This window comes from Nicotiana tomentosiformis, chromosome 3 (genome assembly GCF_000390325.3).
Source record: "Nicotiana tomentosiformis chromosome 3, ASM39032v3, whole genome shotgun sequence".
Classification (NCBI taxonomy): domain Eukaryota; kingdom Viridiplantae; phylum Streptophyta; class Magnoliopsida; order Solanales; family Solanaceae; genus Nicotiana; species Nicotiana tomentosiformis.
In genome coordinates, this window is record NC_090814.1 from 1,742,468 (window position 1) to 1,814,556 (window position 72,089).

The following is a 72,089-nucleotide window of genomic DNA, read 5'->3' on the forward strand; positions in this document are numbered from 1 at the left end:
TCGGGATCGGATTTCAATTCCAAAAGTTGGAATAGATCCGTTATGTCGTTTGGGACTTACATGCAAAAAATTAGGTCATTCCGGACTATTTTGATGTGTTTCGGCGCGAGTTTTAGAATTGAAATTTTCTTAAATTCATTAAGTTTGAATCGAGGTGCGAATTGTAGTTTTGACGTTGTTTGATTTGATTTGAGGCCTCGACTAAGTTTGTATGATGTTTTAGAACTTGTTGCTGTATTTGGTTGAGGTCTCGAGGGCCTCGGGTGAGTTTCGGATGGTTAACGGACCAAAAATTAGGACTTAAAAAATCTGGAATTTTGGCCTTATGTTGCAATCGCACCTGCGGATTTTGACCGCAGGTGCGAGCTCGCAGAAGCGAGATGAGCATCGCAGAAGCGGCCTGGCGAGAGGCTGGGCAGTATGCGCAGGTGCGGAGCTTTTGCCGCATCTGCGAAGCCGCAGAAGCGGCTTGTTGATCGCAGAAGCGAAAGGCGAGAGGGGAGGCTTTTTCGCAGAAGCGGACAACTCCTCCGCAGAAGCAAGTTCGCAGAAGCGGACTCTTGTCCGCAGAAGCAAGCAAGCCCGCAGAAGCGACAACTATCCTCGTATCTGCGAGACCGCAGATGCGGCCAGGTGCATCGCAGATGCGGAAACACTAGCAGTGTTAAAACCAGTGGGGTTCCGACATTTTTGTCATTTTGGACATTTCCAACACGGGTTGAGGCGATTTTTGAGTGAGAATTCGCAGGAAAACTTGAGTTAAGTTACTTGTGATCATTGTTAATCAATAATATTGAATTATCATCGAGTATTTCGACTAGATTACGTGTTTTGAGATGAAATTCGAGGATTTAGGCCTATGGATTTTACAATAAGATTTGGGGATTTGAAGGTCGAGTTGATGTCGGAATTTGTTAAAATTTGTATGGTTGGACTCGTGGTTAAATGGGCGTTCATATTTTGTAAACTTTATTGAGTTTTGAGATGTGGGTCCCACTGTTAATTTTTGAATTGAATTTTAAATTTTAATTGGGAAATTTAGTATTTTCATATAGAATTGGTTTCTATAATTCGTGTTGAGTATATTGAATTGTTTGTGACTAGATTCGAGGCATTTGGACACCAATTCGCGAGGTAAATGTTTATTGGAATCTTGAGTTGGTTGCAACGTGAGGTAAGTGTCGTGGTTAACCTTTGACTTGAGGGAGTATGACTTGTTTGTCTATTTGCTACGTGATTTAATGTGTGGTTACAACGTATATGTGAGGTGACAAGTACTTATGCATTGTAGATGAGTCAAAGAATGTTGGTGGAATTTGTTTATTGTGAATAATTGCCTATTTAAATAAGATATTCCAGCTTAAGTTTATTATTGTTTAGTTGATCATCTTTCATGAAATTTTTGTTAATTTAATTATTGTTGAATATTTTGGAAGGTGAGGTCAGTATTCAGGTATTTGAATTGATTGATAAGTATTAATCCAAGCATTTAAAATACTCTTCTGAATTTATATTATTATTGTTATGGTGAGGAAGAGTGTAAAAGCACGAAGGGTGATGCTGTGCCATTTTCACATCATTATTTATTGATTTATAAAGTGAGAAAGAGAGTTAGAGCACGAAGGGTGATGTCGTGCCATTTAAATTATTTATTCATCATACTGTGGCAAGAAAGAAAGTTAATGCACGAAGGGTGATGTCGTGCCGTTCATATTATTTATTTATCATTTCATGGGGAGAATGAGAGTAAAAGAACGAAGGGTGGTGATGTGCCAATTTTACATTTCAGCTACCTATTTTGTTGTTGGTGCATTATTTGGCTACTACGTGACACTTTCCTGGCTGGAATTTTCACACCATTTCCTTTCACATGTTTCCTCCCAAATTTATAAAATTTATTAATTAATGTGTTCAATATTGTTTTGTATATGTATATACTTGCACAGGTCGATTACGTATGTGTCTTGTCATAGCCTCGTTACTACTTTATCGAGGTTAGGCTCGACACTTACGGAGTACATGGGATCGGTTGTACTCATACTACACTCTGCACTTTTTGTGCAGATTTTGGAGTTGGTCCCAGTGGCGTACCACAGACTTGCTCGGATTTAGCTACACAGAGGAGACTTAGGTATAACTGCACAACGTCCGCAATTCTGAAATCCCCTTCTACTCTATCTTATTTGTGTATCATCTTTCAAATAGCTTGAATTTTATTCAGACCTTTATTTGTATTATTATTGTAGCTCGTGCACTTGTAACACCAGATTCGGGGATGTATTTGGATGATTCGGTTGATATGGTCTTTCGTACTTTATTTCAGTAATTGACTTCCGATTAATTTGATTTATTTAAAAATGGTTAAGATTATCCTAACATTGGCTTGCCTAGCAAGTGAAATATTAGGCGTCGTCATGGTCCCGAAGGTAGAAATTTCTGGTCGTGACACTATGGAATGCTCGGGCAATAGTGAATACCACGTTAAAGCTCCCCTTGTGAGAGTCTCACCAAATTTCTTCAGCAACACAGACTCAATTTCGTGAGGAGCCAAATCATTTCCTTTCACTGTTGTTACGTAAGTGGTAATGTGCTCCTGTGGATCTGAAGTTCCGTCATACTTCGGCACCTCGGGCATTTTGAACAGCTTCGGAATCAATTTTGAGGCCGCATTCAGCTTCTACGGTAACTGAATATACTTTTTTGAGTTCGGGCCCTTCAATAATGGTGGCGCGCCCGGAATTTAATCCATGTGGGCGTTTACTTCCTTCATGAACCGCAAATGTATCTCCTTGAATGGATCGTTATCGTTGTTGAGGCAGGATCTACTCCCCCTGGCCCTATCGGAGACAACTTCACCCCTGGGAGTGTTATTGTCGACTCTCTGTGTCGTTTGGTTTGCGGGAACGTCGGGAGGAATTGGATCTCGCCTCTTCGCACTATTTGAAGCACCTGATAGTGTATGTTTTAGTTCCGTCATGACCTGATCCTGCCGCGTGAGATGGCCTAGAATAATTGCCTATTGCTCTTGCAGGACCCTCACTGCATCCGCTACATGCTCCTCATTGGCATCATCAGGAGTCCTCTCCCGAACCTGTCGAGGATACCGCCCGTCATGCACTGGTGTAGCGTCATTCCCCTCATTGAGAGTATCACTTATTAAATCCTCGAAATGAGGTTACTCCCTTTGAATTTCAGGGTTGCGTGTGTCGTTAATAGTGTTATCTGCCATTTCTTTTGTGACTTTTGCTAAGACAAAATAATCAAACACGTTAGTAAAAAAAGGCAAGGATCAATTTAACTGCACGACTGTCTAGGCCCCGCGGTGGGTGCCAAACTGTTTACCCGTAAAATGGTACAGTTGAATTTGTTCGTGGTTTCTAGACAAGTGAATTAATTTGATCCAAAAAGTAACGAAATAACTGATGAAATATAAAATACTTAGCCTTATAATGTAAATGGAACGGCAGAGCTAATGAGTCTGAGAATAGGGTTCTCGGGCATAACAATGATAAGATCAAAAGCGAGAGAATAAAATTGTATTAAAATGCTGTATAGAATGTAGTATAAGTTAGCCAGAAAATTCGTCCCCTTACAATGATTACTGAGCTCCCTATTTATAGCTACGATTAGGGAAGGAAGTCCTAGGATCATGCCCTTCTTTAATGTCAATTATGAGGGTCATTAATGAAGATGTAACGTTAGGCATAAATACCGAATTCTTTGTAACGGGCCATTATCCTTAATGCTGTAAAATATTTCGCATTGAATATTACCGGGCGCAAAGCATTTAATATTTCTTTTATGATCGTTATTTCTTCCGGTGACAAGCGGAATAGCTATGTTCGATGGCTATCTTCATCTTGTGTTCTACGTGTCTTTCCTTTAAGCGGACACATATCATGTCGTATTTTTTCCAATACAGTTAGCTCACTTAGGTGAGCCGATAGAAAAACTCTAGAGAGAAACATGTTGCATCTCTATTGTTGCGAATAATATTATATATAGAAACATATAGAGAAATTAAATACAGTAGATACTCGACTACCTTCAAGCAACAATGATTTAAGTTTAACTTTTGCAAATTAATATAATTCGGACATCACGTAGGGAACTTTTTGAACTGAGGCAGAGAGGTGAACACTTAATTTAATTATCATTCACACAGTTTGGACTTTTGTCTTTACCAGTATATAAATAAAAACTGTACTATTAGGGAACTTATGCGAACTGTCATTGGTCAAACATAATTTTTTCTTGATTTTATAAATATAGTCATACATGGTCAACTTATAATGATGCTAGAGTAATACACTTAGAGTATGTTTGGAAAGTCACATTGTAATTGGATTGGGATGAAATCACACAATTTTGACATGTTTGTCTGGCCACGTAATTACTTAGTCAACATGTAATTGAGTGAAATTACACTCTCCAATTTTCAAAGAATGGGGGAGGGGGGCTAAGAACTGTTGGTAATTACATTGTGTAATTACACGGTTATTTTCTTAATCTCTTTTCTTTTCTTTTTAATTTACTTTTTATTTTTATTCTTTTTTTCTTTTTAATTTACTTTTATTTTAACTTTTTAAATTCCTTTTTTAAATATTATTCTTTTTATATTATTTATCTTTTATTTCCTTATTTCTCATTTCTCAACCTTTACTTCACGTGTTTCTACATAATTTCTTATATTTTATTTCTTTCTTAATTCTTTTTTTAGTTTTATTAATACACTTAGATATGTTATTATTCTATTTTTTCTAAAAAATTATACCTCGTAATCTTAGAAAAAGTAAGTCGTCCACAAATTTGACTTATAATGAGTAATGATATTAAAGTTGAACTTTGTTATTGAGTGAGGTTATAGGCAAACTTACTATGTTAAAATACTGGATTACTTTTTAATATTTTAAATAATATTCTCATTTTCAACCTCTATTTTTGTGATTCTATATAATTGCTCATCTTTTTCTTCATTTAGCATAATTATGCTATTATTCTAGGTTTGAAACTACACCTCCTAATATTAGAAATAAAGAGTCATTATAAACTTGGCCTATTAATTTAGATTGCATGCCATTATAAATAATATGTATCTTAAATGTCAAAGTTAATATCATTTATAAAGGCATATATTTATTAAATCTTAACTTTTAATTTTTAATAATTAATTTTATACTTAAAATTTAATCTAATTGTGTAATTACACTTGTACAACCAAATAATACACTTATAATTATCCTGTAATAATATTATGACAAACAAACATGTCGTCGTAATTACAATACTGTGTAATTACTAAGCTGTGTAATTACTACCCTAATAATTGCACCAATTTCAATTTCATGATAGCTTTCAAAACAAATCATTAATGAAATGTTGACGACTACACTAAGATATAGAGTAACATATATTATTTGGAACTACATATGCATTTAACTTCGGATCAACCAAGACCCCTACACCTATTTTACTATAGCTCTTTTGAGTTTTTTACTTAATTTTTTTAAATATTAGATATTTATATTCGAATTAAATTAATTTTTTGACACACGGGCCGACACAAAACTAGCCTCGATCAAGCCTCGGAGGCAAGAGGCCTGACTTGGGTCGAGCTTATAAGCCTCCGTTTAAAATGGGCTCGAAGAATCATAACTCAAGTGCATTTTGACTTGGGTTGTAGGCCAAGTGTCTTTTAACGACTCTAACCTATAGTATCGAGTGAGTCTAGCCTGAATTAACCTCAACCGAACTCTGTTAGTACGTTGTAAATGAACTCGTGTCTAGTTCTAGCCAAACACAATTGAAAATCAAGTAACTCGAATCGAGTCTGGAAAAAGGCTTTTTTTCTAATACTGAGCTTGAGCTGAACCGAGTTGACTTTTTTATTTTTTCTTGCGCGTACTATCCCATCAGAAGAAGTTAATTTCACAATAAAATAATTCATTAAAAATATAAGAATTAATAGCAAAAATGATAATTGATTCAAATGAAATTGCATGATATAAATTGTTACTTTCTTCGTCCCAATTTATTTTACAGTATTCAGATTTCGTCAGTCAAACGAAATATTCTTTGACAGCAACTTTTTCATATACCATTTAAATATTTTGAACTATTAATAATTGTGAATTATAGTACTTTTGCGTACTATAAGTAAAATTTTCAAACGTGTAAATTTTATTTTGAAAAACTTAAGAATTTTATATTCAAATCGGTCAAAATTAAGAAATTTGAATATCAAAAAGCAAAAGTGTCATATAAATTGAAACGAAAAAAAAAATATGGGAGTAATATCGTGAATAGTTAGCCCGTGCATGTCACTATTTTTTGGCATAAAGCTTTCCTAAGGGTTTTTAGCATGTTGCATCTTTGTTTTCAACAATATCATAGAAATATATATATAGAAAAAATAGATACTACCTTCAAGTAACCATGATACAACTTTAGCAAATTAATAGAACTCGGACACGAGCTACGTACCAGAAACGTAGGGAACTTTTTGGGAAATTGCGACTTAGACTTAATTGTCATTCCTTACATCAGAAAAAGAAAAAGCAAACACGCATGCACTACGAGATACTTATTATAATTTAAATTTTATGCTTTTAAAATTTTAATATTGAACTCGTCATATTTTTTTAAAGTTATGAGTTTATATCTACTATTTTTATAATTTTAATAAATTTTTATCCCAATATAAAAATTATAAATTCAATTGAAACGGTGATACACTAGGTATATATACGCTCCTCCTGCGTAAGCGGACAACTTGTATGTTGTCTCTCCCATCAAGATTCTGACCTAAACCACTAGCAAAGCAAATTACACAGTTATTGCTGACAATGCATGCATATTTTAATTTGCATAGTCCTTAAATAAATGGCTCACTTGTTAATGAGCAGAAAAGGAGTGGAAGAAAGCGACAAGACATTTCACAAGTTTTTTGAAACATGGCTAGCTGAGCAGAACCAAGAACTGAAAGAGTTTGTTTCTGTCTCGATAGATGTAAGTAAAGGCAGCAATAACATTGTGGTGGTGGAAGAGAGAGTGTTGGTGCCACTCATTGAAAGGGTTATACAACACTATGAGGGGTATTATGGGGAGAAGTCAAAATATACAGAGGAAGATGTTTTTGGGATGTTAAATCCTACATGGAGGAGTAATCTTGACGTAGCTTTCTTATCACTTGCTCTATTCAAAATCAGGGTTGCAATTCGAACCTCGTCTTCCCCAGTTGATTAGAGGAATCGCAACCTCTCCCCTGACCAAATGGGTAAGCAAGTGGTCAATCAAACACTCTTAGTTTGGATTATACCGTGTATCTAGGTTAAAATATTTCCCAAAAATAGATGATCCTTTTAGAATTTTGAGAGTCATGTTATTCAACCACAACCTTTTCATATACTTTTTAAATACTTTAATTTGTTAATTATTATAGCTACAGTACTTTTTATATAGTTTTTAAATATATATTTTTTATTTTAAAAAAATATAAATAATCTACGTGAAATATTTATGGTCAAAATTAAGAAATTTAGGGTAGATTGGTGTACTAAACTCCCGTTATGCGCAGGGTACGGGGAAAGGACAGACTACAAGGGTCTATTGTATATAACATTACCCTGCATTTCTGCAACATACTGTTTGCACGGCTCGAATTCGCGACCACTTGGTCACATGATAACAACTTTACCAATTACGCGAAAACTTTCTTTAAAAAAGTATCACCCTTTTTTAGATAGAAATATTATGGATGTTCAGAAAGAGATTATTTACTTTTTTTTAGTTTGAACACTGGTAGCGAAATTTTTTGTTACGCCATTGTAGGTAAGGTTGATGAACTGCAAAAGAAAACTATAAGGGAGGAAAAAGATTCGAGCGAAAAACTAGCCAGGGTTCAAGAAACTGTTGCAGATGCATCAATGGTGGAGTTATCCCATATTGTGACTCAGCTGATGATGATTGGTGGAAGTGGAGGAGGAGGAGGAGGAGAAATACTAGAGGAAGAAGTGGAAGCAAATGTGGCAACTAAGGAGGAAGGTCTAGTAATAATTCTACAAAAGGCAGATAATCTCAGACTAAACACTCTCAAGGAGATTTTAGCCATTTTGACACCAACTCAAGCGATTCATTTCCTGATTGCTGCTGCTGAGCTCCATTTAAGGCTTCATGAGTGGGGTGAGAAAAAGGATGCAGCCGCCCTCTGCTCAGGGATGGGATGGATCCGGAATTTTAATTAAGTAAATTTATATATTTTAAAGTTGACACACTCGTGAATTGTGTTAGTTCGGGATGCTACTTATAAGTATGATCTAGATCGCGGCTGGTCTTTTGTAGGGTAGTTGTAAATTCTAAACACTACTAGTTTGTATGTGTATCCACGTGTAGCAAAATGGTACTAGTAGCTAAAAATGAAAAATATATATATTATATAGTTTGGTTGTAGAAAAATGCTTATTAAATTTCAGAAGCCTTTCATTTGTGATAACTAACAACAGAAAACTACTCAATTTTTTGTTTTATTTTATATGTCATTTTTTCTGTTTTAATCAGTTTTAAAAATGACACTTTTTAATATATAAAGGAAAATATACTGCTACTGGTCCCACAGTTATTGATAATTCTTTTTTGGTCTTTTATGACAAAGCACAATTAATAACCTTTAATTGATTAAATAACTTTTTTCATTTTATGTACGAAATATGTTATTGTTGGACTATTTATAGAAGACAGAATATATACTTTACTCTCAAACGTAGAACCAAATCCTTGTTACACACATATGAAAAACTCAAGTAGAGGGATTAAAAGTGCACAATTTTATTTGAAAAACTCTTTAATTGCTAATTTTTCATTTGATCCTTAATTACATGCTTGTGCAGTTATAAAAATGTCATGGTATATTTAAAAAGACATATTCTAGGATACTTTTAGTATGTGTACTTTTTTTTTAAAAAAAATATCGTATCGAACCAAATTAATCACCCCATATAAAATGTAATGACAAGAATATTAAACAGTTAATCAACTTTTTCCCTCATTGAACTTGCTGCAATTATCATCTTTTAATGATATTTGATTTTGAAATCTAAAGGTTCCACAACCTTATAAAATTGACAATTCCCTAATGTATTTATTCGTATATGGAGTTATCTATAGATTATTTTAAGGGTTAGTTTGAGCACCACTTTGTACTTTGGGTAATAACTACGGTAGTAACTATTTAATACTTTATACAGAATTTTTTTTATCTATATCTATATCATATCATATACTATATTATAAGCATGAACATCAAACTAAAAACTTAAAAGACTGAAATAACCTTATAGAGCTGAATAACTATAATACCCTTCAACATGATATTATTTCAAATATAATTTTATACAAAAATATAAATATACATTCTAATAAAATTAATAAAAAAAATATTTAATTGAAATAAAGACAAACATAAAATTGACAGCCCTTTGACTTTCAACATTAATAAGTAACCTCCTATTAAATATTTTACATAAATGTTGTTAATTGAAAATTCTAGGATCTAGAATGTTTGGGAATTCCAAGCATCACCAACCTTTGAATTGTTTCTAATTCAATATATTTAGAATACAGTCCAATGAATAAGATGTCAATGGTAATATTTTTATTCTCTTAAATAAATTGCTAAATGATACTTCCGTTGTAGAAATCGAAAAATCATATTTGTCATCTCATTGTTGTGATGTTGTTTCTTCTTTACTAATGACGTTATAACACTATTCATCCTTATGTGGCTAGACAATGTCAAAGCATTCTACAAGCAAACTTTCAAGCATTTAATTTATTTATACCATATTGTTTGATATTTAAAGGAAGAAGCAAAGTTCGGGGTCTACGGCAAGGCAGGGTTTCTATACTAAAGTAAGTAACTGGTTCACATAAAGTTTTCATCTTCTGTTTCCTTTTTTTCTTTATTTGGTGTATAATTTCTGGATTGTACGTGTAAAAACTTTTGAGTCTATGTTAATTCGGGTCACTCAAAAATATTGTAGCAATTATGGTAGTATAATTATTCATTGAGTGTTACCTTGATAAGTTATAATTTTAGTTTTTTTAATTTGGTTCTCATTTTCTATGTATGTATTCGTACTGACATTTCGAAATAAAAACTTAGCTGATGATGTTTCACGTATCGCTATGTGAGCAAGATTTTGCTCTCGATTATTAGTCAGAATTGGATTTTTAATAGAAGTTAGATTCTAGAAATTTTTTTTGCTTTTTAAGGGGCTAAACATTTGAATGTAGTAGGAGCTTCTCTAACAAAAACCAACAAAGAAAGAACAAAAAGGAGTTTTAAACAAAATGCATCCTTTTCCGTATCCAATTTCTTTCTAAAATAATTTTCAATGCATTTTTTTGGCATTTGATAAAATTCATGGTTAAATAATTTCTAAAATATATTTTCCCACATGATAAACTAAATATTATAGTATAAAAGGGATATTTTATATTTTCTACGAGAGTTATGATAACGATAAAATAAACCGAGATGATATGATAAAACATATACCAACATTAAATGTTTGTATATCATCAAATAAAACTAATGTAATTATACATAAAATAATTAGTGTTCTAGTGGTAACTTCTCGTAAAGTTTAATTTATAATTATGTTTCCAACAAAAGCTACTATTTTATAATATACTTGTGATCACAATTATTTCGATATATACACTACTAAAAATTCGCTAAACACCGACCAAAATTGGTCGGTTATGGCCAATTACCGATCAAAACGCGATAATTTATGTGTGGATGGTATTTTGACGGTCGGAAAGGCATACCGACCAAAGTTGGTCGAAAATTATCGACCAACGTTGGTCGGTCAATTAAATTCAAAAAAAAATATTGTAAAAAAAACCGACCAAAGTTGGTCGTATTTTTAATTATGTAATCAAAAGATTCACCATCTGGGAATCGAACCGGGGTTTGTACTGTAGCAGGATACTATTCTACCACTAGACCATTGGTGCATTTTGTTTTAAGACCGTCTTTTATTTGATTTATACTCTTTAATTGTATTTTCGCACAAAAATAACCGACCAAAGTTGGTCAGTTTTTTAAAATGACCGGCCGAATTAACCGACCAATTTTGGTCCTTTTTTTAATATTAATTTTTATTTATTATAATTGAAAAACCGACCAAAGTTGGTCGGTTTTTTGAAAAAATATAATTATCTGATGTTTTGATATATAATTGTAACGACCCGGCCGGCCATTTTGAGAATAATAGCCCCGATCCCCTATTTACTATTTGTTCTGTATCTTTTTCTGCTTAAGTAATTTGCCGGGAGGTTTTGTTTTGATTTTGGAGTGTTTTGGGACACTTAGTCCCTAAAACGGAAGTTTAAGTCTTAGGATTTTGACCGTAGTTGAAATTGTATGAAGATGACTCCGGAATGGAGTTTCATCGATTCTGTTAGCTCCGTTGGGTGATTTTGGACTTAGGAGCGTGTCCGGATTGTGTTTTGAAGGTCTGTAGCTCATTTAGGCTTGAAATGGCGAAAGTCGAATTTTTGGAGTTTTGGACCGGTAGTGAAAGTTTTGATATCGAGGTCGGAATCCGATTCCGGAAGTTGGAGTAGGTCCGCAATATTAAATATGACTTGTATGCAAAATTTAGGGTCAATCGAACGTGATTTGATAGGTTTCGGCATCGGTTGTAGAAGTTTAAAGTTTCAAGTTCATTAAGTTTGAATCCGAGGGTGATTCGTATTTTTAGCGTTGTTTGATGTGATTTGAGGGCTCGACTAAGTTTGTATGGTGTTTTAGGACTTGTTTGTATGTTTGGTTGAGGTCCCGGGGGCTTCGGGCGTGTTTCGGATGCGTAACGAATTGAATTTGGACTTAGGCTAGTTGCTGAAGATTTTCTGGTTTGTGGTATTTTCGTACCTGCGGAGGGGAGACCCCAGGTGCGGGATCGCATGTGCGAAGGAGAAGCCGCAAATGCGGCCACCACAGGTTGGGTTTGAGAGCCGTGTGATGGGTGACTATCCAGCACGGTTCGGAGAGCACTTTTAGTCTGCGCTGGTGAATGGAAGCCCCCCTATCAAGCAAGAAGGAAGCGGCTCTTCCCACGGCGGAGTCACCATTGACTCTATTTATTATTATGGTAAATCAGTGTATCAAGATGTCAATCTGAGATCTTATTTCGGTTCGATACGTCCACCTCCCAATTATGTCTGGTAATAGAATAGGGCGGCTTGCTCTGACCAAGACTCCACTTTTTGCTCCGTCCGCGGAGCGTATGAATTTCCTGGAATGTAGATAGACCAAAAGAGGGAATGAAGGGATAGGAATAGGAATTATAGTACCATTGGAAAAAAGGGCACCTGTGGGAACATCTCTACTGACGAACCATTTTAATAGTACGGGTGCTGCCGTGCCACGAGGCACGACCATGGAAGTAATGAAGAAGGAGCTGGGCAAGAACCGTAGGTGCGAAGATTTTCCCGCACCTGCGAGAGTCGCAGATGCGGGCAGGTGGGCGCAGGTGCGAGGGGAAGTTGCAGGTACGATGCATTTCCGCACCTGCGATAGTCGCAGATGCGGTCGCATAGCCGCAGGAGCGGAACCTGGGATTCTAAGTGGAATCCGCACCTGCGATGGCATTTTCGCAGGTGCAGCGTCGCAGATGCGACAGAGAGTCCGCAGGTGCGAGATTTCTAGACAGAACACTTAAATGCAAAGGGTCGCGATTTTTGCTCATTTTCAACATTTTGAACTCGGGTTTGGCGATATCTTGGGAGCATTTTGAGGGGTTTCTTGAGGTAAGTCCCTTGTGCTTATTTTTGATCAATAATCTTGCTTCTTCATTTATTTTCTCACCTAGTTAGTGTGTATTTAAGTGAAAATTAGGAGTTGGAGGCTAGGGATTTGAAGAGTTTGATTTGGGGTTTTGAGTAGTCATTTGAGGTTGGATTTTGATAAATTTGGTATGGTTGGACTCGTGAGTAAATGAGCTTTCGGATTTTGTAATTTTTTTCCGATTCCGAGACGTGGGCCTGGATCGACCTTTTAGGGCGAATTTTGAATTTTTTGTTAAAGTATTGATTTCATTAATTAGATGAGCCTATTATAGTTGTATTTATGATATGCAATTATTTTTGGCTAGATTTGGGCCATTCGGAGTCGGATATTCGTGAAAAAGGCATTATTACCGATTGATTGAGCTTGGTTCGAGGTAAATGGCTTACCTAACCTTGTGTGAGGGAATTCCCATTAGGATTTGGTACTGTTTTTGATATATGAGCATCGTGTACGTGATGTGACGAGTGCGTACACGTGCTATTGTTGCAAAACTCTGTTTTCATTAAGTAAAATACATGTCTTCCTTTAACTGAGCTACACTAGCATATGAATTTATCATGTTTAGTCTAGAACATCATGTCTATGTGTCTTAATTGCTTATGTGAACTCTGTGCAACATGCTTAGTAAATTTCCTGCTTCTTCCTTAACTGGTACTTAGTCTAAATCGTAAGATTTCGTGATGTAGTTGTATTTCTATAGTTTGCGCTGCATATTTACTTTGGGACTACGGAACGGTATTCCGGTAGATCCCCCTGCTCTGCATATTTACTTTGGGACTACAGAACGGTATTCCGTTAGATCTCCCTACTCTGCATATTTACTTTGGGACTACAGAACGGTATTCCGGTAGATCCCCCATGTTTTGCATAATTACTTTGGGACTAGGGAACAGTATTCCGGTAGATCCCCCCTGTTTTGCATATTTACGTTTGGGACTACAGGACGGTATCCTGGGAGATCCCCTGTTGTTATTTTCTATGTACTGAGCTGTTGACTTGCTATGATTTCATTCTTATTAAATTTCAGTACTTATTTTTACTGCAATATTTCATTATGTCTTAGTTATTTTATATATATATATATATATATATATATATATACCAGTAGGGTCCTGACCTGATCTCGTCACTACTCGACCAAGGTTAGGCTTGGCACTTACTGGGTATCGTTGTGTTGTACTCATGCTACTCTTCTGCACATGTTTTGTGTGCAGATCCAGGTACTTCTTATTAGCCCCGCTACTAGCTGAGAGTGTTTGTTGTTGTATGGAGACTTCAAGGTATATCTGCCGCGTCCGCAGACCTCGGAGTCCCTCTCTATTTCTTCACATGTCATTTACCTTCCTTACTTCTGTTATTAGACTCTGGTGTATAGAGATACTAGTTTCCTTCTGTAACTTGTGACTTATGATGTTCCGAATTTTGGGAATATTGTGTATTACTAGAGTGATGGCTATTGTACATGCCAAGCGGCATTGTTACCAGTCATTTAGTTACATTCTGCAGATAGTTGTTAAGTTTTACTTTCATTTTTGTTATTTTCGCATTTCGTTAGGCTTACTTAGTTGTAGAGACTAGGTGCCGTCACGATATCTTACGGAAGGAGAATTGGGTCGTGACAATAACTGATGTCTTGATTCAAAGGGTTGTGTTCCTTCATATTAGAATATATTTTCAAATGTTTTACTTCACATTTATTTTATCACACGTGATAGTAGCAATCTAAAATTAAATACAAATTGTTGAATCAACTATTAGATTGATTTCCTTGTGCAGTTCTTTTTTCTTTCATTTGCACACGGATAGGTATGAATTTTCTTTACTACTTAACTGTCCGCAACTTTTAACTCTCTTCTATGGAAAAATGAGTATCCACAGACCACAGTATTGGCACAACTGATATCATGGCAGACATTAATATATAAACTGAAGGATACTACTGATTTTTAGCATTCAGAACTAGGAATCAACACTCTGATGTTATAATTGTATTTACTTTAATAATTTAATTCACATTTGTTCAACCATTACTGAATGATTAATTTCTATTTAAAGGCTTTCACTTGGAGTAAATAAAAGATATGAGAAAAATACTTCTTCTTAAAACATATTTTGTAATTCTTCATTCTCCCAATGTTGAAGAATATCTTCATTCATTTTTCTTAAATCTTTACTTCAATTCCATTTTTTTTCCTTGAGTTCTTGTGGTAGAAGAAATTAGTAAAGAATAGAAATTTAATTTTTTTGGTAGGCATTATATCATGAGTATCGAATTTCTATTAAACTATTTGTACAGTGTAGAGAAATTGCTATCCTCAAAATAGTTTCATTGGAAAAGGTGCTGCCTACATTCCTTTAACATTTTAATTAAAAAAATTTGCACACTTTTACTTTTAGATAATTTTTAATATTTTTACAATATGCAAGTTGTGGTGAAACTATGGATATCGTTTTAATAGTCACATATTGATAATGTTATCCACCAACCACTACTATTTTAATTCGGAAGAGACATTGCAACTTACGGAAGAAATATTTTATCTATATTTATAACTTTAAAAGTAATATACCTTTATTGACTTGATAAATAACTTTAAAGGTGAGTCATAAATTTATTTGTTCCAATCCTTCGGGTTACCCAGTTAGTTTGGAGGGTGGTTATCCATACGGATGACCTATAATCGATTTCTCCCTCAATGCCTTCTGGAGTTGAGTCTGTCACACACGGCTTGCCTAGTGCGGTTTACATCCTCTGTATAGTTTGCAGGCTATTACACAGAAGGAGGTTTACTCAGTGCGCACAAAGTGCTCACCCGAAGGGCAGAGGTTGTGGCAAGCGGCTGCGGGTTTCCCCTCTTACCAAAAAAAAAAAAAAATTATTTGTTCCAAGTTGAAGGGGAGTGCGGCAATTCAATAGTCTTTAAAAAAAAAATTTTTTTTTTTTTTGCCACAGAAATTTTGAATAATTAATTTCTTGACAATATTTAGCATAATTTTATAAGTTCTATCTTTTGGGACAATATTTGATTAAAGTTTAAAAAAATCAGTATTTGAATTTAAAGTTGAAGTTGAAAAGAAGTTTATAGTTTTGTTTGATATAAATTTCACTGAAGTTAAACATTTGTGAGTGAAACGTTACTTCTTTTAAGATAATGAAACAAAATCTTTAGCTTCAAAATTTTCTATTTAAAAGTGAAGCTAAAATAATAGATAAAATTTAGATATATATAGATTTGCAATTAATGTGTGTTCAAAATTTCAAATACCTTTATAAATCAAATAAAAATTCTTAAAGGCTGCAATTTTATAATGATATGAGATAAATGTCCTGTGTGTATGTCTTGTGGCTTATGCCCCAACAATTCATTCACACAATACCACCTTTTAAAGGGACTTATTTTGAAACTGTGATATTTTGTTACGACACCTTTAATACAACAACTTGATTGGACCTTATTGGTCAGAATTAAGCGATTGGCCTTCTTGATGTACATATATAATTCATTTTACTAATTATCTTGATTAATTTTCCGATTTTGACTCTTATATATCTTGCCACGCCTTAAATTAGTTGTAACTGTTTAGATCCTATTTTTTTATTTGCGTCTAATTAAACTTCCTTTCGTAAGCCAATATTCCCGAAGTTATTTTGGGATTATTTGTCTGAAATTATTTAGACATGGACTCTTTTACTTATTATTAGACATTGGAAAGCAGATGCAACTTATAATACATATATAACTAATGATGTGTGCAACAGTGCAAATGCACAATTTTTTTTTTGATAATAAATATGAAATATATCATACAAACAACCAAACTAATACCTTCTAGGAAAGTTGTTAATTAATAGCTAGGCCTCAAAGAAGAATACCTTTTCTAGAAGATTAGTGTCAATATCAGCCTCAACTAATAGCTTTGCAAAATTCAATCCCATTTTCTTTTCTATGTTATGATCCACTATTGCATAAATCCATTTAACACAACAAAATGGGGGATGAGCCCCAAGCAGCTGCGTGTAATGACTATGGGTTCAACTGAACTCATAACTTTCGACGCAAAATACAAATTTATATGTAAAAATTCATTAAAATTGCAAAAATAGTAGATATGAACTCATAACTTTAAAAATATAATGGATTCAATGTTAAAAACCTTAAAATTGAATCCATAGGATTTAAATCTCGGATCCGCCTCTGACACCAAGTACATAACACACCACAATATTTTTCCAATTTTCAATTTCGGAACTAATATCATCAATGTCAATTTTACAAACAGATAACAAACTTCGTAGTTCAATTTGAAACTTGAGTTAGAGATCTCTATAATATTGAAATTGTCCCTAATTGAGGCCTTCCTCCCAGATGTTGCTCTGCTTCAACTTCGTCTGCCTAGGATAATTTGCGCGACCCTCTTGAGCTTGAGGATCATTCTTCCTGACTTTGAACTGCTACCGTTTCATTAGCCTTTCGAAGTTACGACCATAAAATTACAACCAAATTCTACCGTTTCATGAATTTATACGACCATATTCTAATTCCTAAATCCTAAACCTGAGATATTGCAATTGTCAAATAAATTACAATCTATCCGAGAGATTGTAATTCTCAAATGAATTTATACAACCAAATTCTATCAAGACGGAAAATATTCAAAAATACAAGAGAGATCGGCTGTTAGAGGTTTTAAAGGTTGGTATTGGTTTTCATGAAGTCTTCGCAGCTGTTACATGGCTTAAGATTATTAGAACCTTGATTTAGGTGCACCAAAGAAATAAAAGATTTTTCAACTTTATTCGAAGTACACATTTAAAAAAATGTTCCCACCGAGCATGCCAAAATTTGTAACAATTAAATTTTGCTCCTGAAAAATAATAATCAAGACTAGAAATATAGCGACAAATATTATAGTATTCGATTTCAAGTGATGGGGTTATAATCTCTAAAATGTCTCAAATCTAAAGAGATGTAGTCATCTGATTCTTCTCCTCACGAACGATGGTTCAAGAGCTAGAGAGCTTGATCTTGAACTTGACGGATTTCAGGTTTGTAGTACGTCACGAACAATATGAAGGTCGTCATGAACCAAGATTTGGTGTTGGGTTATCACGAACATAAGATTTGAAGCCGTCCGCCTATGATTTGAGTTCGCCTTTGGAATTTGACCACAGACGACGATTGCAGATATTGATGGAGATCTTGATGCTATTCTTCAGAGTTTTTTTAGCCTTTCATTCTGCTTACTTGATTGTCTTCTCCATAACATTTTTGACCCCTTTATATAGGTGTGGGGTGGAGTAGCCTCCAAGAAAACCCTACTGGGCCATCGGGTTTGAGGCTCATGGGCCGCCCAATTTGATAGAAGACCAATAAACGGGCTAGCCCAATATATATTGAATTGTTATTTAAATCACTTTATTTTATATTTAAATAATCGACCCGATTATACCAGCCCATAGTATTATTTGGACTAATATGTACTTACTATATGATAAAATTTCAAATTACTTGTGAATTTAAATTTAATAAAATTTTAATTGGCTACAGTAATTTATCACTGTATCTGTAGATAATAAATTGCATCAAGAAAATAAAATCGAGACCAAAAAATATTGCAACAATCGTAGTATTTGATTTGAATTTAATTTATTTGTCGCGAACGCTTTGATTGTTGCCATAAATTTTATCACGAACAAGTAGCCTTCATCTTGAACGTCTTATATTTGATTTGACTTCTTACTTGATCTTGAATACTTAAAATTTGTGTTGAAGTGCTTGAATGCTTGAACACTTGCAGTTTGCAGAAAATTGTGGCCTTTGATCCACGAGCTCCCCTGTGTCTTCTTGTTATAACTTCTGGTCCTTTTTCTAAGTTATGAAGACCCCTATTTATAGTTGTGGGAGGAAAGAGTTGTGACGAGAACAAACTCTTTCCGACCAATCAGATTGAAGCGTGAAAATGTCGCATTTGATTGGCCAGAATATGTCACTTGCACATGTGACGTGCTTTTATTGGTCTTTTAATTTGATTAGGCATGCCTTGTCATTTTACCACGTGGCACGATCGTATTGGCTCTTTCATTTGACTTGGCGTGCCACGTCATTTGACACGTGGCACCAAAATAGGCCTCTAGAAAGACCGCATATTGGGCCTAATGAAGTAGGCTCATCATCTGTAGCCCAACTAAATGGGCTAACCCAGCCAATACTTATTGGACTTAAATAATTAATCCAATTATATTAGTCCAATAAATTTATTTGGACTAATATATCTTGAATTTAAAATATAATCCAAATTAATTTACGAATTTAATTCAATAAATTTTATATGTCTACAAATGCCCCCACTTCAAGACTAGTCAAATTTCTAAATTTTTTGAAGACCAGGCTTGAAGTATGAATTTATTCTGACATACTTTCTCCGAATGATAGCTAAGAGACATTAATCCTTACAAAACTGAATTGTTTTGGAGCTTACGGACTCATAGTCACGTAATTCGTTGAACATTGCTTCTGAAATGTCCTTTTACTTCATGAAACAAACTTATTTCTAAAAGAACTTTGAAGTTCACGTCATATTCTTTCTGGAATCTTTACTTTGTAATTGAAACTTTATCGTGAATCGTGACAATTCCATGCGGCTAACATTACTTTGATAGCACTTGATCACATCTAGTTAGAAAATTCCTTATGAATAGCCACACGTCTGTACCACTTCAACACAGACAAATTCACGTCGTCTTCAACTAGTACTTAGAATCCATTCAGGAATCGACTTACTTCTCTAACTTCAACTTGGGAACAGAAGAGTTAAGTCATAGCCATTGCAGTTGATCCCACATCGAATCACGAATTATTAATGTCTCCTCCCCAAAATCTATATAAACCCCTGTTGTCACAACCCCAATTCACCCTCCGTAGGATGTCGTGATGGCACCTAATCTCTAAAACTAGGTAAGCCTAATAAATTTGCGGAATAACATAATATAAAACTGAAGCTCAATTCTCAACACATGAAATAAATATAAAATTTGCAAATCAATAATTATAAGAGAAAATACTAAGTATTTTTATACATAAAAGTCTAAAGAGAATAAGGGAAAACAACATAATAAGGATAGAGGGGGACTTCGAGGTCTGCGGACGCTGGCAGATATATCTAGAAGTCTCCACGCTCAGTCCAGCTCACTGATATCTGGTTTGGTGGGAAGAACCTGGATCTGCACAAAAATATGTACATAGTTTAGTATGAGTACACCACAACGGTACCCAGTAAGTGTCAAGCCTAACCTCGGTAGAGTAGTGACGAGGTCAAGTCAGGGCCCTACTGGTTTAAAAGAAAAGTAAAGTAAAAAATATAATAATATTTTGAAATGACTAAGGATTTAAACAATAAGAAGTTTCAGAAAATATCAGCACAGTAAATAGAGGTAAACAACAAGGGCACTCCCGAGGTACCGCCTCGTAGTCCCAAATGTAAATATGCACGACATGGGGGATCTCCCGAGGTACCGCCTCGTAGTCCCAAAGTAAATATGCAAGACAGGGGGATCTCTCGAGTAAACGCCTCGTAGTCCCAAAGTAAATATGTAGTACATGGGGATTTCCCGATGAACCGCCTCGTAGTCCCAAAGTAAATATGGAGTACATGGGGATCTCCCGAGGAATTGCCTCGTAGTCCCAAAGTAAATATGCAGTACAAGAAGATATCCCGAGGAACCGTCTCGTAGTCCCAAAGTAAATATGCAGTACAAGGAGATCTCCTGAGAAACCGCCTCATAGTCCCAAAGTAAATATGCATCAGATAATCGAACGAAACACGAATTTACAGCAAGAAATCTTACAGTTAAAGTTTTAATTCAAATCAAGGGGAGCGGGTAATTAATATAAGCATGTTGCACAAATTACAAGTAGGAGTTAAGGCACGTAGACATGCGATACTAGGCTAAACATGATAATTATATATGCTAAGACAACTCAGTTAAGAAACTTAAAAAGAAGACAACTCAGCAAGAACCGAAATTTTTCATAATTAGCCCATGTACGCACTTGTCACCTCGCGTACACGGTGCTCTTATATCACATATTGTTACAACAGTACCAAATCCTAAGGGGATTTCTCTCATACAAGGTTAGACAAGTCACTTACCTCAAATCTCGCTCAATCAATCGATAAGGATGTCTTTCCCTTGATTTTCCGACTCCGAATGGCCCAAATCTAGCCAAAATTAATTACATAACATGAATACAACTACAAAAAACTAATTTAAATAATAAATCTACGACTTTAGCAAAGAATCGAAAAATCGTCCCAAAAAGTCGACCTGGGCCCACGTCTCAGAATCGGGGGAAAATCACAAAATACGAACACTCATTCGATATCGAGTTCACCATACCAAAATTACCAAAATCCGACACCAAGTCGCCACTCAAATCCCCAAATTTAACTCTCCAAATCCCTAGCCTCAAACTCCCAAATTCCACCTTAAACACATACAATCTAGGTGGAAAAATCAATGGGAAACCCTTGCATTTAAGTGTTCTGTCCAGCATTTCCGCTTCTGCGGACACTTAACCGCATCTGCGGCATCGCAGAAGCGACAACTTATCCGCTTCTGCGGTTACCTCACTCTTGTGGTCGCTCTTTCGCACCTGCGGAACTTCCGCTTCTGCGGTCCTAAATCCGCTTTTGCGGGTGCGCATCTGCGCAAACTCATCCGCTTCTGCGATCCCTCTTCCGTAGAAGCGACTCCGCTTCTGCGGCCTTCACGTCGCATCTGTGACCAGTGGACACTTCCCCAAGCTCCGCATCTGCGCCCACTTGCGCAGGTGCGATTACACCAGAGGTGGTGCCTTCAACCATTCCCACAAGTCCAAATTTGATCAGTTAACCATCCGCAATCCACCCGAGGCCCCCGGGACCTCAACCAAACGTACCAACAAATTCTAAAATATCATACAGACTTAGTCGAGCCTTTAGATCACATCAAACAACGCTAAAAATACGAATTGCACATCGATTCAAGCCTAACAAACTTTAAAACTTCAAACTTCTACATCCGATGCCGAAACCTACCAAATCAAGTTCGACTAACCTCGAATTTTGCACACAAGTCATAATTGAATTACGAACCTATTCCAACTTTCGAGATCAAAATCTGACCCCGATATCAAAAAGTCCACTCCTGTCAAACTTTTCAAAAATCATCAAATTTTCAACTTTCGCCAATTGATGTTAAAATGACCTACGAACCTCCAATTCAACATTCGAATATGCTCCTTAGACCAAAATCACCCTATGGAGCTATAGTAACTGACGAAACTCCATTCCGAAGCCGTCTTCACACAATTCAAACTACGGTCAATTTCTACGACTTAAACTTCCATTTTAGGGACTATGTGTCCCATTTCGCTCCGAAACCAAAAATAAATCCTCCCGGAAAGTCACGTAACCACAAAATGAAATGAAGGGAGAAATAAATAGGGGTTCAGGGCTAATACTCTCAAAATGACCGGTCGGGTCGTTACACTTGTACTCGTATTTGTTAAGCATCGTTCGTAGTATTTGTAAGCCATATTGAGTCTAGTTTTGTGGACTCAGAAGCATTGACGCGAAGGTAATTTCTTCTTATTTTCTTGTGCTTTTCCTCCTTTGTTATTCTTTTTTCCCCTTTTTGTAGGTCAAGAAAAGAAAATCCGTCGAGTGCCGAGTTGACGGGCAACTCCATGACGTCCTATAAAAGGATAAATCCATGATGTCATATAGATTATCAAATCCACAACAACATATAGAAGGACAAATCCCTTAACAGCATATAGAAGGATCAAAACCGTGATGAGTCCAGCTTAAGGTGCAAAGGAACTTAAACATCCACCTTAAGATAGAGAAATTATAGTTCCTTTTAAGGACAAACCAATGAAGAGACTAACTTAAGGTGCAAAGGGATCTAAATGTCCACCTTAAAATTGGCAAATTTTAGTTCCTTTTAAGGACAAACCCGCGAAGAGGCCAACTTAAGGTGCAAAGGGATTTAAACGTCCACCTTAAGATCGAAAAATTATAGTTCCTTTTAAGGACAAACCTGCGAAGAGGCCAACTTAAGGTGCAACGGGACTAACATGTCCACCTTAAGATTGAAAAATTATAAAGCCTCAACTTAAAGACTTGGTGGATTTATAGACTTCAACTTGAAGACCGACAAACTTGATCATTTGATGGACTTGAAGATTTTGCGGACTTTGACACGTCAACTTGAAGAGCGGTGGACTTTAAACTTCAACTTGAAGAATTAGCAGACTTGCAAACTTCAACTTAAAGACTTGGAAGTTTTAAACAACTCAACTTGAAGACCGGCGAACTTAAAGACTTCAACTTGAATACCGATGGACTTGAAGATTTGGAGGGCTTGAAAACTTCAACTTGAAGAACTGGCGGATCTGAAGATTTTAACTACAAGACCGACTGACTTGAAGACTTGGAGGATTCAAAGACTTCAACTTGGAGACTTGACGTATTTGAAGACTTCAACTTGAAGACTCTGAGGAATTAAACACTTGAACTTGAAGACCAAAAACTTAAAGGTTTAGCAAACATGAAGACATAGCGAATCCCCGAACTTCAATGCAAATACTTGGCATCCTCCTAAAATCGTCCCATTGAAGATACTAATTTACCATGGAGGGTTGCCTCCTTTAAATCAAATGAGATCCAAAGTTCAACAGAAGAATGGTGTTTCAGCTTGATTTTACATTTCTTCATACTTTATTCAGACAACAATTGGGACAATATGTATCTTTTGAACTTATGTGACTAAACTTAGAATGAAACTCTAAGCTGCCTACGTACCTCGGTGAAGAGGATAAAGTCATACCGTAGTTCAAAATGGGTGAGGTTTTTTTGGGCCGTACACAGTTTATACTCTTGTGGGCTAGGAGAAACATGCAGTTTATGCTCTCAGGTTAATGAGCGCAGTGACTTGCAATTTAAGCTCGTATTTTGATGAGTTTGCGACTTGAAGATTTTTCTCAAATTCGAAGTGCTTCATGACATGCAGTTTTAGGCTCGTGTATCCAGGAGTGTTGTAATTTGAAGATTTAGCTTATAATTTGAAATACTTCGAAACTTGAAGACTTGATCAACTTTAAAGTACTTTGCAACTAAAAATGCATCTCGAATTTGAAGAGCTTCGTGACTTGAAGATTTAGCTCAAAGTTGAAGAGTTTTGTAACTTGAAGTTTGGCTCGAATTTGAAGAGTTTTGTGACTTGAAGATTTAGCTCGACTTTGAAGAGCTTTCGACTTGAGTCTTTCCTCGAATTTGAAGATCTTTGCGACTTGAACACTTTGCTCAAATTTGAATAGCTTTACAACTTGAAGACTTTGTTCGAATTTGAAGAGCTTTACGTCTTAAAGATTTAGTTCAAATTTGGAGAGTTTTCGTGACATACAATATCGGCTAGTGTGCCAAGAAGCACTATAACCTGCAGTTTAGGCTCATGTGTTGAGGAGCATTATAACTTGCAGTTTAGGCTCATGCATTGATGAGCATTATAACTTGTAGTTTAGGCTCGTGCGTTGAGGAGAATTATAACTTGTAGTTTAGGCTCATGCGTTAAGGAGCATTTATAACTTACAATTTAGGCTCGTGCATTGAAGAGCATTATAACTTGCAGTTTAGGCTCATGCGTTAAGGGGCATTATAACTTGCAGTTTAGGCTCGTGCGTTAAGGAGCATTGAAACATGCAGTTTAGGCTCAAGCGTCAAGGATGCTCAACTCTATGTCATGGGCATGAGTCGCAAGTTCTTCAAATGTGCTAGGCTTGATACCTTGCAATATGTAGCGCCATCCCCAATGCATGCCTTGGATGCGCATATCTATGCCAGAAGCTTCACTAAGCCTGTCTTTACAGTTGAGGCTTGCATTCCTCCAACGATTGATAAAGTCAATAACTGGTTCACCCTTTCGTTGACGAGTATTTGTGAGTTCCACCATGCTCATAGTGCGCCTTGTGCTATAAAAGCGATTGAGGAACTCTTGCTCTAGTTGGTCCCAGCTATCAATAGATCCCTCCTCGAGATCTGTATACCAATCAAAGCATTTCCTTTTAGCGAGCGGACAAACTGCTTGACGAGGTAATCTCTATAAGTCCCAGCTTTATTGCATGTCTCAATGAATTGCGCCACATATTGCTTTGGATTGCCTTTACCATCAATCTGTTGGAATTTTAGAGGTTGATAGCCAGTATGCATCTTCAACATATCGATCCTTGCAATGTACGACTTTGCATATGTAAGGGAAGACTTGGCAGCAACTTCATACTTATTCTTAATAGTTCCTTCAATGAACTCCTTCAGTTGATCGATTGGAATCATCCCTTCAGACGAGACATGGATAGCCCTAGCGGATGCTACTCGTCTTAGGGGAGAATCAATCTCTGAAACTTCTGGGAGCTTTCCCGGTGCATGAGTGGATTCTTCTTCCATCAAGATTCCTACCATGTATGTTAGCTTGTCAATTCTAGCGTCTTGATTTTGCTTGCACTTGGTCAAGCCAGCGATTGCTTCTGTCAAGTTTGCCAACTGCTCCTCCACAAATGAAGCGTTTGTCACTATGGTTTGCATGGTTTTTATGGATGATGGAGAGTAGCATGGATTGTCACACAGATTGATCCTCTATTGGCTCATGCTATGCGGTGTAAGTGGGGAGGATCCATCACTTGAAACATCATCATCTTCCTTTACAGTTGAGTTCTTGGATCCGGAGAGGTCAAGTAGATCAAGAGTTTTCTTAATCTTTTCAGCAACATCGCTTCCTCCTTCAGGTGCTTTTGTAGAAGATCTTGCTCCTTTTGAGAATGAATATCCGAGATGGCATTTGGAGTGCTTGTTGTCCTAAAGATCTTTCCTTGATCCTTGTAGTTGGTCCAAAGCTTCCAAAGGTAACGTCAAGGATGCTTTCCACATCAGCATAAAACCTGGAATTAACAGTCTTGGTGGAAGTTGATATGGAGTTAACCTTCTTTGAAGCCATTTCGATGTTCTTGAACTTTGTTGATTGAAAAGTTGAGATGAGAGATAGAGATTGTCCCACTGGGCATGCCAGAAGCGTTATAACCTGCAGTTTAGGCTCGTCCATTGAGGAGCATTATAACTTGCAGTTTAAGCTCGTGCGTTGAGGAGCATTATAACTTGCAGTTTAGGCTCGTACATTGATGAGCATTATAACTTGCAGTTTAGGCTCATGCGTTAAGGAGCATTATAACTTGCAGTTTAAGCTCGTGCGTTGAGGAGCATTATAACTTGCAGTTTAGGCTCGTGCGTTTAGGAGCATTATAACTTGTAGTTTATGCTCATGCGTTAAGGAGCATAGTGACATGCATAGACTTTTCAGTTTCATTTTCGAATGAAAACTTGCCCCCCATCCTCGCCTTCTTGTTCTTCTTCTTCGTCGTCGTAAGGCTCAAAGACAAGTAGCCCTTGGTCGGCACTTATGGCCATATTTAGTACCATATCATGAGCATGAGTTTCTAGTTCTTCAAACGTTTTGGGCTTTATGCCTTGTAAGATATAGCGAAGACCACAATGCATGCCTTGAATGCACATTTTGATGCCCGAAGTTTCACTAAGGCGATCTTTGCAGTGGAGGCTTAAGCTCCTCCAGCGGTTGATGAAGTCAATAACTAGCTCATCCTTTCGTTGATGAGCGTTTGTAAGTTCGATCATGCTTATGATGCGTCTTGTGCTATAAAAACGATTGAAAAACTCCTGCTCTAACTGCTCCCATCTATCGATGGATCCAGATTCAAGATTTGTGTACCAATCGAATGCATTACCTTTGAGAGATCGAACAAACCGTTTGACAAGATAATCACCGTACATTCCAGCATTGTTGCAAGTTTCAACAAAGTGCGCTATATGTTTTTTCGGATTTCCCTTGCCATCGAATTGTTGCAACTTAGGAGGTTGATAACTAACATGCATCTTTAAGTTATCAATTATTTGCGTATACGGCTTTGCATATGTGAGAGATAATTTGGACGACGACTCAGGCTTATCTTTGATAGCCTCCATGATGAAATCCTTTAATATTTCAATGGGAATTAGACCTTCAGCGGAGACTTGGATCTCCTTGGTTGTCGTTGCTTGATTTTTGGAGGAGTCCCATTTCTCTTGTAATCTTTGAAGATTTAAAGGTGTTTGTATGGATTCTCCTTCTACTATGCCATCTAACTTATTTGTTAACTTGAAAAGTTTAGCATCTTGATCTTGCACGCGCTTTGACAAGCCTTCAACTGCTTTTGTCAAATTTGCGAGCTGTTCTTCTACGGTATAAACTTCAATAACCATTGCTTGCATGATGTCCGTAGAGGATGAAGAATGAAATAGATCATTATTGGGATAGACCTTGGAGGTCGCATTAATGGAGATAGTAGATCCAGCGCTCAAGTCATCATCATAAGCTTGCATGAAAGTTTAGATAAACTAAGTTGGGCAAGAACCTTTTCGATCCTTTTGGCGACGTCGATCCCTTTTTGGGTCGTGCTTGTAGAGGATCGTGCTCCTTTTGAAGATGAAGATCCGAAAATAGGGGTTGACGCGGACGACACTTGGAGTGTTTGTTGTCCTAAAGAGCTTGCTTTGCTCCTTGTAACTGACCCAAAGCTTCCAAAAGTAACATCGAGGATACTTTCCACATCAGCATATAACTTGGAATTAGCAGCCTTACTGGAAGTTGATCTGGATTTAATTTTATGTGAAGCCATTTTGATGTTCTTGAACTTTGGTGATTGAAAAGTTGAAATGAGAGGTAGAGATTGTCCCACTGGGCGTGCCAGAATTTGTAGACAATAAATTGGCGTCGAGAAAATAAAGTCAAGACCGAAAAATATTGCAACAATCGTAGTATTTGATATCAAATATCCGCCGCGAATGCTTTGATTGTTGCCACGAATTTTATCATGAACAAGTAGTCTTGATCTTGAACGCCTTGTATTTTATTTGACTTTGTTCTTGATCTTGAATACTTAAAATTTGTGTTGAAGTGCTTGAATGCGTGAACACTTGCAATTTGTAGAGAATTATGGCCTTTGATCCACGAGCTCCCTTGTGTCTTCTTATTATAACTTCTGGTCCCTTTTCTGCGTTATGGAGACCCCTATTTATAGTTGTGGGAGGAAAGAGTAATGATAAGAACAAACTCTTTCCGACCAATCAAATTGAAGTGTGACATGACCGCATTTGATTGGCCAAAACATATCACTTGCACACATGGCGCGATTTCATTGGCCTTTTGATTTGGCTTTGCCCTGTCATTCTGACACATGTCATGACCCTATTGGCTTTTCCGTTTGACTTGGCGTGCCACGTCATTTGACACGTGGCACCAAATTGAGCCTCTAGGAAGAAGACATTTTGGACTTAATGAAGTAGGCCATGATTTGCAGCCAACTAAATGGGCTAGCCCAATGGATTAAGGCCTATTTATTTAATCTATATATATGTGACTTATATAATTGATCAAATTATATTAGCCCATAATAATTATTTGGATTAGTATATTTAAAATATCATCCAAATTATTTATCGAATTTAAATCCAATAAATTTTACATGCCTACAAAACCCTTAAATAAAAGATTTAAGATTATCAGCCTTAATGGAAAATACAGAGTATATAAAATATTTGAATAAAAAAACTAAATAGATTTTTTTTAACGTTCTTTTCTTTGACTTTTCTTAGTTTATAAATTTCGAGATAAACAACAATACCATAAACATTGAAGAGTTTAAGCTCTTCGCACTCAATTAGCTCACACAATTATAAGAATAATTTTAGATATATTCTGAGATAAACATCAACTGATTATTAATACTATGCTATAATATGTTACAAAAAATTTAAATTATAAGCTGAAATGTTTTTATCAAAAAGAGAAAAAAACAACAACTATAGTATTGGAGGAGGTGTAATTCCACGAATGCCCCTAAAGTAATGCCTATTTATATATCTCCTCCCAGATCTAAACAAGTGCAGTGATTAGGGTTTTTCCATATATTTCAGAAGCGCAGTCTGCAGCCGACTTCAGAAGATGGGTCACTCCAACATCTGGAACGCTCACCCCAAAAACTACGGCCCTGGCTCTCGGACCTGGTAACTTTTCTTCTCTCTTTCTATTTGATTAAATCCTAATTAATAGATTTTTTTGGGAATTATATCTTTAGTTTCACTTATTTTTGTTCTTTTTTTTTTCATGGATGTTCGATTTAGATGGTGACAAAACCTAATGCTGAAAATAAAAACTAGAGTAATATCCTTTTTGGAATTATAAAGAAGATAGAGTCAGAGATATACTGAAACTTTTAGTTGAATTATAGTAGAGACTTAGATAGTTACCTTTGTATGTGTGAACTGTATGTTTTCTAGCGGCAATTTGGGAATTTTCAGTCAAAAGCCTGGCTTTCTTTTTTTCAGATTTGTTATGTGTCGTGATGTAAATATGAGTACTTTAGATTGTTCAAATATGATCAATAATTGCGTAAATTATGGTTTAAAAGAGTTTTGAATGGCACAACAAGGTAATTTATGATATGAAAGAACTTTAAGTGCCACATACAATGCTGATCAAATCGTTCCTAGTGGATTGCAGTTTATTTCCTTTCACAAATTTTAGATATTTAATTCGTTCCTGTATATTTTTGTCCTATAAAAATATTTTTCTATGATCTGGACATATTAAGTGCTATGTTTCCAGTGCTTTGCTACAGCTTCGTAGTGCTTGTAGTAATGAACCAGACGTGTGTCTTTTTGCAAGTGTTTTTTGCTTTACCGGGTTTTGTTTCATTTGATTCAAAGTAGGGGTATTGCTCAAGACACTGTATTTTGGAATTCATGTTAGCTACTATACGTGGGATTCTGATTTGCATTTTGTGATTTGCAAGTTTTGGTTTTCATGACGTCTTTTGTTTTGACTTTTGAGTAATACTATGACTATCATTCAGCGGTGCTAGACAATGTACCTTTGGATATTCACTCCTTTTAGCTTCCGTAGTTGGATTTACTCTCATGTTAAGAGTTTTTTGTGAAAAATATTTGATGTATATCTAATTACTCTTTGTATTTATACAGCCGCGTATGTGGCAATCCACATGCCATTATTAGGAAGTATGGGCTTATGTGCTGCAGGCAGTGCTTCCGCAGCAATGCAAAGGAAATTGGCTTCATTAAGGTAAAATGCTGAATCTGCGTACTAATCAAAAAAGAAGGAACGAGAAACTGAATCCTTTTATTACACTCTGTCCCTCTAGATTGCCTGGATAGTGAGCTACTTGTCTACGGTTTGAGCTAAGCTCTGTTATCTTTTCTTTATCTGGCAAATCGCAGCTAAATTTTTAGTCCAAGACCCTTATTTTTGCAACTATAGCAATAGGAACATGGTAGAAAATTGGATACCTGCTCCGGTAGTCAATGTTATGGTCATCTACACTAAGTTATAATTGACTTGGAAGTCATTTTCCAGTTAATGTCATTAATAACAACCCTTTGGAAATTCGGATCATCACCTGAACTCAGTACAAAGAGCACTCTCAAAATTTCATTTCTTAAGCATTTCTTATTTACCCAATATCATTTAATTGGTAGGCAATTTCTGAGTACTTGTTATAAGATGATTGGCTATGTAATTCAGTTTGGTTTTTGGACCATCTTTCAATTGTTTCTGTCAATTTGGTCATTTTCTATTGCAAGTGGTTAATCTCTTTGATTTGTATTGCAGTACCGCTAATGGAGTTCAGTTTCCATGGAGGATCTTTCTCCAGATGGTGTGATGCGATTATTTTGATTATGTTTGCATGTACTCGAAGTGAATTGCTAGACTTAAAAGATCTGTGTGTTTAGCTTTGTTTCAGTTTTCTATTTTTATTTACCCTCCTACGTAACTTTGTTTTGTCAAGATATTTTTGGAAAAATGAGTAGCTTATAATTTCGTTGGATGTGAAATGTAGTAGTCAGAAACATATGGTCGAGAGATTTATTATTAAATATAAGAACTATCATGTGCTTGCCTGTGTTTGTTCTAAAGAACTACTCCATCCCTTTTAATTTATGTGAACCCATTTGATTGGGTACGGAGTTTAAGAAAAGAGAGAACTTTTGAACTTGTGGTGTAAAATGAGACGCATATATTTTGTGCGACTATAAATAATTGCATAAAGGTAAATTGTTTTCAAATAGGGAAATGAGTCATTTGTTTTTTGCACGGTCTAAAATGGAAATAAGTTAACATAAATTGAACCGAACTGATTGTTACTAAGCGATTTTCTTTTTCGCTATTTTAACTTTTTCCTTGTGCACACCTATTTTAACTTTTTCCTTGTGCACGCCTTGTAAACAAAAGGTGTTCATCTAATTTCTTGAATGTTTGGATTTGGTGACCCCGTAAAATTAGATAAGATGAGTAGTAAAACTCTGTTTTAACATCGAAATATTAGTAAAACTCATCTCTTCATTCAAGATAGCCAACGTTTTCATGTCCTTAACAAAACCTGAGCGGAAACAAGTTTGTCTATTTACCTAGTAGCATCAGTCGACTTCCTCAACTGCAATGTCTTAACATAATAACATATTGTGAGAAGCTTAAGAAACTTCCTCATCAGAAGGGGGCCAATGTATAACATTGGGGGGTCGCTCAACCCTTTAAACTTTGACAGAAATCTTATATATGTATGTATATCTTGAAAATGATTATATAAATAACTTGGCACCCTGAACATTAAAAGCGTTTAAGAGACACCGTTGAGCAGAATATTGGTGTCCTCGTCGCGTTAAAATCTTGGGTCCGCCTCTTTTCCTCATACACCTAGAATGATGTGTTCTTCCCCTCGTATGACTTTGATTACAGATTAACTTGTGGTATCGTCTTTCATGAACGTCCAATTTTGGTGATGCAACATTGAGATACATGTGTTTGTAGACAAAATTTTAAACTCGATTTTAACTATGAATTTTAATTCCAATTTAACTCTAATCTTCCTTAAATTTTATATATTATCTCACCATGTGTTTTCAACGAATTCCACCCATACTTGCTGGAAAAATGTATTGGTTTTTTGAATGTTATATATATCATTGGTAACAAATTTTGTCTTCAAATTAGTCTAAATCACCTCCAATCTTCCTCAAATTTTGTATATATTTATGTGTTTTAAATGAATTCTGACCATAACCAATGGAAAAAATTTGCCTAAATATTTTGAATATTGTATATCATTGATAACTTTTTCTGGTTATTTTTGGTAGCATAATTTAATAGCTAATTATTGATAAATAGTGTATATTTGTGGCTTATTTCTATAGTTCTCTGTAATTTTTTTATTCCATATTGGGCCTAGACTAAACCGGATTAACGCCATGTAAGGTCCATTAAAGAGGAAGATGCTCCCCTCCAATAATTTTTTCTACTCCCATGACTTGAACCGAAAATTTCTAATTAAGGATGGATGGATCCTATTCATCCCACCACAACCATTAATGATTACCTTCTAGTTCTTCACATGTTTTAGACCTTTGACACTGTCAATGAACCTAAGTTTTTTCTTCAATGCTCGTATTTTTTTTTTACCCCATACGCATATGCATTCGAGGGGCTAATTAATTAGTGAGATGAACTTGGCTTAGATTTGATCCCTTTTTCTAAAAATAGAAAAGAAAAATAAGGAAAAAAAAAACAAGAAATTGAAACACAGAACAGAGAATAGAAGATCACTTGGGGTAAGAAAACAAGTAGAAGTTCTCAAAATGGTCAGAGCTTATAATAAATCTTCATTTTACTCAAAATAAAATCATCCAAAGTACATTATACCTAAACATTAGGTGGTGATGGAACGCAACAACGACACATTCCACTGATCTCACATCCACAACCTGGGTAATCAAAATGAACTTTACAAAATTTCACACAATCATCATCATTTTGGCATTGAGGCTTATTTATCTCAACATCATTGAAATGATTTTGTTTTTCCAATTCAAAGGATTCCCCAATATGGCTAAAATTGCAAAAAACCAAGCAAAACAGAACAACCAAAGTCAATGTTGCCTTTGCCATCTCAAGAATTGACAGTACGTAAGTATGAGTATATTTTTTTTGTTGTATTGAAATATCATAGAACTTTATGTTCTGCATGTATTTATAGTCTATGTAAAGAATAGTAATATATACATTATTTAAGAAGCTACCTAAAAAAAAAGAGGAATCTAATCTATAGGAGTTTTAAATTTTTAAATGTAAATTAAAATGTTGCCTAGATTGTATACATAGACGATAAGTAACTAAGTATCACTAATACACTACGCCAATATATGATATATTGTTGTAAATTTGTATAATGGTTTCAGTTAATTTACTCAATTTATTATGTAGATTCTTTTTTCACTTTTGGTAACTTGTTTATGGAAAGAAAAATTTTTCAAAACTGATTATGTAGATTCTTTGGTCATTTTATTTTCTTGTTACACATCTCTCTTTTTTTTTTTTTTTTTTTTTGGAGAAATATTATGTGGATTATTCTCTTGTATTTCCTCCTTAAAAAAATAAGCTATTTTGGTCCAGTTTTATCAAGTAGGATGTTGTATTCAGTTGAGTTGATGTAGTATATAAGTTAGTTTTATAAAAGATAGTATTTGCCCCTCCCCCGACCCCTTTAATTTCTTATGTGATTTGGTGCTATTAGTTAGAAAATATACAAAAAAGAGGCTCGCTGCTGAACTTAGAATGTAGAATAGAGGAAGAAAATAAGAGAAGGAAGCCTCTAGAATTTAGTCCTTAGTTTATATAAAGCATATTGGTAATTCTCAAAATTAATCTCTGTTATTCTAATTAAAAATATTCAATCTCAAACTTTTGGGAAGTGGGTAGGTTTCCCAATACGAAACTTTCAAAAATCTTGTCGTAATTCCTAATATTACACTAAAAGAAAATGAGACCTCAAGTTTCGGCATTGAAGATTACTCACTCATTCCGTCTCAAATTATCCGTCGTGTTTCTCTTTTACACGTCCTTTAAAAAAATATTAATTAGAAGAGATTTTAGACTATTTTAGTCTTGTTTATGTCTTATGATATAATTTCTCTTCATTGAATATTTATTCTATTTATGTGATATCTCAATTTTCAAAAACAATTACTATTAAAGATAAAATGAAAAAATAATAATCAATTTTGTCTTGAACTTCTAAAATGACATATAAATTGAGACAACTATTTTTAGAAAACACGACAGATAATTTGGGACGGAGGGAGTATTTTTTTTTTTTTTGATTAAAAAGGAAATACTATTATCATTACAAAAGAGATTGCAACTAGGAGCACCAAAACTATAATATTACAAGCTGTATTTAATCTAACAAAAGAAGTTCCTAATTTGTTTGCTCCAACTGCTTTTAAAGCAAACAAAGGAGAAACTACTAAATATACAAAAATATCATTTCAATTGTGTTTGTCATATAATAATCTAATCAAAAGAGTATCCATAAGGCATTTGGGTAGAGCCACTGCTTATAAAAGAGTACTGATTTAACTCCACAGGCTGCATTCTTGAACTTGAACCAATAATACCATTATTCACCAACAAATCTTCTGCCTCAATCTTCATATAATCTGAATTTCCAAATTGATAGTCACCAACACTAAGCTGCCCATTATCCAAAATTCCCATTGAATTCACATGATCAGTACTTGAAATTACTTGATCAAAATCAGCTGTCAATTCTTGAAAAAACTGATTATCCATATAAGAAATAGGCTGTGGATTACTTTGGTTGAAGTTGTCCATTAATTCAGGATAGTCCCATATTTCTTGATTAATATTCCTACTACTTTTCAAGAATTCAGATTTTCCCTTTGCATTCTCCATCTTTTTCTCAAGAACCCCAGCAAGATTTCGTAATTCTTTTTCAGATAAATAGTTGAATCTTGAATCCCAAGTTGGGTATTTTTCTGTCTTGATTTTTTTCTTCAACTTTGCCATTTTAATCTCAGCCTTTTTCTTTTGATTTTCCAAGAAGCTACACAAGCTGTTTTCTCTTTTACTCCTGTCTTCGATTGGTTGGTTTTTGTACAGATTTATTAGCTCTTGAACTTCGTTTGGATCATTTGGCCAAATTTCTTCACAATTATAACCTTCATATATTATCATGCATGCTTTGATATCACAAAGTATTGAGAGCTCTGAGATTTTCTTTATTAAGCAAGCTTTCCTTTTCTGGAAAGTGGATTTCCTTGTCTTGTGATCCTGAATAAGTTCCATGTTGATTTTTGATCTTCCCATTTTAATTTGCCTGTTCAAGAAAACATACATATACAATTAAATAGAAGAAAAAAAAGCATACACTATAATGAAGTTTCTGAAAATAACCTTGATTTTCTCCTTAGTATAGTAAAAAGAAAAAACAGAGTCGGTAATGTTCCCTAACGGCTAGAAAAACAAGAAAAGAAAATCGGTAATGAGAATTCTAATTTTAAAAAGGGCATCAAAATTTTGAATTTCTTTCTTTAAAACTAGAAACAAAATTTTGGTTAATAGTAAATTAAGCACCAAAAAGTAAAGTAACAAAGGCTTTTATTAAAGACATTCATATATTGTCTGCATTTTTGTGAAGAGTGGATGCTGCTTTCTGGTAATTAGAATTCACGAAAATCAGCCATAGAGAAACAATCAGCACAAGAAATTAGAACTATATTCCTTAATGATAAAATTCAAAGAAATAATCTCCAATTAATCCAAAACACTTAAAACTCATTGAAGGAAGAACAATTTTATTGTGCCTTAATAAAATAGAAACTCCAAAGTTCAGGAAAAGAAAAGTTGAGAATTAATACAAACTTCAAATTGAGAGCTAAATTTAAACTTCAAGAACGTCTACTATTACATAATTTCAAGAACATGTATTGCTTTACCAAAAGAGGAAAAAACAAATTAATATATTATTTTCCAATATAATCCGTTCTACCAGATTTGCGACGAAATAGAGCTTCAAAATTAACAACGTGAAAAAAGAAAAGAAAGAAAGAAAGTTACCTGGTTATGAGTGAATTCTTCAACTCAAAACGGCCAAATTAGCAATATGTTTTTTGAGAGTAGGATTGCCATAATTATATATAAGAGTTTGACGCGTCGTTTTTTTAGAAACTATACTTAATTATTTTTCTTCTCCCTTTTCCAATTGGAGAAATTATAGGAAACTAGGAATATTTGTCCTTTCACTACGCTTCTTACACCGTTTTAATAACCAAAGCTTCAATCCTTCCAATAATTCTGCCAAGACCGCTACTGACACTAATAACCAAGATCACTTAGCTTGTCCTCAGCGGAGTTTCTAAATAGCCAACTGGCTAATGAAGCTGTACAAGTGGAGAAGGGCGTGCAATTAGGCTCTATAACAATAATTGATTTGCCTCTTTCCACTTCTACATTAATGCCCACTTCCTCAAGTGATCCCTACATTATAAATTCCAATACTCTGTGTAATGCCGATAATACTAATTTTCCTACGGATGAGACACTAGCTCATACAAGTTCTGAGGCAACAAAGAAAGCAAGTCTAAAAGAATCATGCACCAACGGATGCCAATTCCTCTCACAATGCTCCCGAACAAAGAGAAAAAGTAGTATAGAGAGGAGAAGGGATATCACCACCAATCAGGGAATTGGGGATAGAATTTTCAAGCCCAAACGAAGTCATAGTTCCTTCCCTGAGGACAAGCCTTTCTTCACCTTTGGGGGAGGAGAGAAGCGAAAACCAACACCATTATGTGATGATGAATCGACCAACTAGCTTTGTAGTCTGGAATGTTCGCGTATCGAATAATGATAACTTTAAGAGAAACTTTAGGGAGTTGATTGACACCCATAAGTTTTGCTTGGTTGCTTTACTAGAAACTAGGATGGAAATTCATACCCCATTACTAAATGAATTCACTTTTACCGAATTAATAGAGGTTCCAACAGAGGGACAATCTGGTGGTATGGTTACTCTATGGAACAATAACTTTATCAAAAGAAAGCAGGAGATCCATGTTATGGTAGAGGTATTTCCTTATCGCAAATCCTGGTTATTTAGTGCAATTTATGCTAGTACCAACAAACTAGACCGAGATACTCTTTGGGATAATTTAGGATCTATCCATAACGGTTATAATGGTCCATGGCTTGTTGATGTTTAGTTATAATGATATATTTTTAGTGCATTACTTACCTTACATTTAGGAGCTTTAATGCTAAACTACACTATATTTGTGCTTAATTGAGTTATTTTATGTGTAGGTACATTGGAGATGAAATTGTGAGCAACGCGAATATTTTGGAAGTATATTATATGTATTTACATGAATGCATGCATTTGTCGGACACAAGGATCAAAGAATGAAGGCAGCACTCAAAATCAACAAGCTTCGAGAGACAGTTAGGCAAAGCAAGTCAAAAATGTAAACGAAGCAATAGCGAGGTAAAGCGAGCTTTGTGGCTCGCTATAGAGCAAGCGAGGCGAGCTTTGTAGCTCGCGTTAGAGCAGGTGGCGTGAGGCTTACCGCAAGAGGATGCGCGCGACAGAGCTTGCGAGGCACAGTGTATAGTGAGGTGAAGCGCGCTGTAGAGCTCGCGTGCGAGGCTTGTAGCAAGGGTGGTTCGGATTTTTAAGGCCCATTTTGTCTCCTATTTGGTTTTGGACTTGGTTATTTCGTTTAGGTCTTTTTCCTACACATATAAATAGTCATTAAACACCATTTTAAGGAGTTTTTGACGACCGGAGGCGAGAACATCACATGGAATAATTTTTGGAGGAGAGAATCATCAAGTTCTTCATTCCTTCATCTTTTCTTTGTAATTTGTTTATGCAAAATACTTGAAAAATTATTACTACGAATATGAGTAGCTAAACTTCTAATCTAGGGTTTGATGGAACCTATTGAAGGATGATTTTCTACTAAGTTTAATATAGATTTGCCTTTGATTTTTTTCTACTTATTCAACTACGTTTACATTGTGGTTGATTGAAGAGCTCTCAATCGACTGTACCTATTTAGTGTGTAGTGCTTGGAAAAGAATACATATTTAGGTAGTCATTGAACAACATCACTCCTAACGTATGTGGAAAATTAATACGGAGGGTTTAAAGGTAGAATTAGGAATAACAAAACCTTGGTGCGATCCTAGTGAGCGGTGAATTAGAGCTAGCTAGCGTAGTTTGGAAGAATACGTCTAGTAAATTGTGGTAGTTACTCGAAAGAGAATTACGACACTCAAAGTACTCACGATCGGTGGAGAATACTTAGGCAAATTTATAGGAAACATAGCGGGGAGGATTCCGACAATAGGGAAAATCATAACCTTAGGCTGTTCCAAATCTTGTCCACAACCTTTCCTCTGTTAGTTATAAATTACTGTATTTTAATTATTTTTCTCTTAGTTAGTAAACATTCAAATCGTTATTTAATATTTCTGAATGTTGATTACTTGAATTCATACGAGTCTAGTAGTTGTAATTAGTAGGTTAATTCCCTGTGGGATTCGACTCCGGACTTATAAATCGGATTATATTTGCAATGACCGCTAGACATCTTAGGAAGCATAGTTGGGCGTGATCAAATTTTGGCGCCGTTACCGGAGAATTAACGGTGTTATTAACTACAACTAGAAGAATTGCTAGGATTCTTAGTTTAATCAATTTTTTTCATTTTAAATTAATTATATTAAAATTCTAATATTTGTAGTCTTGGGTGTTACAGGTGCATGCCTAGAAACTCCTCAAGAACTGGTGAATTATTTGAAGCATTATCGGATCCTGAGAAAGTTTTCAAGGCATTAAATCGTGCAAACAAGAAGGACAAACGGCAATAGAACTCAACAGAATGAATTGAACTAGACATGGGTGACGTTATAGACGACCAAAATAATCAAAACAATGTGATTGACCCGAACAATCAGGGTGTGACACCTCTTATGCTAGAAGCGGCCTTGTATGATTGGGCACAACCCACCGCTAAAAATCTGGCAACTGCAATTGTAGTCCTGCAGATACAAGCGGAGTCATTTCAAATCACAAACCAAGTAGAACAAGGGAATGTTCTTAGGGTCATATATTGAAGATCCACAACAACATCTGAAAAACTTTTTATCAATTTGTGTCACTCAAAGGCAACCGAATGTGACACCGGAAGCAATCAGACTGTTATTGTTTCCATTCTCAGTGACTGGAGAAGTTCAGAATTGGCTCAATTCGCTCCCCATAAATTCCATCACCACATTGGAGGAATTGGTCAAGCAGTTCTTGAACAAGTTCTACCCGCCAAATAAGACTGCCAAGCAAGTTGATGAGATATTGAGCTTCAGGCACAAACCAACTGAAACACTACAAGAAACGTGGGAGAGGTTCAAGGGGATGCTGGTTAAGTGTCCACATCATGGCATTCCAAATCAGATATTGGGACAAAGGTTTTACATGGGATTGGCAGATAGCTTGAAGGCCAATGTTAATGCTTCAGCAGGAAGGGCATTTTTGAGCAAATCATTTAGAGAGTGTAAAGTCCTGCTAGATAAAATGTCCCAAAACTCAGGATGGATGACAAGAGACACTACAATAACCCCTGTAGTTCACTCAGTGGCTTTGGACCCAAACAACTCCATAGCCGAGAATATGGCCACTCTGATGACGCAAATGAGTATCCTCACCAAGAAGATTGACGAATCAGGTCAGAAGCAGGTACATATTGTTGACACGGCTAATGGAGGCTTATGTACACCATGTATTAGCCAACCATATGTGTGCTCGTGGAGTGGTGAAAGTGACAACCAGAACTATCAGGAAAATATGAACTATGTGGGCAACTATGGAGGACAGAAGCAAGGTGGTCAGAATTGGGGGCAGCAGTACAATAATAGAAACAATCCTGGAGCTATGTGACCACAGGGTTAAGTTGTGCCTTACCAAAGGAAACAAGGATACAATCAGCAAAATCAGCAGCTAGCTTATCAACAGCCTCAAGAACAATAGATACTGAGACAAGATGATGGGTTGTCTGAAATTAAAGGAATGCTGCAACAACTGATTGGGTCCAATGGAAAAATGCAAGAGAAAGTGGAAGTACATGACTCAACGATAAAAGGCATTGAGATTCAATTAGGACAGATATCTATGGCTCTGAATAATCATCCCCAAGGGACGTTACCTGCAGACACACATGTCAATCCAAAAGAGCAGGGCCAGAAGCACCTTATGGCGGTGAGTCTAAGAAATGGTAGAGATCTTGATCTAGAGCAAGAAATTGCTCGCGAAAGCTGACCAACTGAGATACTTGTGCTAGTACCCATTGAGGTAGATGATTCAACATGGTTGACAGAGGTAACGGTACAACATGCACAAGAGGAAACAAGCAAGGAAAAAGAGGTTGCGAAGGAGACTGAGGTAGTACAAGAAAAGGCATTAGAAGCAGTGTCCGAGCAGGATCAAACTCAAATCACAGGAAAGAAGCAACCTCTAGCACCCTTCCCACAGAGATTGGCCAAATATCAGAAGGATGAACAATATAAGAAATTCATGGAGATGTTGAAGCAAATCCAGGTGAACATTCCATTGATTGACGCCTTGAGGGAGATGCCTGGGTATGCAAAAATGATGAAGGACTTGATGTCTCTCAAGTTCGACTTTCAAGACTTGGCCATTATTATACTAACTCAGACATGTAGTGCTGTCGTGACGAGACCCATAGCTGAGAAGTTGTCCGACCCAGGGAGTTTCACAATCCCATGCACAATAGGCAGCTATGCTTTTGCTAAAGCATTATGTGATTTAGGGGTGAGCATAAACTTAATGCCCTTGGCTTTCTATAAAAGGTTAGGCATTAGAAGAGCAGGACCCACGTCCATGTTATTACAGCTTGCCGACCGAACGGTGAAGAGGCCATCAGGTATACTTGATGATGTACTGGTGCAGGTTGGAAAGTTTGTGTTTCCGACAGATTTTTTCATTCTGGACTGCCGGGTTAACGAGGAGATTTCCATAATTTTGGGAAGGCCATTCTTGGCCACTGGGAGAGCTCTAATTGATTGTGAAACTGGGGAGATAAAGATGAGACTGAATGATGAAAAGATAACATTTAATGTGCAAAATTCTATGTGGCGACCCAGTGAGTTTGCAAATTGCTCTTTGATAGAAGCTGTGGATTTGATCATGGAGGAAGATGATGAGACACTTAATGCAAAAGATCCTCTTGCAGCCTGTCTCTTGAACTTAGAAGAGGTAAATGGTGAGGACTGAGCAGAATGAGTGTTGGCTCTTGAAGGCCAAGGGTACTGGAAAAGAGAGCTCGAATTCGAGTCTTTACACTTAGAAGAGAGAAAGGCTCCTCCAGCTAAGCCATCGATCGAAGAGCCACCACAGTTAGAATTGAAACCGATACCATCTCACCTCAGGTATGCTTTCTTGGACCTAACTCGACTTTACCTATTATTATCTCATTTGGTTTGTTAGATGTGCAGGCAGAACATTTTTTGCAGGTGTTAATAGAGTGCAAAATTGCAATTGGTTGGAGCATTATAGATATTAAGGGGATCAGCCTAGCCTTCTGTATGCACAAGATTTTACTGGAAGATGGGCACAAACCTTCCAGAGAACATCAAAGAAGGCTGAACCCCAACATGAAAGAAGTCATGAAAAAGAAGGTGAATAAGTGGTTAGATACTGGAATCATTTTCCCCGTCTCCGACAGCAACTGGGTTAGCCCAGTTCAGTGTGTGCTAAAGAAAGGTGTAATGACTGTGGTACAAAATGAGAACAATGAGCTGATCTCAACAAGAACAGTCACGGGATGGCAAATTTGTATGAACTACAGAAGATTGAACAAGGCCACCCGAAAAGACCATTTTTCGTTGCCATTCATTGATCAGATGCTAGACAGATTGGTGGAGAGGTCCCGTTTTTGCTTCCTGGATGGATACTCGGGGTATAACCAGATCTCTATTGCTTTGGAGGATAGAGAGAAAATGTCATTCACCTGCCCGTATGGCATCTTTGCCTTTTGGAGAATGCGTTTGGCCTCTGCAACGCACCTGCCACATTCCAAAGGTGCATGATGGCCATTTTCACAGATATGGTAGAGGAAATAATGGAGGTTTTCATGGATGACTTCTCAGTGGTGGGGAACTCATTCGATGATTGCCTTATGAACTTGAAAAGAGTATTAAAGAGGTGTGTAGAGACTAATCTGGTACTAAATTGGGAAAATTGTCATTTCATGGTACAAGAAGGTATAGTCTTGGGACATCTAGTGTCAAGTAAGGTAATTGAAGTGTACCGTGCTAAGGTTGATATAATTGAGAAGTTACCTCCATCCACTTCTGTCAAGGCCATAAGAAGTTTCCTTGGTCACGTCGGCTTCTACAGGCAATTTATAAAAGATTTCTCAAAAATTGCTAACACTTTGTGTAAATTGCTTGAAAAAGATCACCCCTTTGTGTTTTCTGATGACTGCAGGTAGCGTTTGAGGAGATGAAGAAGAGACTGGTGACTGCACCAATCATAGTGGCACCCGACTGGGGAAAACCTTTTGAGCTGATGTGTGATGCAAACGACTATGCTGTGGGAGTAGTTCTTGGGTAGAGAAAAGATAAAGTTATGCATCCAATCTACTATGCAAGTAGAACCTTGAGTGGTGCCCAACTGAATTACACAGTGATAGAGAAAGAGATGTTAGCCGTGGTGTTCGCGTTTGACAAATTCAGGTCAAACCTGATAGGCTCGAAGGTAATTGTTAATACTGACCATGCTGCTCTCAGGTACCTAATTGAGAAGAAGGATTCAAAGTCGCGCCTAATTCGATGGGTGCTACTGTTGCAAGCGTTTGACTTGGAAATCCGTGACCGAAAGGGAACGAAAAACCAAGTTGTTGATCATTTGTCCTGGCTTGAGGGAGTTGAAAAGAAGGTTGAGGTGGAAGAGATCATGGAGACTTTCGCAGATGAACAAATTTTAGCCACGAGCCTTGAGGCAACGCCATGGTATGCAGATATTGCAAATTACCTGGCAAGCGGTATTATTCCCTATGACTTGTCCTCTGTGCAAAAGAAAAAGTTCTTTCATGATTGTCGCATGTATTTCTGGGATGAACCATATTTGTTTAGGGTTTGTATTGATAACATGATCCTGAGATACATTCCCGAGATAGACCAATCTTTTGTTTTGCAGGCATGTCATGCTTCCCCGTATGGAGGTCATTTTGGAGGAGTAAGGACAACTGCTAAAGTGTTGGAGTCGGGTTTTTATTTGGCCGGCGTTGTTTAAAGATGCACACTTTTGGGTGAAAAGCTGTGATGAGTGCCAACGGACGAGGAATATTTCCCGTCGACATGAGATGCCCATGAACCCAATTCAAGAGGTGAAAGTATTTGATATAGGGGGAATCGATTTTATGGGACCATTTGTTAGCTCATATAGTAACAAGTACATACTGGTGGCGGTGGACTATGTCTCGAAATGGGTAGAAGCCGTGGCACTTCCAACAAATGATGCGAAGGGAGTTATTAGTTTCCTGAGAAAAAATATCTTTACCCGATTTGGTACTGCAAGAGCGATCATCAGTGATGGAGACACCCGCTTCTGCAACCGATCCTTTGCAAAGTTGTTGGTGAAATATGGCGTTCGCCATAAGGTTTCCACTCCGTACCACCCACAAATAAGTGGGCAAGTGGAGGTGTCGAACAGAGAAATCAAGAGTATTTTGACCAAAACTATAAATGCTACTCGGACTGATTGGGCGAGAAAATTGGATGGTGCGCTAAAACTCCGATTGGTATGTCACCGTACAAATTGGTGTTTGGAAAGGCATGTCACTTACCGGTGGAGTTAGAGCATAGAGCCTTCTAGGTGTTACAATAATTAAATCTGGACTTGGAGGCCGCTGGAACGAGTAGAGTCACAGAGCTGCATGAACTTGACGAGTTCTGTTACCATGCTTTTGAGAGTACAAGGTTATATAAGTAAAGAATGAAGCTGGTGCATGACAAAAACATTCTTGAGCAAAATTTTAAACCTGGAGATATGGTATTATTATTTAATTCAAGATTGAAGTTGTTTACGAGCAAGGTGAAGTCAAGATGGTCAGGACCATTTCGTGTGCTAGAGATGCATCCCACCAGATCCGTAGAAATTGCATCAGAAGATGGTTCTCGCAAGTTTAGAGTCAATGGGCAAAGGTTGAAATATTACTTGGGTATGAATGAGGAAAAAGTGGTATCGGTGACTCATTTACAAGAGCCAAAAATGTTAAGTGAACCTTAAATTCGATTGTCTGCGTCGTGCCGCGACGTTAAATCACGCACTTGTTGGGAGGCAACCCAATTCGTAGTTAGCTAGAATTTTTGTTTTGTTTTGTTTGTTTTTATGCACTAACACGTTTTTAGCTACATCTTGGTGCTCAAACAGGTAATGGAGCACAATGCTTAATGCACAACGAACCAGCCTTCAACCTAGCGTTGTCGCCAAGTCTTCAGCGTGCTAAAGAGCTCGCCCAACGAGGGTTATAGCGAGGTGTGTCTCGCAGCAGCCCTCACATTGCCAGGATTTTTTCTCACTGTGGAGCCCGCCCAACGAGGGTTATAGCGAGGTGTGTCTTGCGGCAGCCCTCGCATCGCCTGCCTCTCAGCTCATGTTTGAGCTCGCCTCGCCAGGTATTTGGCTCGCTAAGGAGCTCGCATCACCAGGTATGTTTTTTTTTTCTTTTTTTTTTGTTGTCTTCTAACTTATTCCCATTAAAACCTAACATAAACACACACGCCTCCATTTTGCCCATCCGTAAAATACATGCCTAACATAAACTGCCCATCCTATTTCTCCCATCTCACAACACACTCCATTCTTAACTTACACAAACCAAGCTACTGCCCGCCCCCATTTCCCTCTTCCCTATCCCACACAAGCCCCATTGAAGACAATTATTCATCCATTCCTTCACCTACTTGCAACATCAATTCAAGAGCAATCCCTCCTCCTAAGCATCTAAGGTATGGTTTCTAACTCTTTTCTTTGCAAAATTTTGAATTGTGTAAATTCATGAAATCGGATAACTTTTGGGTTTGTTTTTCATAGTAACAGTGTGTTTGTTTGTCCTAAACCTATAAACCCTATAGGAATGGTATTGTTGTTGTGTGCAAAAGTGGTAGCACGGAATTCCCAAGCCGATTTGGGAGGGTGAGGCAATTCCTCATTCCTACAAGCACTTCCATGGCACTAGTGCATGCTAAGTGTTTGTCAAAATACCTCAAAGGCATTCTTTGTCTCCATTGGAGCCCGAGTCTCTGGGATTGTAATACTAGTGCTATGTCGCCATGTACCACCTGGAATTTTAAGTGTGGATTGGCTCATCGGTAGCCCTATGCTTCGAAATTGTAGAAGACATCATTGTGTCATTGCTCGATTCTCATGCTAAAATAACGAGGTGAAGTTTGAGTAGCCTCGAATATTGTTGAACATCATGTGATGAACTCTTAAGTGTGGGGTCGTAATACCATATTTTGAAGTGATTAGATCCATCTAAAATTGACTAATGTTCACTTGTGTAGGTATGAACATGCCTCATAAGAAGGATAACGGGAAAGGAAAGGGCAAAGCCACTGCTTTGTCCAAAGCCAAGGCTTTCTCCGCCCCTCCACCAAAAAAGAGAAAAGGAGGGGAGGCCACTTCAAGTCAGGTTGAAGGATTGCAAACAGTTGCAGCTATAGCAGCCACTCGCCCACAACCTCAGGGACAACAGGAATTTGGACTTAAGAGCATACCCCAAATGTCAAGGACTGGTACAAGCGTTGTCGGCCGAGACATATACATTCTGAGTCAGATGTTCATGAGCGTCGCCTACCAGCCAAGTATCAACACCGGGGATATCAATGTCAACCTTGTTCGGGAATTTTATGCCGGTTTTGATCCAAATGATCCTGAGCAGCTAGTGCCTATTCGGGGAAGGTTGATCGATTTTTCAGCATCAGCTATATGCAATTTCTTAGGTGCGCCGTATGTTCCCTAGGAACCCTTGGACAACCTCATCACCCGTCCAACATATCGAGCATTGAGACACACTCTCTGTGGTGTCAATTCTGTGGCGGCTTGGGTTCGTGACAAGAAAACCAATCGCCATAGGAAATTTCCTAAGAAGAAAATGAAGCCAGAAGCTCAAGTGTGGTTGAAATTGATTAACATGCGGCTACTACCATGCAACCATAACACTCTTATTAGACGTGAAAGGACATGCGTGTCATACTTCCTAATGACTGGCCAGAAAGTGAATGTGGGCCACTTGATACGCTACCAGATGACCCAAGTGAGAACAATCAAGAGAATTGATCGAATGTCCTTAGCGAACATGTTGACTCAGTACTTGAGACAAGAAGAGGTGGAGGAGGAGAAAGCTTTTGATATAGTCATTCCTTCGTCCCTACGACTAATGGACATCACAAGCATTCGGGTTAAGGAAGAGAATGCTATGGCTTCACTGACAGGTTCTAAGCGCAATGCTCGAGATGATAGCTTTTTGGCCCATTTATATGGGATGATGGACTTACAACTTAGGATTGGGGGTCGGCCGGCCACTACCGAAGAGAGGGCCATCTTGGAAGAGCATTTCTCGCTCAATGCTCATGCCCAGCAACTGGTTGGGCTTGGCGATGGCTACTGACTCCCAGAGGATGAGGATGTCAACACACCAGAGAAGTCCGAGGCCGAGCCAAAGCAGTCTGGGGAGGAGGATGATGATGATGCTGAGGAGGGAGCAGAGGATGAGGAGTGGACAACTGCAGATGGAGCCTTCGAAGATGAAGGCGATGCCGAGGACTGATCAAGGAGTTTTCATACCACCCTACTTGTTTTTTTTTTGTGAATTTATATATGGACTGAGGAGATTCCATGGATTAAGGGTGGGGTGTGACTCGTAGATATTAGATACACTAATTACTTCTTGTTTTAATTTTTTTTAAATTTAATCCTTTCTATGTTATCATAAAAAGAAGTAAAAAAATTGGACTTTTCCCGACGATGGATCTCCTAGATAGTTTTTTTGAGAGATTTAAGTCTTACGAAAAAACAAATTTTCTTTGTAGGTAGTGTAGTAATTCCTCCTTGGTTTTTCTTTGTGTCGCAGTTCTTTTCCAAGGGTTTTGTCTGAATCGGGTGTAGTTAGTTTTATTTTTTTAGGAGTAGGAGCCATTGTGCTATGAATTGAATTGACGCAATATCTCTTGACTTTGTTATGCCTTGAGAATAGTGAGTACTTTGGTTGTGATGCTTAGGCTCAGTTTTTTACTCTTGTATAAGTACCTTAAATCATATAATCTTAACTTTGTTTAACTACTTTGACTAGAGTGTCTTGATGAAACCAATCCTAAGTGAGTTATGTGCCATGTGTGTGGGAGATTTGTGTGTTATTCTGTGCATTGCAATTCATCATCTGCTAAAATTCTCCCTTCTTAGGGAACTCATCCTATAAGAATATGACATCTCGTGATTGAAACTCAGTTACACTCCCACTGTCTTGCTGACCTATAAACATATAACCCTTTGAGATTTCAGAGTATCTTATAAAGATACTTTTCTTTCCCCTCGGGCCCAATTTGCCATATTTGTGAGAGGAATCATGTGTATAGGCAGCACAACCCCAAGGTCTTAATACATTTAGGTTGGGTTGTCTTCCAGTCCATAACTCATATGGAGTAGTAGTAACTGATTTTTTAGGCACTCGGTTAAGTACAAAGGTTATAGTAAGCAATACATCACCCCAGTAACTAATTGGGAGGTTAGCTTGTACCATCATTGACCTAACCATTTCTAGGAGCATTCTGTTTCTTCTGTCCTCAACATCATTTTGTTTTGGAGTATTTGGGATAGTCAACTGATGAACTATTCCCTTTTCACCACATAAATTATTATATTCACGACCATGGTCAGTTCGAAGACCGTTTATCTTCTTGTCTAATTAATTTTCCACAAAGCTCATATAGCGTTTGAAGCAACTTATTGCTTATGATTTGTGGGAAATTAAATAGACATAACTGAAACGGGTAAAGTCATCAATAAATATGATGAAATAACTTGCTCCATGCCTAGCCCTAACATTCATAGGCCCACAAATGTCTGAATGGACTAATTACAAATATATTCAGCTCTAGTCGTCTGACCAAAAGGTTTTCTTGCAGATTTTCCAACTAGACAATTTTCACAAGTGGACAATTTCACATGTTCAATGTTGGAAAGCAAACCTTGTTTTGCTAACCTTTGCTTTCATTGTTGACCAATATGATCAAGTCTAGCATGCCATATGTTTACATCACTATCATATTTATGTGAAGAAACAAACATAGAAAAACTAGCATTATTATTAAATAAATCATAATCCAAATCCATAATAATTAAACCTCTGGTCACATGACCAAAACCAAATAAAGTTGAACCAAAAGTCAACTTGGAAGAATTGCCATGACAAAATAAGTCAAATCCTAGCTTAAGCAAAAATGAAACTAAAATAACATTCCGGCGAATTGTTGGTGCAAAGAGAACATCATGTAGTATTAGGTCTCGACCATCACGCATGACTAACTTGCATGTACCAATCCCTTCAACAATAACTTTATTGTTGTTGCCCACATATATCCACTTTGCTCCACGTGGAACTCGTCGAAATTCATCAAAAGCACTGCGTTCCTAGGCTATGTGGTCCGTTGCTCCTGAGTCTTTCTAGGAGGCTCAGAGCAATCTCTAGCATAGTGACCCTTTTTGTCACAATTATAACATTTCACTTTACCAACTTTGACACGTTTGGGACGTCTGTTCTTGCCTTTTTCAGTCTTTGTCCTTTTTGCATGCTGAGCTGACTGAGCTTGAGGTGGGCTTCTCTTCTTTCCCCAGTTCCTTTTCTTTGAATCACTCTTGGTTTTAGAGGTTATTGCCATGTGCAACTCAGCTATTGGCTTTGCAGCCTCAAGTCGTTCCTCCTCTAACTCAAGATGCCTTCGAACATCTTCCAGAGTTGTGATTCACTCATTATGGGTCAAATGAATTTTTATATGATCCCAATAACTAGGTAAAGAACGTATGACAACTTGGATTTGTTGTTCATCAGTAAACACACGACCATCATCTTTCAACTCCCCGATCATATTTGTCATTTGCCTCAGATGTGTTTTCATTGAATATTCTGGGCGTTTCTTATATGAATCAAATTTGATCGTTAAGGATCACAGCCTTGCAGTGGAACATGTACCAAACCTTTTCCTCAAAACATTCCAAAGATCCATAACTCTTTGGTGATCCTTAAACTCCCTTAGGATGGCATCATCCAAGGTGATCAACAACGTAATCAGAGCAATGAAGTTCTTTTTCTTTCAACTGTCATAGGCTTCACGCTCACGCCTATGCTGGGCAGCGTTGCCTTCCTCATGCTCATTCATGATATTGTTAATGGCCTCCAGAGCCTCTTGCTCCTCTAGAACATACTAGACTTTCAAGCTTCAGGTTTCATAGTTGTCACCATTGAGTTTCAACCCCTTGTTGAGCTCAGCAACAATGTTTTTTGAAGTAGTAGTCATTTTGTTCTTCGTAGCAAAAGTAAAAATAGATGAACCGCGTCCAAGATTACTGATCGGTGGTGATTGTCATGGTGTATTGGATCAACCTCCTAAGCCACAGTCTAAACCCAAGTTGGATTGAGAGAGAGCGTTGGAAAAATACTGCGCCTTCTGTCCTTTAGAAGTACAACATATGTGTACTTATATAGGGATAAATAGTGTTATAATAATTACTAAAATTACTGTACTTTTTCCTAGTAGGACATAAGAGCACCCCTTATGGGTGGACTTTATTTCCTACAATATTGATATAGGGCAAGGTTTCTATTAAGGACGAGGGTATTGTTAGGAATCAGCCCGAGTCCAATACGGTTAACGACCAACAATAGTCGCACAAATGGATATTGCGCCGAGAAGTAAAAATAGGAGCACGCCCTCATAAAGGTTAATTTGGGATCCAGGCTGAGAGCACGATAAAAAGTAAAGGGTATCACTCTCTATAGGCTATCGTGAATTATGTGTTAAGCCAATTCTGTGTTTCTCATTCTCATTTCTTTCGGCATCTCATCCCCTTGTGCTACCTATCCATAGTTACTTTACTTTTGTGCAATTTCTATTGTAATTATGTTATTTTGATTGTAATCGCGCTTCAATTTTATTAACACCAGTTGATAAATTGAGTTACTGTTTCATTGAATTTTCTTGTTGTTACAGTTGACCCATAACTAAATTTTATTTTCGTCTTGTTTCTTCCTCTTCAAAGTGCTATGATCAATATCATGGTTGATCTACTGTATTTTCTTTTTCTTAGATTGATAATGATATTCAAACATACTAATTTAATAATAGTTGATCTTTAAGGGGTCGTTTGGTTTGAAAATAAGTTATGCTGAGATTAGTTATCTTGGTATTATTTCTCATTGATTGTTTGGTATGTTGTATTAATTCTGGGATTGTCAATTTTACTACTTTATCGGGATAACTTATCCTGAGATTACTATTCCATACTCTGGCAGATATAAGTTATCTCGTATCTCAGGATTAGTAACCAAACAAGGGATAAGGCTGTACTAAATTTTTATCCCAAAATTATTTTTGCTTATCCATCATACCAAACGACCCCTAAAAGATGAAAAAGATCAATTTGAAGTACATTATTTTGCATTGTGACTTTTAAATATTTTTTAAAGACAATTAAACTAGTATTTTTTAATTTTGAATCTCTAATTCATTCATGCGCCTTTTTCATAAGATTGAAAGTAGCACCTTTTTTTTTTGTTTATATCTTTTATGCAGATAAATATTTAAAAATAATCATTTTTTTTAGAAACTGGAGATTTTATTGAAAATATACTACAGTTGTTTCATACTATTAGATGCCACAGTGATGACTTCTAAGGCATTTCGATTGCCAAGTTCGGCTAACATCCTACAAGCATCGTCCACAAAATATTTTTAAGAAGAGTCTCCATCTTTGTCTGCCAGCACCTTGGTCTCAATAGGAGGAAGAGGAACTGCCAGATAGACTAGATGATTCATGTTAGACTGATTGATTGCCTTCTTAGCCAGTAGGTGGGTTACTTCATTTCCTTCCCTGAAGTTATGCATAATCCTTGGCTTCCCTATTCCAGGCAGTAATAACCTACAGTCATAAATTAAGGCATCGTAAGTAGGACATCCATGCTTTAAGTATTTTATTACCTCAGTTGAGTCAATTTCCACTTTCAGTGGTGTGAGATTCATTTGCATAGCCACTTGAAGACCTTGTCTGAGTGCCATGAATTCTGCATGCAAAGGAGAAATAGCTTTGGAATAATCTTGGTAGCCAACTACCCGGTCGCCTTTACAAGTCCTTACTACACCTCCCATTCCACAACACAATTTGTTGACATTGAAGACATCATCAGTATTTAACTTGTACCATCCAACATATGGTTTATGCCATCGAATATATATAGGAATTTTTTTAGTGGGATTATTTTCTCTGTCAGTCATGAGCTTATATTCCACAGCATGATTAATAGCAGTCATAGAGCTCATGACACTGTTTGTGTTATTTTGATTGTTACAATTTCTGCTCATCCAAAGATTTCAGATAACAAATGGAAAGAGATCCCTCCAAGTAAAAAATTTATTAAAATTAGTCGTGGGGCTCATGTCTCTAATTGTAATAAGCCAATGCTTATTATTAGAAATTTGGTGATCTACTGCAATTTCTAACTTGTTCCAAACATTACGTGCCGCATAATAATATAGAAATATATGAGTAATGGTTTCTTCAGCTTCTCTACATACTGGACATACTGCATCTATGTTTATTCTGAGGTAGTTTAGATAAGAACGACAAGGGAGACTTTCATGATATCATAGCCATAAAAGTAACTTAATTTTTTTCGGGGAATGAAGTTTCCAAATCCATATAAAATCTTTCTCAGTATTACTAAAGCCATCGAGGAGTTTGAAGCAGGAGTTGATAGTAAACACACCACTACTGGTAATATCCTAAACTGGAGTATCATAGGCTTTAGGATAGAGTGGATGGATAACTAGGTTGATATTGTCAATAATAAAATCTTCGAGAGGTCCCAGTCGTTTTTTGTGCACAAGTCTTTAATAGTCAAATTGAGGTCCGAAATGTTTAGAGGCCCCTCTATAGTGCTTCTAAGGCTATGAATATTTGGGATCCATCTGGCATTCCACACATTGAGTGTAGAATTTTTATGAGTGACCCAAAGCGTTACCAAATTACAGTAGTATCACCCTTTGATTATGCCTCGCCATATAAATGAAGGACTGGACTTAGGTTTACCAAATGCATAGCTACTAATAAGGAATTGAGACCACAAGGCATTGGGAGAATTAATTAGTGTCCAAGAAAGTCCATTCAAAAGTGCTAAGTTTTTTGATTTAGCCTTCTTTATACCTAATCCACTGTTGGCTTTATTAGTAGTAATAGAACTCCAGTTTAGAAGATGGAGCTTTTTCTTTTGGTATGTTGTACCCCAAATACAATTTCTTTGAATTTTATCAATTTCTTTTAATATATTTTGGGTTAATAAAGTAAATTGCATCACATGATTAGGGATAGAGGCTAGGGTAGAGGATGTTAATGTAGTCCTACCAGCTATATTCATGCAATGTGTTTTCCAGTTGAAAAGCCTTGAACGCATGTTATCAAGGATAAAATAAAAATCAGAAGGCTTTGGAGAGGTTTTCAGGATTGGAAAACCTAAGTATTTCCCGAAGTTGTCACTAATCTTGATACCTAAGTAACTAGAAATATTCTTCTTGTTGTCCTTGTGACAATTTTTGGAAAAGATAATTTTTGATTTGTCATAATTTAACTTATGGCCTGAAAGGTCACAAAAAAGGTTAAGGCTTTTGAGGATTGATTCACTAGATTTTCTGTTAACCATGGCCATGAGAGTAAGGTCATCTGTGAAGAAAAGATGCGAAAATGAGGGGCCTCTATAATTGACCTTAATAGGATTCTAGTTCCTAATATCTACTTAGTGGCTTATATATCTAGACAACATCTCCATATAAAGGATAAAAATGTAGGGAGATATTGGATCACTTTGTCTTATACCACGCGTAGGATAAAAATAACTAGTTCTAGAGCCATTCACTAAGATGGATATATTACTGATAGTGATACAAGTCATGATCAACTTACTAATCTTTGGGAGAAAGTGAAAAAATTGAAGAGTGCGATAGATAAAAGACCATTCGAGTCTATCAAATACCTTCTCTAAGTCTATTTTAAGAATCATATTTGCGGCCTTGCCCTTACAATTCTTAAATCTAGAAATAATCTCTTGGATGATTATCGCATTGTCACTAGCCCTCCTATTTTTAATAAACTGGCTTGGTATGGACTAATGAGATTATCAATGTATGACTTAATTCTATTAGCAATGATTTTGATAATAATTTTATAAACAGTGTTACACAAGCTGATAGGACAAAATTTTTTCAAATTGTTTGCATTAGGAATTAAACAAAGGTATGTGTTATTTACGAATGAAGGGATATTTTGGGTATTGAAAGCTTCGTGGCAAAGATCCATAACAGAAGGTCCAACTATTTTCTAGTATTTTTGAAAGAAAAATGGGTGTAATCCATCAAGCAAAGGTGCTTTACAAGGCTTAAAAGAGAAAATAGCGGATGTTACTTCACTATTTGTTAAAGGTTTGTCTACGGCAGATAAGTATATATTATCAAAGCTTTTTGGACTAGTGGGAATATGTTTTCAATTAGAGTAAATATGGGAGGTGGTAAACATATTCTCAAAATATTGTAAGGTGTTGGACATGATAGCAGCATGGTCATCAATCCATTCACCTTGGTCATTCTTAAAGTGAGTAATATTGTTCCTCCTTTTTCTATTTGTAGCAGTAATCTAAAAAAACTTAGTATTTGTATCACCATCATTTAACCAAGAGACTCTAGTCCTAAGTTTCCAGTAATCTTCTTTGAGGATGTTGTTATACTTTAGTTTCAAGGAATCTTCTAAATCTTAAAGAAACTTACTGGTAGCATAATTTCTAGAGTTCTGAATACCACTTAGTCTGGCTAAAAGCCTTTTCTTCCTATGAAAGAGGTCTCCAAAAGTAGAATCTTTCCATGCTTTAACTCTATTCGCAAAAGAATAAGCAACAGTTTTAAAGTCATTATCCTTCCAGTTTGAAGTGACTATATTGATAAAGACAGGATGGGTGCACCAAATAGTTTTCAGCCTAAATGGTTTAGCACTACTAGAATAGATCTTAGGAAGGTGTGTAACCGAGGCATGTGAAAAGCTAAAAATCCACTCCTCATTAGTAAAGACTCTATCAAGTCTTTCCATAATTAAACCATTTTTCCTCTTCCTATTGTTAGGCCAAGTAAATTTATAACCCTTAAAACCAAGATCGATAAGATTGCAATTATTAATATACTTACAGATTTTTGAGGTTCTGTTTAAATTAATAGGCCGGCCTTCTAATTTTTTATTAGACATAATAACATCATTAAAATCGTCACCAACAAGTGATCACTCCCAACTATGCCTTCTAAGAGGTCTAGCGGTAGTTGCAAATATAATTCGATTTACAAGTCCAGAGTCGAATCCCACAGGGAATTAACCTACTAATTACAACCACTATACTCGCATGAATTCAAGTAATCAACATCCAGAAATATCAAATAACGATTTGAATGTTTACTAACTAAGAGCAAAGTAATTAAAATGCAGTAATTTATAACTAACAGAGGAAAGGTTGTGGACAAGATTTGGAACAGTCTAAGGTTATGGTTTCCCCTATTGTCAGAATCCTCCCCGCTACATTTTCTATAAATTTGCCTAAGTATTCTCTACCGATCGTGAGTACTTCGAGTGTCGTAATTCTCTTCCGAGTAACTATCACAATTTACTAGACATATTCTTCCGAAGTACGCTAGCTGGCTCTAATTCACCGCTCACTAGGATCGCACCAAGATTTCATTATTCCTAATACCACCTTTAAACCCTCCGTATTAATGCCTCACATACGTTAGGAGTGATGTTGTTCAACAACTACCTAAATATGTATTCTTTTCCAAGCAATACACACTAAATAGGAATAGCCGATTGAGAGCTATTCAATCAACCACAATGTAAACGTAGTTGAATAAGTATAGAAAAAGAAAAGGCAAATCTATAATAAACTTAGTAGAAAATCATCTTCCAATAGGTTCCATCAAACCCTAGATTAGAAGTTTATCTACTCATATTCGTAGTAATAATTTTTCAAGTATTTTGCATAAACAAATTACAAAGAAAAGATGAAGGAATGAAGAACTCGATGATTCTCTCCTCCAAAAATTGTTCCACATGATGTTGTTGCCTACGGTCATCAAAAACTCCTTAAAAATGGTGTTTAATGACTATTTATATATGTAGGAAAAAGACCTAGATGAAATAACCAAGTCCAAAACCAAATAAGATACAAAATGTGCCTTAAAAATCCGGACCACCCTCGCTACAAGCCTCGCACTGTGAGCTCTACAGCACGCTCCACCTCGCTATACACTGTGCTTTGCAAGCTCTGTCGCGCGCATCCTCTCGCGGTAAGCCTAGCACCGCCTGCTCTAACGTGAGCTACAAAGCTCGCCTTGATTGCTCTATAGCAAGCCACAAAGCTCGCTTGACCTCGCTTTTGCTTCGTTTACATTTTTGACTTGCTTTGCCTAACTGTCTCTCGAAGCTTGTTGATTTTGAGTGCTGCCTTCATTCTTTGATCCTTGTGTTCGACAAATGCATTCATTCATGTAAATACATATAATATACTTCCAAAATATTCTCTTTCCTCACAATTTCATCTCCAATGTACCTACACATAAAATAACTCAATTAAGCATAAATATAGTATAGTTTAGCATTAAAGCTCCTAAATGTAAGGTAAGTAATACACTAAAAATATATCATTATAGCCAAACATCACTACCCCAAACTTAAACGTTGCTCGTCCTCGAGCAATCAAACTACACTTTATGTAGTCACGACCTTTTTAAATAATTCTCCTAACTCATCACACCAAGAATCTTTAAAATAGACTAAGCACAAGGGTGTAACATCTTCACCTCAAGACTCGTAAGTACCATGCATTATTCACAACTCACTCACTTACTCTAACATGGAGGGCGATGACATTACCTTTCCTTCATGAATCAAGTGCCCTCACAATACAAAAGAGAGTAGCTCCACACACAATAAAATTTACGAACAATTAGGAACTCAAGATAGAAAGAATTCACTCCCTCTCAGAAATAACATTCATATGCCACAAAAGATGCACCGTAAGCTTGCCCGTAGTGTACTACTCTGCTAAGCTCATTCAGTCTAGGATCAAGTAGGACTTTAATTGGTGGTAATGTAGGCTGCGGGTCGGGTAGGATACATATGGATATAAGAGTGACTACACCTCCCTAAGCACTTTAATACATATGCTTTAACATTCAAGCCCATACTTATGTCAAACCATAACTCCACCTTCACATCAATGTATATTACATCATACTTCTTTAAGCACAATTACATTAAAAGTCACCACTATCAAGGAATATTTTCAATAATATAACTATTTTATTTTTATTTTTCAATTCAAGTGGCTTTTTTTTAAAACAGTGCACCTTTCTCCTTATTTCATTAGTTCCACTCAAAATCTAAACCAACCACCGCACGCTTTAACTTTTACAAACTTCATAACAATTCAAGTGCTCATGAGAGGCGAAAAGGTTCAAATAGATAGTTAATTCAAACAAAGGGGTAAGGCTTGTAATGTGGTTGCCAAAGAAACAGGATTACAAGATCAAAGGGGTTAACTACGTTATATAGCAATTAGGCGGGTAAACTATATATATCTGGCTCAATAAAGAAATACTTATATCATTTCCAAGACTGAACATGACTACTGTTTCGCTTTGCAAACACATAGGGCAAATTTAGTTTCTCATCAAAGACCTCCTTCATCATCAAATACGAATGAAAGTAATCCTTCTACATTTAGTGAAAGTGACCAAATGGATCTTGTTCCAAGTGGGAGCAGGATGAATGATCTTGATCCGAGTGGGAGCAACATTGATCCAAATGGGAACAATGCTGAATCACAAATAAGACGTAGTTCTCGTAAAAAGATTCCGCGCCGATGATTTGATGTTGAAGGTGACAAACTATTTATGATGCTCCTACAAGAAGAAAACGAGCCTAAAAATGTAAAAGAGGCTCTCTCATTCCCTTCTAAGGATAAATGGACAAAATCAATGGAAGATTAATTGGAGTCTATAAGAGTCAACAAAGTTTGGGAACTAGTTGACCTCTTGAAGGACGCAAAGCAATTGGGAGCAAATGGGTTCTCAAAATTAAGCTCAAGGCTGATGGCACAGTTGAGAGATATAAGGCTCGACTGGTGGCAAAAGGGTATACACAGCAGAAAGGAATAGACTATGAAGAGACTTTCTCGCCTGTTGTACGATTTACCTCTGTTCGCCTAGTTCTAGCTATTGTTGCAAGCCTGGATCTTGAATTACATGAGATGGATGTAAAGACTGCCATTCTCAATGGAGAACTAGACGAAGAAATCTATATGAAGCAACCTGAGTGTTTCATTGAAAAGGGCCACGAACAAAAGGTTTGTAGACTTTTGAAGTCTATTTATGGCCTCAAACAATCTTCAACTCTTTCAGAATGTTCTTGTATCCAATAGTTTTACCATGATGGATGGAGACCATTATGTTTATACCAAAAGATCAAGGAACAAGCTTGTGATTTTAACATTGTATGTAGATGACATACTTATAGCTGGAAATGATAAGGAGTTTATAACTGAGATAAAGTCATGGTTATCATCCCAATTTGAGATGAAAGATATGGGTGAAACTGCATATATTCTTGGAGTTAAGATTTCAAGAGATCGTCCAAAGAAACTATTGCATCTCTCACAAGAGGATTTCATTAGAAAAGTTCTTGAATGATTCAATATGCAAAATAGTAGCCCAGTTAAAACTCCTATCAGTAAAGGCCATACCTTGGGAAGTCAGATGTGTCCTAAGACTCCTAAAGAGACAGAAATAATGAGTCGAGTTCTTTATAAGAGCGCAGTCGGAAGTCTAATATATGCTATGGTGTGCACTAGACATGATATCTGTCAAGCAGTTGGCTTGGTAAGTAGATATTAAACCGACCCAGGTTTAGCGCATTGGCAAGAAGTAAAGAGGATCATGAGATATCTGAAGGGAACTGCTGATTATGCCTTTTGTTATCAAGGCGGCAAGGATCGGTGATTAGTTGGATAAAATGATGCTGATCATGGAGGAGATCTAGATGAAAGAAAGTCTACCTCAGGATATGTGTTCTTACTTAGTGATGGCGCCATATCATGGAGTAGTAAGAAACAATCATGTGTATTACTATCTACGATGGAAGCCAAATACGTGGCTCTTGCATCAGCAGCACATGAAGCTGTTTGGTTGAAAAAGTTCTTGGAGCACTTGTTGGATATCATTGAAAATACTTAGCCAGTGTTAGTCTACTATGATAGTGAGGCTGCAATATCCTCCACCAGGGACCCTAAGTTTCATTGTAAAACCAAACATATAGATATCAAGTATAACTATGCGAGAGTTATACTTTGAGATATGTCTACAAAAGATATGTTAGCTGATTCATTGACCAAGCCTTTGTCTAGAGATGCATTTGTGAGACACACTAGGTCTCAAGGCTTGCGTAGATTTTGAGATACTTTATTTTCTTATTTATTTTCATATGTTCACAAAACTGATGTTCTTTGATTATTAATTAAGTTGATTTACATACATACATATTTTTATTGTTGAATGTTATGTGCATTCTTTATTCTTTTTAATTAGTATGTTGGGTAGACAAGAGGTTGGCCTTCTCACACAAGCAACCGCCTCCTTATCTTAATGATGTGAGAAGATGAGACATGATTTTAAGCAAAATTATCATAAGGATAGTTTGAGAGCTATTCGCTTAAAATTAGAATATCGTTTAAACAATGACATAAGGTCATTAGGGTGAAAAAGTTTACCTAGTCTACTTTGTGAGCTAGATGTGAGTTAAATATGATTTTGTAGATCAAGAAAATCAAATTTAGATACTTATGGTGTCTAAATATCATATGTACAACATTCTTTATGAGATAAAGACATACACTCCTAGGGAAAAATGAGAAAATGATGTAGCACGTGTTTCATACCATGTATGCTAATGTCGACCAATTGGGTTAACATAAGTCCATTCTCAACTTATTATTGTGTGAGACCCAGAGCTTTTATGATGGCTCAAGATTTTGTACCCTCAGAGACTCCGATCAAATAATTGAAACTTAGTATGATGTTAGCGATCTTAGTGTGTTTCCAAAGGACCATGTACACTGATTCAGTCTAGTGGAGCATATCTAGAAAAACAATCAAACTAATGTTAAGGGGATTGTGATAAGAGGAAGATCATCGATGGAATCTCATTTATTTGTGTTAACTGCTGTACCAGTTATAACTTATGAGTTATGATTGTGAATACAAGAAATAATAACATATGAGATTTTGAGATTATATCAAATGTGATTCATATGATCTAGGATACTGCATACTTTATGATTTATTTGCAGATTTGACACGACGAGAGGCTATATACTCCTAATAGATGTATAGTACTTAGCTCTCATAATATGCTGGTCGCACGGTCTACTTCCCTGTATGAATGATTGAGGAGATAAAGTGAGAAAATGTTTCTCAGATAAGATGAGCACTCCCATTATGTATGAGTGGGAGATGTAGGAAATAAAGTCCACCCATAAGGGGTGCTCTTAAGGCCCACTAGGGCAAAGCACAATAATTTTAGTAATTACTGTAACCCTAGCTATCCCTATATAAGTACACGTATGGTGTACTTATAAAGGATAGAAGATGTAGTACTTTTCCAACGCTCTCTCTCAATCCAACCTTGGGTTTAGACTGTGGCTTAGGGGGTTGATCCAATGTACTGTGACAATCACCACCGACCAGTAATTCCAGCCGCGGTTCATCTGTTTTCGCTTCCGCTACGAAGAACAAGTAAGTTCTCTATTTAAGATTTACGCGCAATCTAATGTGTTTAGATTTATCGTGCCCTCAGCCTGGATCCCAAATTAGCCTTTATGAGGGCGTGCTCCTATTGCTACTTCTCGACGCAATATCTATTTGTGCGACTATTGTTGGTTGTTAACCATATTGGACTAAGGCTGATTCCTAACAATACCCTCGTCCTTAATAGAAACCTTGTCCTACATCAATATTAATGAGGGAAGACAATTAACATGTTTTTGAAATTCATACAGTAATGAACCTCATAAGAAATCCTAAAACTATCAGCAGGATCTCTACAACCACCATATGAATTAATCCAATCCTTTTGAAGAAACTAACTGAACCAGAAATAGAACTTGCATAATACGCAATGGCATTAACCCATCCATACCGATCAAATACAAATGTAAACCAATCCTACTACAAGAGAACGTGAATATTTCGGTTGGAATAAATCAAGCATCTTCAGAGACGTCAACTATTGGAACAACAGTTCCTTTTACTAGATTGTTACAGTTCTCATCTATTAGAAGTAGTCTTTATCTTTTATGTTTATCCTCTTAGTTACACAACTAGATCTAAAGTTATCCTCTCATTTAGAGTATCTTTCAATTAGTTTATTTTGATAGTCTTTAAGTTGAATAAGTCTCCTTATACAAGGAGTAGTCTTAGGTAAACTAGTATATATACTCGGCTTGCTATTCAATACAGAACAAGGGTTTTTCATCATTTCTCAAGTCTTTATATGGTATCTGAGCCTATACAGCTCTAACGAGTATGATCCAGTTTTTTTTCTCTAAACCAAATTCCTATTTCAATGGTCAACAATGGAAACAATATCAGAGTTGTCAATGCGGACAACACCGCTGGCACCAATACCATACTTCAATTCAATCCCGCCTCCCAACTACCTATCAAACTTAGTGGCAGCCACAATTTCGTTACTTGGAAAGCTCAGTTTTCTATGCTTATGCATGCCCATAACCTTTATGGTCACCTTGATGGATCTAGCCCGACTCCTAATCGTACTATCACCCTTGGCACAAACATATCCCCCAACCCAGCCTATGCACCTTGGTTCCGTCAAGACCAACTCATTCAAAATGCCCTTATGGCTTCTTTTGACCACAACCATTTCCTCCACGGTCGCTGCGGCAGACTCATCTAACACGGCTTGGGAAGCCTTGCACACTACTTATGCAAACAGGTCCCAAACCCGAATCTTTAGACTGCGTGATCAACTTGCCCGGATTACCAAAGACTCGCTCCATTACCGAATATCTTCAAGCTATTCAGTCTCTTTCAGATGAACTAGCCACTGCTGGTGCCCCTGTGTCAAAATCCGAGCTCATTGTCAAAATCTTTCACAGTCTTGGTCCTGAGTTTCATGAGATATCTACTGCTATTCGCTCGCGTGACACCATTGTCACCTATGAAGAACTGTATGAAAAGTTGCTTGATCATGAACTTTTCGTTCGCCATGAAGAGTCTAAGAAAAATCGCAGTACAATCACTGTTGAAATTGCCACTCGCAACAAATACAACAACAATAACAACAATCGCCACCAGAAAAACAACAATCAACAATGGCGGCAGAATATGCGCTCCAATGCTCCACTTCAATAGCAGCCCCCGAATAATACTAACACCAATGTTATTCGCTGTCAGTTATGTAACAAGATTGGAAACATCGCGAGCGTCTGCCGATCCAAGTCTCACAATAATTTTTAGGCCAAAGCCAACTACATATTTGGCTTCACCACTATAGCCAATCCGTAGATCCCAAGAACCCCCAAAATCAATGACACAAGCGCGTAGCATATCATCCAATATCTGAAAAGTGCGCTTGGACTTTCTGTCCATATGAGGGTGAAATGTTGTACTCAACTGAACCTGTGTGCCCAATTCTTGCTGCACTGCCCTCCAAAACTGTGAGCTAAACTACATACCCCGATCTGAAATAATGGACACCGGCATACCATGTAGGCGAACAATCTCGCGAATATCAATCCCAACCAACCGTTACAAAGAATAATTAGTACCGACTGGAATAAAATGCGCAGATTTGGTCAATCGATCTACTATCCCCCAAACACCATCAAACTTTCTCAAAGTCCGTGGGAGTCCAACTACGAAGTCCATGGTAATACGCTCCCACTTCCACTCCGGTATTTCAAGTCTCTGTAGCAATCCTCTCGGTCTCTGGTGCTCGTACTTTACCTGTTGACAATTTAAACACCGAGATACAAACCCAACTATATCATTCTTTATCCGCCTCCACCAGTAGTGTTGTCTAAAATCCTTATACATATTCGCGGTGCCTGGATGAATAGAGTACCACGATCTGTGAGCTTCCTGGAGAATCAGCTCATGCAAGCCATCTACATTAGGTACACATAGCCTGCCCTGCATTCGTAATACACAGTAATATCCAATAGTGACTTCCTTGGCATCACCGTTCTGAACCATGTCCTTAAGGACAAGCAGATGTGGATCATCATACTGGCACTCTCTGATGCGATCATATAAAGAAAACCAAGAAACCACACAGGCCAAAAATCGATTCGACTCGGAAATATCCAATCTAACAAACCGATTAGCCAAGGCCTGAACCTCCAAGGCTAAAGGCCTCTCTTCTACCGGTAAGTATGCTAAGCTGCCCAAACTCTCTGCCTTACGACTCAAGGCATCGGCCACCACATTGGCCTTTCCGGGATGATAGAGAATGGTGATATCATAATCCTTATGCAACTCCAACCACCTTCACTGCCACAAGTTAAGATCCTTCTGTTTAAACAAATGTTGTAGACTCCAATGATCGGTATACACCTCATACTGGACACCGTACAAGTAATGCCGCCAAATTTTAAAGGCATGAACAATAGCTGCTAACTCAAGATCATGGACTGGATACTTCTTCTCATGTACCTTTAGCTGTCTGGACGCATAGGCAATCACCCTACCGTCTTGCATTAGTACTGCACCGAGACCAATACGCGACGCGTCATAATACACAGTATAAGACTCTGAACCTATAGGCAACACCAATACTGGAGCTGTAGTCAAAGCTGTCTTGAGCTTCTAAAAGCTTTCTTCACATTCATCCGACCACCTGAACGGAGCACCTTTCTGGGTCAATTTAGTCATAGGCGATGCAATAGACGAGAAACCCTCCACGAAACAACGATAATAATCGGCCAATTTGAGAAAACACCGAATCTCAGTAACTGAGGATGGTATGGGCTAGTTTGGAACTGCCTCTATTTTCTTCGGATCCACCTTAATACCTTCACTGGACACAAAAAATAAAAGTAAAGTCAAAGAGTTGTTTCAAAAATTTTACCCTTTGGTAGAAAAATACTTCGATACCAAGATTTTATCACTTTACACTGATGGTGGAGGAGAACTTCTCTCTTCATAGTATCGAACATCTATCTACCCTACTATATACGCCTCAAAGAGTTGCTCTTGCAGAGCGACGACACCGACATATCACCGATACTGCAAGAACACTACTTCACGAGGCTTCACTTCCACTAATTGTTTGGTCATTTGCATGCCATCATGTTGTTTAACTGATTAATCGCCTTCCAACATCACTTTTAAATAATATGTCTCCATTTCAAAAATTATTTAGTGAAATACCCAACTATGACTCACTTAAAATATTTGGGTGTTTATGTTATCCGTGGCTAAAACCTTATTCAAAAAATAAAATTGAATCAAAGTCCGCACCATGTGTCTATCTAGGTTTTTCTCTAAATCATCATTGTCATCAGTGTTTTGATCCAGCTTCCTCTAAAATTTATCTATCTCATGATGTGTGGTTTTTAGAATGTTTTTCCCTTTAAAATCTTATTCTCTAATATTGCACTAAAATCACATCGTCTGGAATGGCATAAACTTGTACATAAAGAGACTTTTAAATCCGCCCTTACACTTCCCATATTTTCAGAATTGCCCATCCTATTTTAATACCCACAAACAACAGTAATAGAGAGTCTAATTCCTCTTCTTCAAAAGAGTCCCCATCCCATCCATCTCCTACTCCACAAACTCATCCCTCCATGATTTCCGGCGACACACTAGTGACATCAGTGGAATCAGGCTCGTCACAGATTTCTGCTTCAGGTAAGTCTCCATCGCTCTCCAATTTCTTATCCCTCAAAGATTCTCGCTGCCCAGCCCCATCTTCCCATGTACCTTATTCTTCTTCCTCTCCTTCAAATTCACCTCTAAAAGTACCCAATACAGTACTAAGTTCGTCGCACCCTCTCCTAGTCTATCGACACCGCTCTGCCAACCAAACTTCACCAGCAAATATGCTTCCTCAAGTATCTACCATCATGCCACCTTCTAAACAACTTGCTAATCCATCTCCACCTCCCTGCCTCACATCCCCAAATCGCATTATCACCAGGTCCCAAAATAATATTCATAAGCCAAAATAAATTTTTGACTACCTTGCTCACCTCAATCCTATCATCACACCTCATACCTTCAAACAAGCCCAGAAACATCCCGAGTGGAGAGCAGCCATGAAACACAAATTTAATGCCTTACTGAATAACAATACTTGGGAATTAGTTCCGAATGATCCATATAAAAATGTTGTTTCTTGCAAGTGACTTTTCAGGATTAAAAGGAAGGCAGATGGTTCAGTTTATCGCTATAAAGCGAGATTGGTTGCGAAAGGATTCACTCAGAGGATTAGTGTTGACTTTCACTCGACTTTCAGTCTGGTGGTCATATCCACTACTATATGAATCATTCTTGCTATTGCCCTTCGGTTTCACTGGCCTCTCCGTTAAGTTGACGTTAACAATGCATTTGTTCAAGGCAACCTTGAAGGGGAGGTGTACATAACGCAACCTCCGAGCTTTACTTGTGATAATTATCCAACTCATATCTGTAAGTTGCGCAAGGCAATCTATGGCTTGAAGCAAGCGCCTCGGGATTGCTATAATGCACACAAAGGTCATCTTTTCTCAATGGTATTTGTCAAGACTGAATCTGATAACTTCTTATTCATTAGGCACATCCATGCTGGACTCATGTTTGTTGTGGTGTATGTCGACGACATCATAGTTACCGGCAACAATCCTATCACTGTGAATGAGGTTAAAGCTTCTCTTGCCTCTTGCTTTTCAATTAAAGACTTGGGTAATCTTCATTATTTTTTTGGTGTTGAGGTGATTCGAAGTTCTGAAGAAATTATTCTGTCTCAATCCAGTTATGTCAATGAGATACTAAGTGATGAATTGATGCCTGACTGCAAGAGTGAAAAAACACCAATGAGTGCCTCCGAGTTGCTCAAACTCAATGATGAGGCTCAGCTAACAATTGCAACTCGCTATCGCTGAGTCCTAGGCAAACTTCAATATTTATCTTTTACGAGGCCGGACATTGCCTATGCAGTCAACAAACTGTCCCAGTTTATGCAATCACCATCTGATCATCATTGGAATGCTGTGAAATATTTTCTCAGGTACCTTTATGGTACACCTCAATTTGGCCTGCGCGTGTCCTCAAAGTTTGACTTTAATTTGCACATGTATTCTGATGCTAACTGGGCTGGAGATCTCTCTGACAGATCCTCAACATCTGGTTATATTTTATTTCTTGACCAAGACCCTATCAGCTGGTCCTCGAAAAAGCAGAAGACCGTAGCTCGCTCATCAACTGAAGCCGAATATAGAGATGTTGCCAATGCCCTTGCTGAACTACTGTGGGTTAGAAACCTATTGCTTGAGATGCAGCTCCCTGTCAGAGATATCCCTACAATTTACTGTGACAACATTGGTATCACTTACCTAAGCAAGAATCCAGTCCTTCATAGTTGCATGAAACATGTTGAGGTAGATTTTCATTTTGTGCACAACCATGTTGAAGAAAAGCTGGTTCAAGTTGTTTATGTTCATTCTGCTGACCAACTTGCTGATACGCTCACCAAAGCCCTTGTCAAGCCAGCCTTTGACCAGAATCTGTTCAATTTAGGCTTAGTGACACATAGCCTAACTTGAGGGAGGCGTATTGGAACAACAGTTCCTCTTACCAGATTATTACCAGTTCTCATCTCCTAGAAGTAGTCTTTATCTTTTATGTTTATCCTGTTAGTTACACAAGTAGATCTAAAGTTATCCTCTCATTTAGAGTATCTTTCAGTTAGTTTATTTTGCTAGTCTTTACGTTGAATAAGTCTCCTAATACAACGAGTAGTCTTAGGTAAACTTGTATATATACTTAGCTTGCTATCCAATACAGAACAAGGTTTTTCCATCATTTCTTAAGTCTTTATATCAACAATATGCACAACAAGTGCACTTATCAGTTCAGATCGAGATAGTAACTCAAAATCATAGGTACAACGAACACCACTACTCTGTAAAGAAAGCAAAACATTGACATCAACTCCCTTCCTACACACATGGTCGTAGGCGTTAGGCAGCATAACATGGGGTCCTGGATCATAGGAGTAAAGTTCGAAGCATTGGCTAGCAACAACCCGCCCAAATAGTCTTGCGTCCTTACACATTGCATGAATAGAAGCACCACATGATGCTGACTTCCCCTCACTAGTATTTTGCAACTGAAGTTTCGAGGGTGTAATGCAAGAATTCCACAATGTTGACATTATAAACTTATCAGGATCCCAAGTCACTTGAAGCAAAACAGAATACGCAATTACTTGTAACTCTCAAGGAACATAGTAAGCAAACTAGAGTGGATCAAATGGAAGTTCTAACCCAAATTGATCATATCAAAAAAGATGTAGAGTTAAGATAAGTGCAGCATGACCAAGTTCACTAAAGTGATTAAATATACCTCTATTTGTAAGTTGGTCATAACTGCAAGCTGAAATCTCTTTCAAGCATTGGGCTAGCCCAAATTCATGTTGAATATTAAACATGAAAATGTCACTCGAATTAAAAAATGTAGAACCAATCCATAATGGAGGCTTCTTTATAATTGCAGGAACATATTGCAGTATTTCTTTTCCAGTAATAACAATCTTCTATTCTGTATTCTTGTCTTAATTTGCAATAGCAATAGCATGGCATCACTAAAAGCGACATGATACGCATGTTTAGTAGGGAATTGTGCCTCAATAGCATCAGTTGTCAACGTATACTCCTTATATGGTTCTAGAATAGAATCTTTAGACCAATCCGATAATTCATCGAATACCTTATGCGCCTCATTGTTGCTGTTGTAAACGGATGGCTCAACAAAGTATTACGGCAAGGGGAAGCCGGCCTCCTCTTTAGTCTCATCCAAAACTGAGTGATAAATCTCCTCTTACGCTTGAGTTGCAAAAATTTCAGCACCGTCATTTTTAATTAGTATCAGCATTCTCGATACAACTGTCACGATCCCAATTTTCCTCTGTAGGATGTCGTGACGGCACCTAGTCTCCAAGACTAGGTAAGCCTAACAAGTATGCAGAATAACTGAAGTATTAAGCTAAAACCCAAAACGTCAACAACTGTAATAAATGAAATCTACAACTCAAGTATAAACAACTTTTCAAAACCCGGTAGATATAAGTCACAAGCTCTAAAGAGAAATACTAAATATCCCTATACATCAGAGTCTAATGAGAATAAGAAAACAACATAATAAAGACAGAGGGAGACTCCGAGGTCTGCGGACGCTGGCAGATATACCTTGAAGCCTCCACGTACGGACTAGCTCACTGGTACCTAGTCTGGTAGGCCATAACTGGATCTGCACAAAAAGATGTGCAGAAGCGTAGTATGAGTACATCACAACGGCACCCAGTAAGTGTTAAGCCTAACCTCGGTAGAGTAGTGACAAGGTCAGGTTAGGGACTTACTGAAAATAATAAGAAACAAGGCAGGAGATATAATAATATAATGAAATGATAGAGAGGTGAAACAATAAGAATTTATAGAAGGTAATAACACAGAATCAAAGAAAGACAAATACAACATGAAAGGAAGGCAGAAATCTTACAAGTTAAGGAAAGACAACAACAACCAGCAAATAGAGGAAATCAACAAGGGCACTCCCGAGGTACCGCCTCGTAGTCCTAAAAGTAAATATCTCACAATCTTTTCTTATATCACCGCGGGAGCCTTTATATTTTGTTTTGAAAATTATTTTTTCAAAATAGCATCCCGCGTTTTAGCCCACCTTATCACACCGTATGACTTCTAGTAGTTCCCCTACTAGCCACGCGTATCAAGCCCACCTTATCTCACCGCATGCGTTTCAATACCCAGACCTTATACCACCGCATGCGTATCAATAATCACAACGGCACAGCAAAAACCTCGTGCAAACAATAACAACCGCACGGAAAAAACCTCGTACAACAATAACAACCGCACAGCAGAAACTTCGTGCAACAACCAAACAATCATCTCAACAATAATCACGGAAACCAAAACATAACAACTAAAACAATGATATTTCAAGGATAGCAATTTCAGGTAAATAATGCCACAGTTAAATAAGGAATATGGAGTCAAGAAAGCAGGTAATTCAACTAAGCATGCAAATAAAAGATAAGACAAGTAGACAGGTAAAATTAGGCTAAACATGATGACTATACATGCTAAAGTAACTCAGTTAAGGCATAAAAAAGAAACTACTTAGATAAAATCGAAATTTAAACATTTAGCCTGTGTACACACTCGTCACTTCGCGTACACGACCCTCACATATCACAAATTGTCACAACAATACCAAATTCTAAGGGGATTCCCCCTTCTCCCCCCTCCCCACAAGGTTAGATAAGTCACTTACTTCAAACCTCGCTCAATCAATCAATAAGAAGGTCTTTCCCTCGATTTTCTAACTCCGATCGGCTCAAATCTAGCCAAAACGATTTACTATAAATATAACAATAGGAAACTAATTTAAATAATGAAATTACGACTTTAGCAAAGAATTGAAAAATCGCCCCAGAAAGTCAACCCGGGCTCACGTCTCGGAACCCGGCCAAAATTACAAAGACCGAACACCCATTCGATATCGAGTCCAACCATACAAGAATTATCCAAATCCGACCTCTTTTTGCTTTTCAAAACCCAAATATTCGGTTTAAAAACTTTTACCATTTCCCCCCATATTTCTCAACACAAATCCTACTAGATGAAGAAATTAATGATAGATTAGTGGAGATTAATAAAAAACGAGTCAAGAATCCTTACCCAAATATTTCCTCTGAAAATCTCCCAAAATCTCGCCTCAATCCGAGCTTTCAAAGTCCCAAAATAAAAATAAGAGCAAACCCTCGATTTTGAAAATTAATATTGCTACCCAGTTAATCCTTCTTCGCGAACGCGGGAATTGCCTCGTGTTCGCGAAGCAAAAAAATGATACAACTCAAATTCCCTTCACCGCAAACACGAAATGAGCCCCGCGTTCGCGGTGCACAAAATGCACAGTTGTCAGGATCATCTCTGCGAACGCGAGATAGCCCACGCGAATGCGATGCACACTAGGCTAGACCTTCGCGAATGCGGCCCTTCTTATGCGAACGCGAAGAACAACATCACCTGCCTCTCTAGAAACTCTTCGCGAACGGGGGACCACCCTCGCGAACGCGAAGAAGGAAACCAGAACTGAGAGAGAACCAGACTTCAGCAATCCTTACATGATCCGAAATGCGTCGAACAAGGTCTGAATCACACGCGATGCCCCCGGGACCTCAACCAAACATACCAACAAGTCCTGAAACATCATATGAACATGCTCGAAGCGTCAAATCACATCAAACAACACTAGAATCACGAACCGCGCATCGATTCAAGCCCAAGAAACCTTTGAACTTCTAACTTCCACATCCGATGCCGAAACCTATCAAATCAAGTCCGATTGACCTCAAATTTTGCACACAAGTCATAATTGATATTACGGACCTACTCCAACTTTCGGAATCGGAATCCGACCCCGATATCATAAAGTCCACTCCCGGTCAAACCTTTCAAAATCTTCCAACTTTTCAATTTTCTCCAATTAACGCCGAAATGACCTACGAACCTCCAAATCAATATCCGGACATGCTCCTAAGACCAAAATCACCATATGGAGCTATTGGAACCATCAAAACTCAATTCCGGAGTCGTCTTCACACAAGTCAAATTACGATCAACTCCTACTACTTAAACTTTCATTTTAGGGACTATGTGTTCCATTTTACTCCGAAACTTACCCGAACCCGCCACCAAGCGCCCTGGCAAGTCAAGTAACCACAAAATGAGATAGAGGGAGCAATAAATAGGAGGTCGGGTCTAGTACTCTCAAAACGACCGAATGGGTCGTTACAAGAACCATCTGGTTTCATGGCATCTGGTGATGCTAACATTATTTCAACATCTACAACAATATCAGTTTTTCTATCGGACTTTTTACCAAACACCTGATGGGAAAAGTTCAGTTTTTTGTAACTCGATTGTGCATTCCAGGATTGAGGCGAAAGGGAGTTAGCGATGGTGCTCCATGATGGAATAGCTACAGCCCATGCCGGATAATCGTCCACTATGGTAAACTGTCAGAGAAAGGCTAAGCGTTTGTCAGGTTCTTTCCGATTTCGACCTAGAAAACAAATAAACAATTTATCTACGAAATGGTCTGAACCCGCAAGTTGTTTGCTCCAAAATAACCAAGATACCATTCCAAAACCTTGTCGTCCAAATAGAATGAAGCTCAGGACAGTTTATGCTATGATAAACTGTTGTAGAATGTGAAATACTTTTCTGCTGGAATAATCCAATTCAAAGGAACGACCTGTTACGGGGGCTTGAGATAGGTCTACCATGGTAGAGCACCAATGTAACAGTGAACATATTAAATGAAACAGTAAGCAATTAGCTACTCCGTTGTATATTATACGTCGAGTTTTTCTTTTACACGCCCCTTAAGAAATATTAATTAGAAAGGGGATTGGACTATTCAACCCTTATTTATGTCTTAAGTAATCTCTCTTTATTGAATATTTATTCTATTTATGTGTTATTTTCATCTTCAAGAACAACTATTATTAAGGGTAAAAAAAGGAAAAAAACAATTAATTTTATGTTGAACTGGTGTAATTACACTCTCCAATGGGGAGGTGAGAATTGGTGGTAATTACAATGTGTAATTACAAGATTACTTTTTATTTTTTTTCTTTTTGTTTTTATTTTAATTTATTTTCTTTATAACTTTTTATTATTTCCATTATTTTAATTTCTTTTTATTTTTATTTTTTATTTTATTTTTACATTTTAATTTTAAATATATTTTTCTTTGTACATTATTTATCTTTTATTTCTCTACCGTTGCTTCTTGTGATTTCATGTAATTGTTCGTATATTTTATTTCTTATTTGTTTTATTTTTTTCATTTAGCGTAACTGCGTTATTATTCTAGTTTTTGAAACTACACCTAATACTAGAAATAATAAGTCATTAAGAAACTTGGTGTATAATGAGTGATGATATTAAAGTAAAATTTTATTGTTGAATGAGGTTATAAACTTATTATGTTTGATTATCTTAAGTTGTATTGGAATTTATTTTTATTATGTTGGAATTTGACATATGTTAAATTATTATTTTTTTGATATTAAAATTGTGTTATATTTATGATTCCAATTTACTTATTTTAGTAGTATTGGTTTGTTATTTCACATTGCATGGTGTTCATTTTTTAGTTAGAATTGATAGATTAGTTTTGTAAAATATTTGAATAATGTTATGACATTATATTTATAATGTAACGATCCGACCGGTTGTTTTGAGCTCTAGCGCGTCGTTCGGCGGTTTGAGGCCTTGAGTAGCTTCACTTAAGATATTATGACTTGTACGTGTGGTCGGAATTGAATTTTGGGAAGTTCGGAGTTTATTTGGAAAGAAAATTCTAATTTCGGAAGCTTTAAGTTGGAAGAATTGACTAAGGTTTGACTTTGAATAAACGACCTCAGAATCATAATTTGAAGGTTCCAATAGGTTCGTATGATTATTTCGGACTTGGGCGTATGCTCGGGTTGAGTATCGGACCATCCGGGAACATTTCTGCGCTTAT

General features: G+C 37.0%; 1 protein-coding gene, 1 non-coding gene and 1 pseudogene across 2 annotated transcripts; 2 read left to right on the forward strand and 1 right to left on the reverse strand.

Moving 5' to 3' along the window:
* Positions 1–6,842: 6,842 nt before the first annotated feature.
* LOC104117085 (protein DOG1-like 4) lies at positions 6,843–8,484 on the forward strand (annotated as a pseudogene).
* Positions 8,485–28,851: 20,367 nt separating this feature from the next.
* LOC104117084 (small ribosomal subunit protein uS14z/uS14y/uS14x) lies at positions 28,852–30,934 on the forward strand. Its single transcript, XM_009628067.4, has 3 exons — positions 28,852–29,008; positions 29,984–30,083; positions 30,630–30,934. Exons 1-3 carry the CDS (start codon positions 28,947–28,949, stop codon positions 30,636–30,638), a joined length of 171 nt encoding a protein of 56 aa, XP_009626362.1. The 5' UTR covers positions 28,852–28,946; the 3' UTR covers positions 30,639–30,934.
* Positions 30,935–39,210: 8,276 nt separating this feature from the next.
* Positions 39,211–39,317, reverse strand: LOC117281683 (small nucleolar RNA R71). The gene has a single exon (XR_004512311.1). It is a non-coding gene; the product is annotated as a small nucleolar RNA R71 (small nucleolar RNA).
* Between the last annotated feature and the right edge of the window lie 32,772 nt (positions 39,318–72,089).

Coding starts and splice junctions, on each gene's coding strand:
- LOC104117084 (XM_009628067.4), top strand. CDS start 28,947: ATGGGTCACTCCAACATCTGGAACGCTCACCCCAAAAACTACGGCCCT. Junction 29,009..29,983: donor GGCCCTGGCTCTCGGACCTG/GTAACTTTTCTT, acceptor GTATTTATACAG/CCGCGTATGTGGCAATCCAC.